We start from the raw sequence: 72,089 nt of genomic DNA on the forward strand, positions 1-72,089 counted from the left end.
CTGCGGTGGAGGTGGGGGCTGCTGATTAGCATTGGGGTTCACTAACCCCTGAAGTGTAGTCGCCACAATCGTGGCTATAGCCATTAAGTCTGCTTGGTTGAGATTGAACTGAGGTGGAGGCCCATTGCCTTCTTCATTAGTGTTGTTGTTGTTGTTGTTGTTGTTGTTGTTGTTGTTGGCATAACGGGGGTTGCGGTTCTGTCTCGGTGGTCTACCGGCCATTTCCTACAAGTTAAACGCTTCTAAGAATTTGTTGTATAAATCGACAAGATTGAATGCGCAAGTTATGCTGGAACAACTGAATAGATAAGCATAATTTGAATATAGATGCACGACTGAGATAAATAATAATCATACTTTATTAACTTTTGAATTTAAAGAAACAACTGACTGAACAAATTGTACTGAATGGAAATAAGTAATGCTGACTGAAAATAAAATAGCGACAATGGAAGGATAAACTCCTAGTAATAAGGAAAGGTAACTAAGATGATCTAATCGTCTATCTCTCCATCTCCTACTCCAGCTATCGGCTCATCTATCTCAATAGGCTCCTCTTCTTCTGGCTCTTCCTCCGGCTCTTCCTCCTGCAGTACCTCAACCATGTGAGTAAGATTGGCATTTTCTGTACTGAGCTGTGCGTTTGCTGCGTTAAGCGGGGACACCTGCATCTTCCACTCATGAGCATTTGCCTCTGCCTCGTCCAACAGATCTACGGTACTCTGGTAGCGAAGCTCGTACCCCTCCTTATTTTCCTTGATTTTATTCTTTAGGGCTTCAGCTTGCTGGACCAGGCGCTGGTTCACATATGCTAGACTGTTCATGGCCTCACAAGAATTTTCTAGCCTTCTCTTACCTCTGGCATTCTGCTGTTTCTCCTCTTCAAGTTCCTTGCGACAGCGATCCGCATCCTCTTGTAGCTTCCCATTTTGATACTTACACTGTTCTATAACGTCCCGTAGGTCCATGTTATCTCCCCTAACTAGTTCCCCCTGATAGATAGACTGATTAAGGCGGACCTGAATCTCTTCTTTCTCGGCTGTTAAGGCTTCGACCTCACTCCTCCTCTCGCTTAATCGGGCTCTAAGTCACCGAATCTGGCGTGACTGGTAGTGAAGGGAAAGCTCCTTCATACGAAAGGCAGCTTGGACACGAGTACGGGGTCGCAGGGGAGTAGATGGAGCCATTTCCTGAAATCAAAAATGGAAATGCTCAGAATCCGAAATAGGCAGTATATAACAAGTGAGAATATGCAATATATATGAAATTTTCGAAATTTAAATAAATATATATTTTTTTCCAAAAATGGAAAGTTTGGAATTAGACATATGGGTTCGAAGCATATGTCGAGAGGATTCCGGGGCAATTGACGGAATCGAATTCGGAGTTTCCTACGAAAAGTTATAAGAGTTACAAAACTTTCCTAAAACGGCAAAATCGAGGTTTCGGAGGCCTAAACGAAGGAATTTCGCGATTTTTCGCTGGGGCTCCCGATTATGGTGGGGAGTCTTGATCGTTGGGCCGTTTCGGAGGGGATAGCATCGGCCTCGACTTAAGATTCCACCGAAAATTTTAAGGGTTTTTTTTTTTTTTTTTTTTGAAAATCGATTTTTCCCAACCGGACTATGAACCTGGCGACTCTGATACCACTTAAATGTCACGCCCCGAAACTCGGAGTTGACACCGGCGTCGTTTGCAATCACACAATTTAAAACGACAAGCCTTTCGTAGCACAGTTTACACCGAATCCAGTTCATAAATCATAATCTCAATAAAAATTGTCTTTACAATATCGAAATAACTTAAAAGACAGAATTCAATGCGGAAGCGTAAACTGCATAATAACAATAATAAACTTAAACTCTATCTAGACTCTTGAATCATCACCATCCCCAGAATTGTTCGGACTCCTCGTCCTCGACCTGTTCTTCGGGCTTATCTGGGAAGGGTTGTAAGGGGGTGAGTACTTGGGAATACTCAGTAAATGGGGGAAAATCGAGCACAATAGAGACAACATGCATAAATTTCGAAATCATAAATCATGACTCGCATACCTATTTCATAAACATGCATAACATTGACACAGCACTGCGACTCATCTACCTTCTACGGTTTACTGACGTCAGTCCCTAATTGTTACTCCTCTAAGGGGGCGAGGCCGTATAGGTTATGTCCCCCACCGCGTAAGGGTACGTCGTGGTTGGGATTCCCACCCGTATACAGTTGAATCCTCACAGTGCTTTTAAAATCGCATGACAATACAAGAAAGGAGTAGAAAGAAGATTGTACTTGACTATTTATTTTCTTGTAAAAATCGAAAGCATGCATAGACAAATCCGAATTTTTAAAGTTAAAAACAAGCCCACTTACAGTATTTGATTGCTAAAGAAACGTGACTGCTTGGCTTAGAAAAGTGGGTCGCTTCGTGCTCCTCACTCGGGCAGCGCTTCGGCTTGGTTCCTTGGACGGTTTTCGTGCAGTACTTCGGCTAGGGAGGAGTGCTGGAATTTCGAGATTGGTGGTGGTAGAATGGCTAGGGTTGAGGCACTATTTATAGGTGGAGGGAGAAGGGTTAATTATGGCACTCAATCATACTCAAAATTAGCAGAAATCTCTCAATATTTGACTCTCATTTCCTTGCCATAGATGTTGATTCATCTTCCAATTTCGAAAATTTATCTACCTAAGTTAGGAGATTCATATTCTAATCCAATGTTGTAGATTAATTCGAAAATTAGGTTGCTAGATCTAATGGTTTCGGTGCAAGGTTGAGGATTTCCTTCCAACTTGCATGGTATGCTTCCCTTGTAACCATGCCTTACAATACTTAGGCAAAATCATGTAAGAATTTCGAAAATAGGCAATAGGTCTAGCATAAAATCTCCAATCTTTTGCTCAATCTTGCATGATATCAAATATCTAGGCACCATCATATTTAGGCAAAATAATATAGGAGGATTTTCGAATTTACTAGTAATAATTATATGATATCTAAATCTCCTACATTCTCTTCCCAAATTTCGAATTTAAGCATGCCTTCAATAAAATATTGTTGACTTGATCAAAATATATCTAACAATTAATCTCCAAGTGCACAACTTAATATCTTATTTATTCTTTATACACAAAATCAAATCTTAAAATTTCCTTGATTACATGGCCTGAAGAAAATCTCAAAATCTCGGCTCTCACAGTTCCCTCAAGCTCTTACCTATTCGCACTCATTTGCAACTAGAAGATATTTTTACCAAACCCTTGCACAAGGCTACGTTGCTCCCTTTACTGTCCAAGATGGCCCTCAAAGACATTTGTTGTCCATCTTGAGGGGGAGTTTTATCCATAGTCAGTTAGTTAATTTATCCATTAAGCATTAGTTAGTCAGTTCACTTGTTTAGTTAGTCAATTTACTTGCTAATTGTAGTATAAATACAGACTTGTACTGAACAGTTTATTCATTCAGAAATGGGAGAAAACTCTTCTGCATTTTTGCTCTTCACGTAATATTTATCATATTATCATACGAATAGACAATGTCTTATTATGATAAACTAGTTAATTGACCTTAAGATTTTTTTAATATACAATTCAAAAACTTCATGGTCACTGTGTTTCAATTCTTAGTATCGATTAACCTAGCTAGTAGGATATATCGTGGCTAAATAATAATAATAATAATAATAATAATAATAATAATAGTATTAAAATTCTTGGTAGGGTATATATATAATCTGGAAAATATATATATATATATATATATATATATATATATATATATATCATTATACATACAAAATCATTTGAATTCAAAATTTGAGTTTGGAAATGTTTTTTTTTTAATCCTTATTAGGATATCTCAAATTCGAGATTTCAATAGTAAGTTATAACAAGTTTTTCTCGCAACTGATTTTTTTTACTCCACTTGGTTATTCTAATTCCATCAAATGGTCTTCTAGATGCTGAAACGATCATTTCTAAAGCGTGGTAACCCACCGTCACTAAAATTCGATGTGCATTAGGTAAATTTCAAACTAATACATTAATCAAACCATACTAGTCAAACTCTGTGTGACAAGTCGTCCGAGAAAATATTGGTACGAGGAAATCAAATTCCTCATTTTTGAACCAAATATTCATATATTCTACCAATTCAAAACACTCATTTAGAGACCTAAAGCGTCATATTGCATCTTTTTATTATTAATTTTGGTATAAAAAATTATAACAGGAATAACAATAATAACAATGGGGCCGAAATGTAATATATACATATTTTTTGAAAATGTCCTTGGTCCATCTAATAGACAAATCATCGGATTTCTAGTGAATAATTATTTTTTTAAAAAAAATTTGATATGAAAAATAATTTTTTTTCATAAATGATCAAATATAAGATCTGTCTCATGAAATTGATCCGTGAAACCGTCTCATGAGAATTTTTGACGTAGATATTCTTTAAATACAATATAATTTTATTGTTAATTTTCATTTACTATTAATATTCTTCGAAATTGTAGTGTGTATGTGATCTAGTAGCAATATTACAAAAATAGGATTTTTGAAATGGAGTTTGAAAAATACTGGTAATAAAAAAAGACAATGAGGAACTCGTAAGAAAATGGAAACCGAAAGAAATCAAGAACTAAATCTCAGACAAAATCAAGATTAAAGAGAAAATCCCCACTTATTACAAGGAATTTTGAAGCCTTGAACCTCAATTCATTCTTTGGGCGGGCCACTTCCTCTTCCGAGAGGGAAAACCTGCCATTTTTACTCCTTTTCCTCGGAACCGAAAAAAGATTCAATCTTTCACACAGAGCACGTGAAAATTACTCATCACTTCATTCTGGCAGCTGTTATGGAGTGATTCATTCCCTTTCCGTACTTTTGTTTTAGCCCTACACTGTTTTTCCTCTACAGAAAACGCTACTTGGCTAGTTTTCACACTACTGGCTGTGTAGGCTTGATTTCTGCCCCATCCCTTATTATGGCTGTTGGAAAAAGTTCCATTATTGAAAGGGAAATTAATTGTGCCGGATCTGTACTTCCCTTCTCTTAGTGCAAAACCAATAATTTTCTTTTTGATTCTTCAATCATATATACGGCCAGAATGTGGGATTGAGGTAGTGTTTATGTTATTATGCTGAGTTTGTTGCTGGGGTTTTCTGGTGGAGTAGTGGCAGTAGTTTGATGGCATCTGTGGAAATGCGCGGTGGAAGTGGTGGCAGAGGTGGGATTGATCCTAGTAACCTGCATTTGAAGAAGGAACTGACACAAATCCGGAAGGCCGCAAAAAATTTAAGGGATCCCGGAACTTCCTCTTCGTGGAGGTCACCGCTGAATTCGGCCTCAGCCCTCACCAAGCATCATTATGTGCATCATCAAAAGAATGTCCTGCTTGATTCGATTGATGGTAAAGCCAATTCTTCTTTATCTGAGAAGTGTTTGCAACGGTCATTGAACGTAGAAAGTAATGATCGTAATAGTAATGTCAATGTTGCCAATGATAAGGGCAATGTGAAAGAGAAAGATAAAGAGAAGCTGGTGTTTTTGCATAACTGGAAGATCCAGAAATCTGAGAGCGAAGTAAGTCGCCTGATTGGTGTTGATGATACAGAGAACAGCAAGAATGTAGAGATATTTTTGAATCAAGAAAGTGTTGATGTCGATAACATGAGTGATGGGAGGGATGGTGGTGGGAATGATTCTAAGAGTGATGCTTATTCGAGTGATAGGTGTGCTTCTGCTATCTTTAAGTGTAAAGATACGAGATTTTCTCCATCTATTAGGCGAACTATTAGGAAGAAGTCAAAGAGGAGTAATTATTCTGGTGCCAGCTTGTGGAATCGTAATGAAAAATTGCGAAAGCAGATGCCACTCACGAGAGGCACCAAAAATGTCGTGGAGGGTTCGCCTAGTTTAGGAATAGGGAGGTATGATCTGGCGAGTTTGGTCAATCAGTCAGATGATACTGAAGACTACTCTAACTCCGAAGACTTAAGGAGGGTGTCGGCAATTTCTCCATTGCTAGCTAAGCTTAAAAATAAAGGTTGGGCTAATTCACCCACAAAGTTGTTGAGGAGTCACATGAAAGAGGACGACTCTATTTCATACAGTACACCTGCATTGTCGACGAGTTCTTATAATAAACATGGAGTCACAAATCCTAGTATCATTGAGTCTTGGGATGCCACGACGGGATCCATTAATGATGCAGACGATGAAGTGGATGATCAATTGGATTTTCCTGGGAGACAAGGATGTGGAATTCCTTGTTATTGGTCTAGAAGGTCCACGCCAAAGTCTAGAATTGGATGTGGGAGTTGTTCTCCGTCTCTTTCAGATACGTTAAGGATGAAAGGGAGTAGCATCTTATGCGGAAGCCGGATAATGTATCATAAAAGACATCACCGGTCAACCGTGGGATCCAACAAGAGGAGACCGATTTCTATGATTGGTGCTCAAAGTGTTGTCCCCCTTCTCGCCAACGCTGGCAATGGACGAGGAGGATCATCTATGGGAAGTGGAAGTGGAAGTGGGAATAGCGACGACGAAATTTCCACAAATTTTGGGGAGCTTGATATGGAGGCCTTGAGCCGGTTAGATGGAAGGAGGTGGTCATCGAGTTGCAGGAGTCAAGAAGGGTTAGAGTTAGTATCTTTCAATGGGGAAATGCACGAGGAAAGTTCACCTGAAAATGTCCGTAGCCTGTGTCACAGGTGTAGGCCAATGTTTTTTGACGAACTGGTCGGTCAAAATATAGTTGTCCAATCTCTCACAAGTGCAATTAAAAGAGCAAGGATAGCTCCCGTTTATCTTTTCCAAGGTCCTCGTGGAATTGGAAAAACTTCAGCTGCGAGAATTTTTGCCATGGCTTTGAATTGCCTTGCCACTGATGAGTCTAAACCCTGCGGAGTCTGCAGGGAATGCACAGATTCCATATCTGGCAAGAATATGTATCTCAAAGAAGTTGATGGCTCTAGTAAAAAGGGAATCAACAACATTAAAACTCTTTTGAAAAATCTCTCAGTGGTTCATTTATCAGCCCCGTCTCAATACAAGATTTTTATTATTGATGAATGTCATTTGTTGCCCTCAAAGACATGGCTGACTTTTCTCCGACTCCTTGAGAAACTGCAGCCACGGGTAGTTTTCATCCTCGTAACGACGGATATTGACAACTTACCACACACTATATTGTCACGTTGTCAGAAGCAACTTTTCAGCAAAATTAGCAATGGAGACATAGTCACTCGGCTGAGGAAGATTGCCACTGATGAGAATTTGGATGTTGAATTGGATGCACTAGATTTGATTGCTTCGAATGCTGATGGGTCGTTACGAGATGCTGAAACCATGTTAGACCAGTTGAGTTTGTTTGGAAAAAGAATCTCTATTTCCTTGGTGAATGAGCTGGTAAGTTTGAGTGAGCTTCTTTTCCTTATAGTTTCTCTTTCTTTTAAGTTTTCTGTTACTAAACAATTTTAGAATGTCTGTTGATACAAATGTTCAGAAAAAAATTATCGAATGGCATGTTAATAGGAAACTTCGTACTATTCTTGAATTAGTAGCATAAACGATTAACATGTTAGCAATTCTTTAAAGAACCTTGTGAAAATGTGTTTTTTCTTTTGTAGATTGGGGTCGTTTCTGATGAGAAAATGCTGGAGCTTTTGGAGTTAGCCATGTCATCAAACGCTGCTGAAACAGTGATTAGAGCCAGAGAATTGATTGATTCAGGCGTTGATCCGATAGTATTAATGTCTCAAATGGCAACTCTTATTGTTGATATCATTGCTGGAACTTACCCTACAGTTGATGCCAGGCACAATGATTCTTACGTTGGTGGGAGACATTGTAAGAGCTTCTATTCTTCCATTTTTTCCACTTTGTATTTTGCATTATGTGTTGATTTACCAAATTTTAATTGCAACTGATGGCTCATTTAGCATCATGAGAATAGAATATAAATTTTAAAAGGTGGACAATATACTAACATTATGAGATGAGGGTAAATTTTGGTGCTTCTTCAAGCGAAACAGATAAAGGACAGTAAAAAGTTGAATTTTAGTTAGAGCTCAAACGGTTTGCGAGGTTAATACCAGGAATTTCCTCAGCTTAGAGTGAAAGCATGTTGATTCTCTCAGTACCATGTAAGGAATTGATTACATATGTCTCTATTGGAGCAAAAATAAATGTGTTAGCAACATGTCAACAAGATAAAAGGATGTCTATGTTTTTCGACTTTTCTGGATTTATTCTTGTTGGAGAGCCACTGCCGCTGATATTTTGTATGACTACTTAAGTGGTACATCTATCAAGACGTAATGTGTATTTGTGCTGTTCCTACGATATCTTTTGGCGTCTCTACTATTCTCATATGCTCTTGAGTATGTGGAGTGTGTCGTATACACATCATGTTTAAGCTGAATTATTATTTCATGATTAAAGATCATGATTTTGACTTTTGTTTATATTATGATGTGTTGCAAGTAATGTCTGGTGATTTTTTTCAGTATCTGACAGAGAAGTGGACAGATTAAAGCGTGCACTGACTCTCCTCTCTGAAGCAGAAAAGCATCTAAGACTTTCAAGTGAAAGATCTACTTGGTTCACCGCTACTCTGTTACAGTTAGGTTCCATGCCTTCTCCTGATCAAAGTCATTCAGGCAGTAGTCGACGACAAAGCTCCAAGGCAACTGAAGAAAACCGAATAAGCATCCATAAAGAAGCTGCTGCCCAGAAGCAGAGAACCGATGGCCAGTTTATACCAGATAAATTGTCTTCTCCCTCATCCTTTGTGATAACTGCTGCTCACCGCAATTCAACTAACAAAGAGAATCCTGTTTCACTAACATCTGCTGCCAGTTTCGATTCCAATACCAATCAAAACCAGTCTTTGAGTGGCGAAGGATTGAGATACTTACGTGATGACTTTAGAAATGGGAAATCTAGTTCAAGAAGCATGGATTCAAAGACGTTGATTGATATATGGCTCCAATGCGTTGAGAAGTGTCATTCCCAGACATTGAGACAACTCCTCCATTCTTATGGGAAGCTTGTATCAATATCCGAATTTAAAGGTAAAAGTACGAGTGTCGCAAATAACTTATTATATATTCAAAACCGTTGTTATTTTATCTCATTTTGCTTTTCACATGCTAGAGAATAACAATTGCCTTTGTTTTTCTGCGTCACTGCTTATGTAGCACAGCAATTGAGAACGTGGTATTGGGGTTGTATGGTTTTAAAACTTTGAGTTGTACGCCACTGCTTATATAGAACAGTAATTGAGAACGTGGTATTTGGGTTGTATGGTTTTAAAACTTTGAGTTGTATTGTCATTCCTAGCTTTTGATATATCGACGGTACTTGGTTCTACAATTTGTTTACGAGTAGACCTTTTTTAAGGGGAGTGCTTGTATAACGTGTGAACACGTCCGCAGGCATTCAATCTAAGCACATAAACACTTGATTTAATCTTAAGATGATGCTGTGAGCTTTATGACTATGTTTTTAATCAGTTTTTGTTGGTGAATATTAATGTACAAAAGTGAAAGTTTTCTTCAAGCGTCCCCAACCTTAAAACTACTGTGTGCAGGTGGTTTTGTTGCTCACATTGCATTTGGAGATAGTAATATAAAAACCAGAGCAGAAGGTTTTCTTAGCAGCATCACAAACTCTTTTGAAATTGTTTTACGCCGCAATGTGGAGGTTAAAATTATCCTGGTACCATATTCTTCAAGTGAAAAGCAGATGGACAAAAACATAGCAATAAACCTGGAAAACAAATCCACATGCTCAGATATTACAGGGGGTAATTCTGATCTTGATTTACGCCATGTCCCATTGAAGTTATCAAGAGGAAGCTTTAATGTGTCTGGAGGCCGTCAAATAGAAACTTCCGAAAACACTAGCGCCTCAAAAGATAGAAAGATGGATATTCCTGGCCGGAGAATCGAATCCATCATTAGCGAGCAGAGATTGGAAACTGCTTGGTTGCGAGCAATGGAGAAAGGAACTCCCAGATCAATGAGTCGTTTGAAACCTGAGAGGAATCAAATTTTGCCACAGGATGGAATGTATAATCCAAATGACATGCAGCTGATGAGTTCTCTGGATGTGGTGCCAATGAAGCACTGGGAAGATGAGTTAAATAACGAAATCAAAGCTCTAAAGATTAAGGATGAAATGCAACAACAAAAGGAACATATTGTCAAGGGGATCAGTCGTTGCCCCATCTCTCCAAGCTTGTTGCATAATAGCAGGTTTGCCAGAGATCTCAACAAAGATAACATGTGAGTTACCAACTTAATGATTCCATGTTTTCATTAATGTTTATTATTGTTATAGTTCTTTGGTTGCTATCTCTGATGATTTTTATGCTTTGATATGCAAGATAGTGCCATTTGAAATTTTGAAATTTGGTTCTCACTGTATAAAAATTCAAATTTCGAGCATTTACTTGGTCAGTTATCAATATAGGCATAACAAAAGTTCAAATTTGGTATAATTGAAGGATGTTGTCTTTCAGCAGCCGTAGATTTTGAATAACTAGCTTGTTATAACAAATTAAAAAGTGGACTTTGCGTCGTTTGTGTTTTATGTGTCAAAGTTCTACCATTGTTTAGAATTAATATTTAAAGCAATCCCAAATAAACTAAACTCTGCTTCCATCCAATTTTTCTTCACTCCTTGCTACTTGTAGTCTATTATAATCCTTGGATTATTTTTTTAATCATGTGAAATATGTGAAGTTAATCACATCAAAGTCAATATTTTTGAGTTACTTTTGTGAAGAAATTCGATAGCGAAATTCCTACATAATCTCACGAGGCAGCCCATGAATAAATAAACAAAATAGAATAAGTTTTTTGTACCGGCAATGAGGTTTTGTATCGGCAATGAGGTTTTCAATTTTTTTTTTAAAGGAGAGCTAATCATTTCTGCCACATAGAAGCCAAGATTGAATCAATACGGTTATAAGAATAGATTGTCTGTGTGCCAAGTGCCAAAAACTGCTAGTGGTGATATTTTAACTTAGATCTTTGAACTTTTCATGACTTCGCCTGTTTGTAGTTTCAATTCGTGCTTTCAGATCAGATAGAAGTTGTTTGTTTATGGTGGAGAATTTCATCCACAATAGGTTTGGGTTCTTAAGTCATTTAAAAGTGATCATTTATGGTGATCATGATTCTGTGACAAAATCTTTTCTTAGTTTCAATTTTCTCTAGTGATTTTTCCTTTAGATTCCTTCTTCCTGGTTGTTTTTCCCTGAGCATTGGCTTCCTAATCTAAAATTTTAGTATGCAACTTGCTACATCGGTTCAAAAATCCCGTGTTAACTCTTGTTTCCTGCATTCCTTTTAGGGGATATGAATCAGGATCAGGATCAGGAGCAGGCGGATGCACTGCTTTGTTTTGTTGGAACAACACCAGAACTCATAGAAGGGGAAAGGTAAGTTGTCACATTTCTTTTAATTTTTCCATGCCAAAATTAAATCTTTACAACCTTTTTGTGTTACAAAACCAGGGTCAAAAGGGAACACCTGTTAACACACGCCAAAATGGACGTTTTTCGTGGTTTGGAGTTTGTGCAAAATCGAGAAGGACCTCGGATAACAGATATGGTAGATGATACAGAAGGGTGCCACCTCAAGTTTCGACTTCATTATTTTGCCATCCATATTTATAAGCCGCTCAAGTTAGTTTATCCTTGTTTTTTTTTACTATTATTGCAACGTTGAAGGAAATGTGATTTACATTTGGGCCTCTGCATTTTTGCAAGTCCTGAGCCAATGTCAAATGGGAAGACTTTTTCGTTGGTGCTGTTATTAGCCTTATTTATATGATTTCTTGAAGACATTTTTCATTCTTCGAAATCGCGTCCTGTTTTGTTTTGTTTTTTCTTTTTTCCTAAACATTGAACAAACAAAATATCGGGTAAAATTTAATTTGGTTGCTTGAGTAATTTTTTTTTAAAAAAAAGCAAAAATCCTGTCAAAGTGTAGATAATGAAAACCCGTGTATAAATGATCATCGAATGAATTTATGTAAATTAATAATTTAGTCATAAAAAAATAATTATATTCAAATATACAGATATATCTTAAACAATTAAATTGATTTTTATCAACATAAATGGGATCATGTGAATATGTACAGTGATTTCAGTATCAACCCAATTCCGAGCTTTAGGGATGGGAATGCCCCGACCAGAGATAACTTTGTTAACGATAGCCAGCTAGCCGGATTCAGTGGATCAATTATTTGTAAATGAAAAAAATATTTTTTTAGAGGCTGCAAATAATTTCTTAATCATTTTTATTTGTTTACAAATAAAATTTCAAGAAAAATCATAAGCCTACGACTCGTCGATATTTCTCGATTCAAGTAGCACAAACAAAATATATCGAGAACAAGAACAAGGGCTACTAATTTTTTTGCAATAATAATAATTTGAACTAAAAATTATGTCTACAATATGACAATCCAAAAAATATATTTGTTAATAATCTTATTTGATACTTTTTAAGATACTTTCATCAAATAAGTTGGAAAATTATCAAGCTTCTGCGTATTTATTCTTCAATATATATTTTGCTATGTTGTACAGAGATTAAAAGTGGACAGTGCTGGATGAGGTGTTCCATGCAAATATTCCTTATATAGGATACGAGAAAATAGTCAAAACGATAATGTAATGGTGATATTCCAAGAAGAACTTGGGTCAGCCCGGGACTCGAGCAGAAGGAAAGATCGGAAAAATAAGAGAAGCCAGAATAAAAACCACCCAGGATAAAGAACATGTTTTTCTATAAACCATCATCGAGTTTGCAACGATCAGGGAAGCTGATTAGACCAGCATATGCTCGAGTGAGTCTGAGCCCGAGTAATGTATGTAATAAGACTTTGTGGATCAGGGATCCTGTCCACGATCTCACATAGCGGTCATTGACGAATACTCCAGGACAAGTGTCAATGTTGGACCCACATGTATGGGATGCCATGTTTCAAAATCATTGACATGTTATTCATTACACGTAGGTGTGATGTTAAAAGACCTGGTGCAGTATGGAATGTCAGTTGTGACAGTGTCAGAAGATAGAGCATGGGCAGCCATCTTACCATTAAGAGTGGTCGGACATTAAAAACAAGATCATCATTACCTTTACACCTATAAATACCCGGGATTAATTGGTAAAAAAGGGGTGGGGGGATCTATTTACTTCACATTTTTTGTACAAGTACTCAATATACATTTCTATATTGCACTTTTCTTTCTAAATAAAACTTGGCTGACATGAGCGTCAGAGTGGTTATGCCAGAAAACCTTCCCGCACCAAACACAGAGCCGTACCTGTGTTAGATGAGGTCTGAAGCGAAACTTTTAAAAAATTGTACATGTGTTCGGGGTCTAAAGGAAAATTTTAAAAATGAGTTCTATTGTTGCAATAAATAAAGCTAAAATTCAGTTATAAGTATTTGAGAATAAATCATTCAGTTCTAACAAACACTGAAGCAATTTTAAAAATTGTTAAAGTTCTGTACAATAGTTCATCAAGCTAGTTATAGACTAACTCGTTAACTTCTACATACTCAACAAATGCCCCAAAGTCTCTTGATATTGTTTAAATTGTTCAAACCGAACTTTAAAAAAAAGATCGAGTTTGATCAATTATAAACAAAAAATATTCAAATTACTCTTCTTTTAATATAATATTGGGCCAAAAAAAATTTATTTCAGTAGGTCATCGACTCATATACGTTGGACCCCCTCAAAGACCGGGCCTTGAGGAGGTGGCCTCTTTGGCCTTATAAAAGATCGGCTCTAACCAAACATATAAAAGAAATTGATTCATAATTTTTAACATCTACCCATCGCGTGACTCCTATCAGATCATTCAGCCCGGTGACTATCTGCCCGGTCTCAATCGTTCTAGAGAAGAGCTTACTTGGCCCAGTGAATCATCCATCCAGCTCACCCGTTACATGGCCATTATCATTGGCGCTGTCTGTGAGAAATCAGATCTAAGACATAGATATGGTTTCCACCCTAAAATAAGTATGGAGGAAGACCACAGACTCAGATGTCCCCTAAGGGAATCCAACCCCCCTCAATAGGGATGACAATGGGTAGGGTATGGGCCGGATTTGATACATCCATCCACATACCCATTTATTAAATTCATCCCCATACCCATCCTCATACCCATCGGGTATTGAATTTCATCTTCATCCCCATACCCATCGGATTATCGGATACCCATACCCTACCCAAATACCCTGTTATCATATACAATTGAAATTTTTCAAATTTAAATTGTTTCAATGAAGTTATGAATATTTAAAAAAATTATTTAAATGAACAATAAGAAAAATTATTGTTGATAAAAATTTGCAAAGTAAACTTTATAAAAAAAATAACAAAATATTAAAAATAGTTTATATTAGTTGAACAAAAGTACGCAATTTAAAAAAAAAATTATTTTTCAATTTTTAAAGTCAAACATGGAATAAACTTACCAATGAAGAAGATGGGAAATTGAATGAAAAATAAAAGAGCGGTAAATCTTGAAACGTAAAAGTGAAAGTGAAAGGGAAGAGAAAAGAAAAAGTATCGATTTACTTGGATTTGAGAAAATGAATATTTAATATAAATAAATATAATTACTATATATATAAATATATACATACATATATATATAATTTACTTGGATTTGAGAAAATGAATCTTTAATATAAATAAATATAATTACTATATACATATATATATATATATATATATATATATATATATATATATATATATATATATATATATATATATATATATATATATATATATATATATATATTAATTTAAACGGGTATTCGGGTAGGGCGTGGGTCGGATTATATCAAACCCGCCTCCATACCCAAATCCGAAAATCCCCATACCCGATTACCCAATTATTTAATAGGGTCTAAAAATCCCTCCATACCCTCTTTTATTCGGGTCGGATATCGGATCCTCCAATAGGTTCGGAGGAAATTGCCATCCCTACCCCTCAACACACTTTCACATTAAACCCAGAACAGCTAACCCAGTGGATAGCAGTGGCAGTCCAGAAAACCATTACAGATAAATTACCTCCCAACAGAAGACACATGCACTAAAAAGAAGGGTTCGAGAATGAGTCCCCTCATTGGGACAAAACAAGAAAAGAGGAAACCTCTCAAGAATGTTCAAAGGCTCTCACCATGACCGAGGAATTAAAAGATTTAAGGAAGAATGTAAAGAAGTTTGAAGGACGAACTGGCTCCTCTCGAGCTCCCCGAGTCCAACCAAAAGAGTGTCTTTTCTCCACTCACATAGTAAATGAGCCTCTGTCGTCCCATTACAAGTCAGCAAAAGTCGAGAAAAACATGAGGGGAACACCGATCCCGACGAACATTTGGCCCGGTTTAGGAACATGGCCACATTGCACTGTTATGATGATAAAATCAAGTGAAAAAGCTTTTTTAACCATGTTGGAGGACTCAAAAAAAATTCTGGCATATAGATGTTTAAACAAAATACACACGACACAAAATATATATAAACTTATATTTGTTATTTTAGAAGAATATGCTCTATCTTCTTAAGTTTTTTCAATTTCTTTTGATAATGCTAGTTCAAGTACTTCTAGTATTACTAAACTTATTGAAATACGTAAATCATCACTGAGTATTAAATGTTTTCATATTAGGTATACATGTCATATTTTAAATTTATGTGTTCAAGATGAAAAAAAAATTATAATCACATTATCAATCAAATAGGAACACCATTTATTATTTATGGACACATCTCCAAGTTATGAAACATGAGACAAATTTTGCGAAATAAATGGTATGATGGCAAAAAGTTTGCATGAGACGTTCCAACTCGTTGGAATTCAACATGTAAACTGTTATTATCATCTTTTGAATATAAATATTTATTATATATATTTTTTCATTAAAATGTTCAATCTCACGATATGTTAGATCCCTTAGTTTTGATAATGATAAACAATAACTTATTGTGTTAGATCAAACTACGGTTTGCTTTGTACTACAGGTACTCGACCATTCTACTTAAGATTCAGTAAATACACGTTCAACCGGTCTAGAGGCTACATTCAACCGGTTTCATAATGTAGAGCCATCCAACCGCTGTGTTTATTTTACTCTAGCTAACCGGTCGAAAGAATTTAAAGTAGTGCACAAAGTTCAAACCATTGAGTCCCAACAGCACTGCAAATGGTCATATTTAAGGTTCCCCATAAGGATATTATAAATCAACAATACAGATGAAACTTTAAAATAGAAAGATTGCAAAAAGGTCTTACAAACTCTCGCATGAAAAAAATCTGCAGTTATGGACTTAAAGTCGCAAAAACAGGAAGGATATTAATGATAATTAAATTATAGTTGCAACGACTGATGATGACATGTACATATTTTAAGGAAAAAATTCCAGTTATCTTTAAACAGGAAAATTCAAAAGGTGCTATAAATAGAGGGATGCTAAGAAAAGTTGAAGTTACAGAAATTCACAAAAACATACATTCAAGCTTACAATTTCTGAAAAGATAGTTTTCGCATCGAAAAACATTTATGAGATCTTCAAGGGCCCCTGTCAAACCACTTGACTGTTTATGTATAGAAAGTTTGAAAAAACGTTCGACAGTTTGAATATGAGGATTAACTTATCTCAACCATTTGAATTACTAGTAGTTTCAATTTAGGCAGTAGATAAGTCTTAAAACTGAGATGAATTGTTATAAGTTTTGTAAAACAAAAGTTTTCAAGTGAAAACCTTACATAAGTGGAAGAAAAAATGATGTAGGAGTTTGAATATTCAAACATCTATAAACTTCACTCGTGTTACTTCCTTACTGAATTTACTTATCTTGTTTAAATTACCTTTTTGAGCATAAAGTAGTCATAAGATTCATGATTCATCGGATTGTTTTCGCACAATTTGTGGTTCGACCGTTTCTTAAATGTAAAGAAAATTTGGTCTGACATTTAACAACATCAAGACCGATCGCACTATATTTGACGTGGTTTATAATAATTTTTTTTTTAAAAATAGTTTACTCACACTCTTTAAACTCTAACACAATCCTAACAAGTGGTATCAGATCGGTTTTTTCTCAACCTATGATATTCATATACTCGTATGGCTTCTTTCAATAAAGTTCCTATGTTTTCAAAAGAAAATTATGATGATTGAAAATTCGCATGCAAGCACACTTATCTACAAAAGACGATGACATGTGATATGCCATCATTGATGGTACAATGAAAATCCTAGAGACAAACACAATCATTTCCATAACTGAAAGTGCTTTACAGATGGTGGAAAAACACATATCTGAATGGGCAGTTGAAGACAAGAAAAAGGTTAACCTAGACAACAAAGCCAATGATATATATCCTTTATAAAACTTTAGATAAAAACATGTTCAGTACAATAAAAACTTGTTCTACACCTAAAGAGATCTGAGAGAAGCTAACCCAACTATGTGAAGGTAATGACCAGACTAAGGAGAACAAGCCAACTGTGGCTATCCAGAAGTTTAACAATGTAAAAATGAAGCTCGAAGAAACCCTCAGTGAGTTTGATGAACATTTTAGTCTAACTATTTAGTCTAAATTGATCCTGCATAGAATGTTTCTTCATTTACTCAATTATCTTTTAGTGCAATTGGTCTTCAGCTATCAGTTTGGTGGATATTGATATAAGTTAGGCTTCAAACGAATTTTATCTTAGTAATTTCACTTTATCTCATGATTTGTTCGGTTCAATTTACCTCGTTATCAGTTCAGTTTGGCTCAATTTACTAAATCACCAAAATTTAATTAATCCAACATATTTATTAAATAATGTTTGCAATCCTTACAAAATTGCCCCTTTAATTTTCGATATTTGGGAGAAAGATTTCTATTGAAAATATAAAAAAATATTTAATTTTTATATTTGAAGAAAATATTTATATTGTAAATATAAAAGGATGCAAGGTAATTGTTTAATTTGATTCGAAGGTGGAATCTGCCAAAAATATAATATAATGGTGTAATGTGCCAAAATGATTATAATACAAGGTGCAAGTTTACAAAAACCCCAAAAATATGCATCACACAAAAGTTATTAGTCCTTCAACTTCAATAATAAAGTATGTATAGATAAACAGAAAATATAGATGTCAAAATTTTTTCTAGAGCTAGGCACCAAAAATCTATACAAATCTCTTGTATATATGACCAGGATTTGAATTTTTATTCTTGAATCAAAATGATTTGAAAATCTTGAAAATAATTAATTGTATGAAGTAAATTATCAATACAAATGATATATCATTATTTTTAAAAATTTAATAGATATATAAGATATTACCCAGTTTTCTCAATACACTACTGCTGCCCACCAAACCTAATTGCTAAATTAAATCAAAGTATACTTCTTGTTTACTTTAAAGTGAACAAAACTCTATCATATATTATTAAAATGATTGAATTAAGTTTTAATATTTTTTATTTAATAATAATAATCGATAATAAATTAGTTACCTATCAATTAACAGAAAAAACAAAAGTGATCATTAAGTTGGTCTATATAGGTTTTTAATACTCTAATAGATTAAAATATGGTTTTAATACGATATTTTAATTTTAATTTTTTTTTTGTGCATTTTTAGTCTATCTTTTTCTTCGTATATTATTGATATGAAGCTATATATGTTGAGAAAAAACTTGTGTGAGATAGTCTTATAGGTCATATTTTATGAAACGGATCTCTTATTTGGATCATCAATGAAAAAATATTATTTTTTATGCTAAGAGTATTACTTTTTATTGTGAATATCGGTATGATTGGCCAGTCTCACAGATAAAGATCGTGAGACCGTCTCACAGGAGACCTACTCTATATGTTGATAATATTTTTTTTCACGTTAGCATGGATAAGGAAAAAAGTTAGTAATTAACATTACTGATATGACACTATATATATTGATAATATTATTTTTTTCATTACGCATGAGGGAAAAAGTTAGTAATTATTCTTAGAAAATCAAATTAAAAGTCTACTTAAAAGAAACATTTTACTTTTCCAGTAAAAAGTAATTTACCAAATAACTAAATGAACAAATAAAATTGAGACAATGTTTCCACGTGAAACGGGTCCAACAAACTTTGGCATTTTCCTTAATAAGAGTTTTGTCTCTGATCAAGTCTTCTGCAAGTCATTTTTTTCTGTAGCAATTCTATCATCAATATAATCCTATTATAAATGTTTTGTGGGGGACAGATTATCTTTGGATTTATTTCCAAATTTTTTTATTCAAACATAATTTATAAAAAACACATTAAACAATACATATATATATATATATATATATATATATATATATATATATATATATATATATCAAGTAATAATACTAATAATAATAATAATATCAAGGTGTGAAGAACTTTAAAAATCTTAGAAGATAAGTTATTGGAGTAAATAGTAACAATTATATTAAAATATTTTTTAAGAGAAAAAGTATAATATTTTGTTCCATTTCATGATAAATTGAATCTCCAAGAAATAAAACCAGATACACCATAGTATTACTAATATATATCATTCGTATGGAAGTGAAAACTACACACACAAAGCTGCAGAGACAGAGTACACTTGGGATCTTGTCAGTACTATGAAACCAAAAACTTGGCACAGAAATTTAGCAACCCCGTTGCTTATGGAAATCAATTCTATTGTAGTTTAGATAATATTTTTGAACTTTAACTTTTGAGTTTGATTTACCATATTGTTTATAGGACATCTACTCTATGAGCAAATCTATTTATTTAATAAATTATATTTAAAAAAATCAATTCGATCATTAAATTATATATTAGGTTTCTTCAATATTTCATTCAATATGAAAGTAGTTTATACTTTCACATTTTTTTGTGACATCTTAATTAAAAACATTTGATTTCTCTAAATTGGAAAATAAAATAAAATAATTATGTGATATCTGTTACATTGATAATTAACTCACTAGCACTTATTTTATTAATAATTCTAACACAACTTTATAAGCTAAAAAATATAAGAATATTCAAAATTTATTTTCTCTCTATCTCTCCTTTAATCTCCAAATTAATCAAAAAAAAAAAAAGTTTAGACTGAAATTATAGCTAGCTACACAAACCAATAGCATCCCATTTCAGTTTAGATTTCTAATCTTAATTAATGCATTTGAAAACAATAATTTCTTGAAGTATATGGCTAATATTAATAGCCCTTCAAATTTAAAGAGGAGCTTTTAGTATTGCAATTGCTTCAATTGTGCTACAAATTCCAAAACATTGAAAAAAAACAAGAAAAGAAAACCCAAAAACCCTAATAAGCAAACAAATCACATTAAAATTCTTCACCATAAAGTTAAATGTGCTTAAATAAGAGACTTAACATATTAGCACTAGCTAGGCACATAATATAATCAGTGAATTATTTATATATATAATGTATATGCATCAATATATATTATATATATTATCAGTTACTTGAAATGACTGTTGTAGTCCTTGCTTGCCTGATCTGATATTGAATTCCAATCCCACAATCTATCCGAGTAAGCGGCCTCAATCGAGCCCGGAATCACGTTCAGAGCTACCTGTTGCTGCTGCTGTGGCTGAGGCTGAGGCTGAGGCTGAGGCTGCAATGTTGTGAAGTGGGAAAGGAGACCGGGGACAATAATATTGTTAGAGAAGTGGTGGTTTTCTTGATTTGTTGAGTAAGTATTCACCAATTTGTGGAGATCATCGATTGCATGTGAAGAAGATGGATTTGCAAATATGGTAGTGCCAATTTTTTGGGAATAATTCTGTAGAAGAATCATCCTTTCCCTTTCTACGGAACTTGGAGCCGCTGCATCAATGGTGGAAGCCATGTGGAGTAATGGATTATTAAGGTTGTAAGAGTTGGGATTCGAAAGGGCAAGTGATGTTCCAACGTTTGTGCTGCTACTAGGGCTTGACTCGCTCATGATTCCTTCGGTTTGGAACGTTTCGATTCCAAGATTCATGGTTTCTTGTGGTATTTGTGTTGATTGTGACCCTCGTGAGGAAGACGAAGACGAAGCTTTTGTAGGGAGGGAACGAGGGAGAGATGGATGGTCTTCGACTCCAGCTCGTTTGTAGACTCGACACAGAGAAATTTCCGCCTGAAAATAGTAAAAAAATAAGTTTCGAATTGTTAAGATCAAATGAAGTTAAAAGGATATGAAAGAAGTGCTTGAAATTTGAATGAAAATGCTGTCTTGCCATGTCTTTGGTCACGAGATTATTTATAGAGTTAGAATTTGCAAACTTCTATTCATAATAATTAAATAAGAACAGAACTGAAATAATTTTCATGTGTCCTAATAAATTAGTTAAATTATTAATTCTTGCACTTTTTTCATGTGAACCCTTGCGTTATAAATCATGAAATAAGCTAAATACTGAAATTAGGACATGACTCTTTACATCTTGGCATGTATCTCAAGAATTCACATAGTAATTAATGAAATGAAGAATGAAATCAGTTGTTCTTCTTATATACTTAATTTCATGGGATATATTGATCTAAGGACATTTTTCAGAGTGAGGTTTTCAACAAAATCAGAAACCAGAAACATAAAATTCTTTTGAAAGAATTTTCTTTTCGAAAAACCTATATATATATATATATATAGTAAAATTTCATTCTTGTTTTTCTATACACTTATTTCCACCATTATTGATTATATGTTCCTGAACTATCTAATACCTTCTGCAGGCGTTCGGTTTCTTGGTGAGGCAGTCGGTATTCATTCATGATCCAGCTAGTTCGGATACCTTTCGGAGCCTTGCCGGAATAGAAAACAAGGGTTTTCTTCAGGCCAATAGACCTCAAATTCTCGCTTCTAATCATTCTATCTGCTCCAGTTGCCTTCCAATATCCAGAAGTTGTCACACGATTAGGTCGATCCCCGTTGCGATACTTCCTATCCCTAGGCACATAGAAGTACCATTCTTTCTCCCCTATTGCAGCTAAAGCTGAGAGATTTAAAGCAAAAGAAAAAAAAATTAATTTAGCACCATAAATAACACACATACGTACACACACTTATAATGAAAAGTAAAAATAATCAAACGTATTGAGACAATATGTAGTTTTAGTAAGCAAGAACATAACGGAGTAAAATAAATTTGTTTGACCGGCAGTTTCTTCTATTTTCTATGATCAATTGTAATGTTCCATCAGAACAAACTTGTAGATAGAAGCTCTTGAAAGTTATTTCCATATATGTTTGTGAAAAAATGAAAGTCAAAAGGAAAAAAAGGGCTGATGCTCTCCAATCGCTTATCCTGATCTACCTCTAGAAACTGGTTACTAAAAACCCATGAAAATGCTCTGTACAGCTTGCAGAAAAGTGGAAATCAAGTAAGATAAGGGGGTGATCATTTTTGGTGATTCAACCATGCCAATTCGTCAGCATCGTGCTAAAAGCCCTTGAATTGAAACTAGTCCACATGCTTGTAGAAAATTGAAGATCAAGAAAGAGAGAAAAGGGATGAATTTCAAGTGATCGTTTATACCGATCCATCGCAACAATTCGACCAGCAAAAGCCCTTGTCTACACGCTTGCATAAACTGAAAATCAAGAAATGAACGGGAGGGTTGAACTATATAGTAGTTCTACTACTCCCAAGGTTTCTTTTAAAAGGTAAAAACACGCATAGAATTCATTCACACATATAAACATACACAAAAAGCCAAATAAAATATACCAGGAAGTTCCCAAGGGTCATAGCGATAAAGGTCTAAAAACGTGATAAGTTCCACATTAAAACGCTTGCCCTCAACCTTACGGCGGAGGTAGAATTCAACCAGCTCTTCTTCGGTAGGATGGAACCGAAAACCCGGCATCACCATATCATGCTGGTGCTGATCATCTTCTTGCTTGTTAACATTTTCATGATCTTCTTGATTATTGTTCATGGCTGCTGCATTAATGGCCATACAATTCTTGATCCAGACCTTTTATACATGCATGGAATGACGTGCAAGTGGGGAGAGTGGTTTTTAGACAATATCTAGAAGAGTTGTGGAGAGGAAGAAGAAAACGGTGAGATGAATAGTCGAGTTCGAGGGCCTACAATCGGCAAGATTTATTGAATATTAGGTATTTAAAATGAGAAAGGGACAGAACATATACAGGACAGGGTGGCCAAGTTTCATTGCGGTGGGTTTGGACCCTTTTTAATTCCGCCATTAATTTTGTTATATTCGAAAATTATGGGGTAGGTTTTGGTTAAAACTTCAGTAATATTTTTTTAAATTTTATTTTGTGCTTTCTAATATAATATCATATCAATTGGTCGATGATTTTTTTTCCTTCTGAAAATGCGATTATTATTATTTTTGTTGTTCTATAATCATTTTCCTCATCACCGTGGTTATATATAGTTATATATTGAGTCGAAAGTCATTGCGTAATTATTTTTGTTCCACCAACTTAATGCGTAGTCTGCGATTTTAATCATTTTTTCGATGTAGCGTTGATGAGTTTGGTGTCGCATCGATATTCTCAATGAAAATAACTATACTTGCAAAAAATCGGAAGATATAAGAGTAAAAACTGAAATCTCATAACATAGATAACTAAAATCACAAAAAAAAAAAAAAAAAAAAAAAAAAAAAAAAAACCAACAATATAATTTTTCCAAAAATAATTCACCACTAGGGATCAACAATAAGCTAAACCTAAAGTTCATGTAACTTCACTTCTATCTTTTTTTCATAGCTTCGTATACATTTCTTTTTGTATTTAATTATTCTTAAAATATCCGATCAGTATTATTTATCGAAGTGTTTTCTAAAAAAAATATTTACTTGAGATGCAATAATATCATTAATTAACTTATTCAAGATAGAAACGCAAATGAAGAGAAATATGTATCACTCATCAAATAACTTAACACTTAAAAAATCATAATGAAAATAATAATAATAAAAAATTTACATTTTTGAAGTTGTATATATATTTGTATTTTCGATGTTTTACTCCTCTAAATTGTCAATTATCAGTGTTAATCGTGTATCTTTTGATCTTTGACAATTTTAATCTTATTTCACCTAAAGTGTTGATGTGACATTATTAACATTAGTGTCACATTTCCGTCACAATGGTATCACATCAACGCCACATCGAAAAATGACTAAAATTGTCAAAAAAAATAAAGATAACAAACTAAAACTGAAATTCGACAACACAGAAAACCAAAATTGCAACGAGACCAACATACATAATAAAAAATATAATTTTTTCATGATACAATTGCCCTAAACTTTAACAAATGGTGAAAGAAACAGCAAGAATGGCAATGTTCGAACCTAACAATATTTTCACATTAATATATTCATTATTAACATAATAAATATGGAGCCACTAGTATCTTAAACTCATTTGCGAGTTGTATCGCCTGGACCCAAGGGCTTGACAGAATTCGTACCCAAGTTATAAAAGAACCTTGAATGTATTACATCATATTCATACATAGATTCTTGCCTTTGCGAGCTTGGAATGTACGAAATTAATACGAAAGCTACTGCATAACATGCATGCATATTCAACCAGATTAAGTCGAAGCCTGCACTGAATTTGTCTTACTGATGCATGAATTAATTAACATGCTATTCGACGACGATCTCTTATCTCCATTTTTCGCATGACTCGATCGACATATTTATCCATATATATATACATATATATATAGATTTTATGAACCTTGAAATCGTGTAACTACTTTATAGAAATGCATGGATAATTAGTTCTATTTAAATATCTTTTTAAAAGTTGGAGTTTACAGCAGCCCTATATCTATAACCTTTATATGCAATAATATATTAGCCATTAACTTTTTTTATTTCTCATTAATTAATTCCATATCTTCATTTATATGGCTAAATACACTATATTAAATTTGTAATATAATTAACTAGCTAGTTAGAGGATGAAACGATGACTTTATATATACGGAAAATGTTCGGTGTACAACCAATATTTTACGTTTAGATTACAAAATTACAGTTAAAGTACCCTTTAATCCAGTTAAATCTTTTTTTTATTACTATTATTCAAAGAGAAAGTGTCATTTTTTATGTCAATTTAAATGTACGTCTAGCACGACTCTCTGTTTCTCCATATTAATTAGCTAGACACTTAATGCAACAAATATAAATAAATCAAGAACTCAGATACTTTCCTAGCATTACCCCTAAATGAGGTACAAAGAAGACCTACAAAAAAGTATGTGTAATTCTCCATTTGATAACATTATTGATAATTAGTTGCGAGTAAATCGAGTCACAAGTGAATAGTTTGCTTGGAGTTCAACTCCAAATTCTATTTTAATTGAGAATGAGCCTTCCGAGCAACTAATCGTGCCGAGCTCGAATATATATCACGGCAGCTGCTACTTCAGAGTCAAATTTATGATTCAATTTTTCCTTGTTAATGAAACGAATTCCCTCTAAATGCTTTAGTTTACAACCAATAAAATAATAAAAAAAAATTATAATTTTGGTCATGTATATTTGCTTCTCTGCTTAATCCTGTGTTTTTAAACTTTTGTTAAATTTAATTCTTTTCCACAGGTAATTGATGTAACATGATTGTCAAGTTAAAAATGACTAAAATTGGGAAAAAAAAACCGAAGACAGAGGATCATATTGAAACTCGACAAAATAGAGTACCTAAATTGCAAATAAACAAATTACATGACTATAAAAACAATTTTTCCATAAAATAATGACCTTAAAGGAGACTTAGTCATCTCCAATTAATTTTTGAAAATTATTTAAGGTCTAGAGCTCGAGCTACTCGATATATAAACATATGGTCGAATTCAAGTTTAAGTAAGATGATAAAAAAAAACTCGATCAATCTTGAATAATGCAAATATAATTAATAATGTTGAGTGTTAGTCGACGTAATTATAAATATACTTGTAATTATCAATCATAATCACGTAATAAATTAACATTAATTTAATTTAGTTAACAGGAATTAGATTAGTAGGGTGGTGTTGGGGTAGACAATTTGCTGCACGCATATGACTTAGGTTGGGGACGATATATATTGCATGTGTTGGGGTATACTAATCTGCATAGTCAAGTGAACCCCGTGACCACTCTATATATATATATATATATATATATATATATATATATATATATATATATATATATATATATATATATATATATATATATATATATATATATATATATATATATATATATATATATATATATTAATTAATTAATAATTTAAAACAATATTAGAATTCATTCCCTTTTGTTTTATTAATTGTTATTATATATAATTATTGTACTTTTTCTTAATTGAGGTCTCCCTATTTTTATTCAACTCTTTTAATTTCATTCATGTGTAATATTTTCTTAAAAATAATTTGGTCACTCTAAGAATAATTAAATTTATGATGTCATTTATATATTTATCCATGTTTTGCTTTTGAATTTCAATAAAAATGGTACAACTGATTATTTTTTTTATTTTTTTGAGAATAAAATAATATTTATTTATTTGTGTCAGCTTTAAATTTTATTAAACCACTTCAATATTTGTTCATGCTACCTTATAAGTAGTATCCTAACCCTTAATCCAGGAGTTACAAAAGAGAGTAGGTCTCTTGTGAGACGATCTCACAGATCTTTATATGTGAGACGGGCCAATCCTGCCGATATTCACAATAAAAAGTAATACTCTTAGCATTAAAAATAATATTTTTTCATAGATGACTCAAATAAGATACCTGTCTCACAAAAAGGATTAAATGTTGTGGTAATATGCTTTTATGACATCAATCTTTAAATTAGAGACCGGATTTATGGCAACAATTAGCAACCCAACATTTTGATACCGAAAAAATCGATCTTCCATCGGTCTTTATTCTTGGTTAGCGACCAATTAGGGCCCTAAGTGTAAATATTATATTTATATGAAAAAGAGGAAAGTTATTGTTTTGAACCTATAACTTGTATATATGTTTTAAAATTTTAGTCGACTCGAAGTCTTAATCCACTAATTTGTACTTCTTATTCAATTTTAATCATTTTCACTTAATTGCTGACATGACATTGGACAGTTCATCATTTCCCGACACAATGTCAGAGCTCTCACGAATAATAACTAAAATTGAAAAAAAAAAAGTGAAAATTAGTGATTAAAACATTGAATTGATCGACAACTTGACCAGAATGAAAAACGAACGAGCTCAATGCACAAAAATATAAGTTTATCAAGAAAAACAAATAACAATCTATTGGAAGACAAAAAAAATTAATAATTATTTCCAGATGTCAACACATTTATATATAATTCTTTGGTAGATTTTTTCTGTTCGAACTTGACATGATCAGTAACCCATGTGCTTTGGAGATACATGAACTATATTTTTGTTCCGTAATGGAAAGCCAAACCGTGTCTCATTATACAGACATGTGACGTTGGTCCTCGCAGGTGTGCTAACTTACAACCATGTCACTACCAATCTCCACTTCCTCAATACAAAAAATACTCTTTCTCAAATAAAAATAAATAAAATAAAATTTCAAGGCTAATTTTTCTGAAGATAATTAGTATAATTCTTGCTCTTAAATATTTTTGGGAAAATTTCAGTTTTGTTCATGTATGTGTGTCTTTTTGTTATTTGGATTATCTGTATAGTCAAATTTTTGTATTAGTCTACTATCTTCGTTTTTTTTTGACAATTTTATTCATTGTTCAGACTTGCTCATTTGACACTAACGTGTGTAGTGTTACATCAACACTTCTGATGAAAACAGACAAAATTGTCAAAAAAATACAAAAGATAAATGAACCGATTCCGCACCGGAATGAGAGAGATTCCAAGACTGTTCAATGTAATGGACTGTATAATTGAAGAGGGCTTAAAAGATTTGATTGGTACTACTCATATCATGAAAGTGCATCTTCTTTTCGGTAGCTCATCACATAAGAACTCTAAAGTTAAGCGTGCTTCACTTGAAGCAATTTTGGGATGGGTAACCCCCTTGGAAGTTTTCTAAGGTGCGTGTGAGTGAGGACATAAGCACGCTGAAAAGACTCATCTTGATACGTCATCGAATCCAGGGGAGTTACATTTGGCTTCATAATTATTTCTATTAATTTTCAATATTTAAACATTCACAGTACTATTTTAAATGAAATGACAGAGACGTGATGGGTCGATTGGATGAAAAATGCATTTACTGGACTCGTGAAATCTCACATATATATTCAACTCGGTAGATGAAGAAGATTCATGAAACGTGTATCTCCATATCCTTTTAATCATGATTTGCTATTTTATAAATATAGATTAAGGAAAACTTACGATTTTGATGATTGTGTATATATTTTTTTTATGATTTTGGTAATCTATAATGTCAATTTCAGTATTACTCTGCTATTTGGAATTTCAATCATTTTCCGACGTGACATTTATATTTACAGTGTCATATCAATACTCCGATGAGAAAATGAATAGAACTATCAAAACTCGAAAGATTTATATCTTATCAAGATTTCAAAAAGATAACATGTAGTATGGAAATTGTGATTTTACCTAAATTTAATATGATACTAGAACATACAACATTGACTTTTTATTTATTGCTCTATAATTATTTTGTCCATATATATAAAAATATTTGTCTTATTCTTTTCGATTTAATCTAAGAAAATCATGTAAAATAGCACATCGAATTCCAAAGGTCAATATGTGTAGAGAATTCTAGCTATCACCAATTTTTTTTTCAAAGTCAAATGAAATTACCCCATCAAGTAAACCAAAACTACACAGGACTTTGAATCAATCGAATGTGTTATTTTTCCTAGTCTTACGATTTTATACTTCACAATCGGGCACGGATTCAACATTTTACTCGAGCTAGGATTCAAAAGTAATCGTCAACGAAAACGAAATTTGTATTTTACAAAAATAAAAATAAATTCTCGTAAAATTATTCCATCTCCATTCACGATATTTTATTTTTAAGATAATATTTCTAGCAACTTCTTCTTTTAAACAGATTATTACAAATTTTATCAGAAGTGAATTATGTTTGATAAATAATTTATTATATTAATAACTTCGTAATACTATCATTTTTGTAGAAGTTGAATTAATATTTCACCATATTTCAATTAAATTAAACAGAATGTAACGAAAAATCCGGGTTTAACAAACATATAAAACTGATTTTTTTATTGAAACAAAAGCCAAGAATAACTTTTTTAGTGATTGCGAAAACTCTCTTATTTGGATCTAATTGCACGAATTAGATCGGATTTTTTTTCCAATATTATAATTATTGCTTTTAATTTAAATCTTCATCACCAAACAAATTACCACTGAAATTTGAAATTTTTTACACCAATTTAAGCATTTAATCACGATGGAACTTCGAACGAATTTAATAGAACATATTCATCTGCTAAAAAATAAATATCCCAAGAAATTAATTTTGATATTTTGAAAACGTAAGATCAGAAGTTTGGTGGTAAAAAATTAATGAAATTGGTAAAACTTTTTTTTTTTAAAAAAATTAATTTAAAAAATTAGGGCTGGGCCATTCTAGAGAACCGTATATCAATAAATTGATACATGTTTGTCCCACAAGAATCCCGTGGCCTGGACCATTCTGGCGGTTGTCAACCCTAACATTTGTAATTATTCTCCTTATATTTCAATTCAATGTTATGTTACGCGGTCTACATTACTTAATTATGTATTGAATTTTGTATATATAATAAAACGCGTGACGAGTAGGGGTGGAGAAAAATATCGGTATATCGAGGTTACTATACCGAAAAATACCGAATTTATTGAAATTTTCGATATGATAACAAATGAAATATGAAATTTTTGGTATAATCTGAAGTACTGAAATAATATATATAATATTTTAAATAATAAAGTTAAATTTTAAAAAATATAATGTATTTTTTCGGTATAAAATGGTATATACAGTACCATAATATTTCGATATAATCGGTATGTTAAGATTCAGTATACCAAAATTTTCAGTACAGTATCGATATAAATATTTTATATATATATATATATATTTGAACATAATATTTTATTTTCATCTTTTAGGCATGTGTCCTATATAGGGTTTTGAAACGATAAATTTAAGATGTGAGTCGAATTAAAGAATACCATTGATTGACGTCACATTGTAAAAGGTGAATTTTTTTTAACAATACAAATTAATGGACTATCATGCTTTCGGTTAAATCTCATTAATGCGTATGTCTTATCATGTTAACAAACAAAATATCAATGAAAGAAGAAATTACATTTGCAAGATAATTAACTTTGGGAAAGTAAAAATAAAAACTAATGATTGCATATTAATTTGTGTTACATGATAAATATGATGCTATTATATTATGAGTGAGTCTCATGTGAGACCGTCTCACGGATCATAATCTGTGAGACGGGTCAACCCTATCCATATTCAAAATAAAAAGTAATACTCTTAGCATAAAAAGTAATATTTTTTCATGGGTGACCCAAATAAGAGATCCGTCTCACAAATATGACCCGTGAGACCGTCTCACACAAGTTTTTGTCTTATATTATATATAAAATTAAAGAGTGGGTCTCATGTGAAACCGTCTCACGGATCTTAATCTGTGAGACGGGTCAACCTTACCCATATTCACAATAAAAAGTAATATTCTTAGCATAAAAAGTAATACTTTTTCATGGATTACCCAAATAAGAGACTCGTCTCACAAATACGATCCGTGAGACCGTCTGACACAAGTTTTTGTCCAAATTAAAAGTAAATTTAACATATATATGATTCTCATAAAAAAAAGTAATGACTAGTGAGTAAGTCTTTTATGAGATAATCTCATGATTATATATCAATGAGACGGGTTAATCCAATACATTATAATCCTTGACGTAAGGCTCTAGAGAGTCGATTCTTCGTTGTAAACTTTTCCTAGATATAGTGGAACGAACTCCCGGTCGAGTAGAGTAGGACTGAATTCGTCCGAAACCATGTAATTCTCGGTGTCGTTTTTATTTTTCTTCGCATTTTGTTCTTGAGCGTGTGACCATTTTTATGGTTTAATTTCTTGGCAAAAAAAAAAAAAAGGTTTTACATGACACTAACATAAACAAAAATATATAAGTGCAACACTAAAACAGAAACTTGATAATATAAAGATCGAAATCGCAAAGAATCAATCAAACACATGACACCGAAATTGAAAGTTTCCCTTAATTTATTTATCTGTAACAAATAATTTAACTAGAAGTCTAGAACCATAGATTACATAATATTATAATTACATAGACTGAAAATTAAACGATGTAGTCATTAATGTACAATGCGTAAGCATAGGGAGGAAAAAATGCCTAAAACAAAATCAACCAATATTCATTTGAAAGCACAATTATAATTACGGATTTCGTAAAATATTAACATCGCCCTAATCAACATACATTTTAAATGTGATTTTCTTTTCTATTAATTTTCCACGAAATTACTATGAAATATAAAAATATATAAGAAAAAATTTGTGTGAGACGATCTCATGGGTCGTATTTTGTGAGACAGATATCTTATTTGGGTCATCCATGAAAAAATATTACTTTTTATGCTAAGAGTATTAATTTTTATTGTGAATATCGGTATAGTTGATCTGTCTCACAGATAAAGATTCATGAGACCGTCATTCTACAATACGGCCAATCTTGTTATCGTGCCATAAAAATATCATTTCATAAAATTCAAGAAACGATATATATAGGAGTAATATCAAACTTGTGGTTCAAGGAAAGATGGGATTATGACCTCTAAATTAAACACAATTGATTCGTGTGGACCAAATGGGTTTGAATCCAACCAATCCGCCTACCAAATTGGTCGGTTGCGGTTTGCCGTCGGACCAATCATTTTGAAATATTCACTAGTCACGGTCGGTTCGAGAAAATTAGGATTTTGGTAATGTAAGTTGGTAATTTTTTTATTTTAGTGTTTTAACTTTTCAGAGTTTGGTTTTCGTCCATTAACTTGCAATTCTTTTGTTCGAAATCACTAAATCCATTGAATAATGTTTATTTAACATCTATGATATTTTACATGGCTCGAAGCCGAGAGCTACTCGAGCGATATGATAGCGTAGACAAGCTCGAGCGCGACCGACGATAATAAAACATATATTAAAATATACAAAAAAAAAAAAAATTCTCTCACATTTTGAAATATTGGGAGTCGTTTTAATATATTTTTCTTTTTTATTTTTGTTTAGATGAATTTTAATGTGTGTAATACGAGCTTTACTTTCACCATATGAGCCGCATAAGAGAGAATCCATTTCAAATAAGCAATATCTATTAGATTTAGAGATTTCAGGAAAAAAAAGATCAAAACTAAAACAACAAACCAAGTTGGTGGATGAAAAGCTAATACTAACAAGTCACAAAATTAAAATAAAAAAACATATCAACTTACATAACCAAAACCATAATAATTTCCACGATCATTTATGTTATACTATTTAATCTTGGGATATTAATATTGAATCATACTATTTTGTGCTCTAATATTAATATCACGAGATTAAATTAATTCTAAATATATATATATATATATATATTTCAAACTCGCACTATGATTTAATTTACGAAGGTCGGTCTAATATTCAATTAGGTTGCATTCGTTTTGTTACGTCACATTATCAATGTAAAAGACCAGCGCGACTAATGACAAACAAATGAAGTGATGATGATTGATGGATAAATTTAAATATATCTATTGAGTCTTCAATAAATTACATATCATTATGCAAAATTGTCAGTTGTCAAAGCAGCTGGGTCGACATAATTTGGACATTTATAAACCTTAAATTATGGCTCGAAATTTTTATGCACACCCAAGAATTTTGAGCCTCGGGTATGGGCAATACACAAACAAAATACAACTTTTGGTCTTAAATGAGACAGCAGCTTCTCATGACCGAAAAATCGATGATTTGTTCAAAAACTGACTTGGTCAAGAGCCAGGTCAAACAGAGACTCGAAGCGGACCATATTTGTAGATGTGAAAACTCTTATGCAACTCTGATTTTAGGATGTTTGTTATTAAATTTTTTTGGTGTACATATTTTAGATGGGAAGATGTTGGAATACTTTTGGAAATATAATATTGAGTGAATAATTTATGCATAAGCATGCATATTTTCGAAATTGAAGAGAAGATTAGCAATATTAGAATATCATACAAGGTGCAAGGAAATAAGATAAATTATTTTATGGATATATCTAAAACAATTGGGACCAAGATTAAAGGATGGAAATAATCCATCAAACTTTTGCACAAAATTCTTTTGACCTAGCAACCATATTTTAGAACCAATCAAAGGAGGAGGAATCAAGGAATAAATCCCACAATTTAGGTAGCTAAATAAATCAATCATGGGATGGATTTTGAGGATTTTGGGAGTCAAAATCGTGGGATTTAAGCCAATTTTAGACATGATTTATGCACTCAATTTAGCCTCCTCCCCTCACCTATAAATAGCCCATCACTCCTAGCGTTTCTCACACCACAATTTTCGAAAACCATAGATGCAAATTTCGAAAAATTTCATCAGCCCACCCTAGCCGAAATCTGTTTAAAAAAATCGTCCAAGTTAGTGAAACTGAAACTGAAGACTTAGAGCAGTAGAGTTCCTTGCTCACAGCTTATGTGAACTAAGCAGAACAATTTTGTGTACCAATATAATCTTTGATATTATCATATAGATAATAAATCAGTGTGTGCTTCTTCTTTAATCTGACTTGCAATATTTTTGCTAAGAGATTTGGCTTTGTTTTTAGTCGAAGATTCTTGTTACTGGCTCGTTCAATTGATCTCATATATAGTCTCAATCTTCAACGTTAACATGTACAAAAAATATCTATTCATGACTGCAAATTTACTTGTTCCCGATTCATCGTCTTTCCTGGTATCAGGTGACTTATCACTCTGATCCTTAACATTGATCGGTATAAACAAAAAGCTATATAACTTTACGTAACGATCCTTAATCATGGATCGATAAGATCCTTGTAACGATTTTGTTTAAAGTGATAGCCTATCGGTTTGAATTAAATCAGAAGTCCGTTATTCAGTTTGGTATGCTAATTTTTACGCTGAATATCATTTTGGTATGTTAATTTTTACGCTGAATATTAATTTGGGCTAGCAATCAATTAGGTTACTGATTTCACTTTATGCTCAAATTAAGTTGTTATTTTTTTTTATCAAGCACGAAAACTTAATGTTCCAACAGAAACACACACGACACAATATTTTTCAACTTATATTTGTTATTTTAAAATAATATGGTCTAACTTCTCATGTTTTTTCAGTTTCTTTTGATAATGCTAGTACAAATAATTATATTACTTCTTTGTTTCTTGAAATATGCAAATCATCACTATGTGGTAATTTTTTTCATATTAAGCGTACATGTCATATTTTAAATTTGTATATTAAAAATGGATTAAAAAATTTATCATCACATATTCAGCCAATTAGGAACATAATTCATTATTTATAAACACATCTCGAATTATGAAACAATGAGGCAAATTTTGGAAAAAATTTGTATGAAGCCTAAATGGTTTGCATGAGATTTTTTTGTTGAGATAATGAAATATTTTTTAGAGTTTTTATAAGTTCAATGATGCAAGTATTTTTTTTAATTTATATATTTTTATTTTTAAAATGTTTTTAAATATATTTTTTTTCAAAAAAGTCGAATCAGACCTAAACTCACTGTTTAACGTGACCCAGACACAACGGGTCTAACCCAAACTGAAACCTGACCGTAGCCAAGTCTAGTTACTAGTAACCAGTGTTCTAAAAAGCACTCTTAAGCTCATCTTAAGAGCGCTTAAGCTTGAATCTCGACAAAAACACCCCGCTTCGGAGAAAAGCGGAAAAAATCGGTCAAACTACAAATTAAGCGTAATTAAGACGTTTAATTAAGCGTGCTTAAGCACAACTAATCGCATCTGTTTATTTTTAAATTTTTTTATTATGAATGTATGTCTTTTTATTTTAAAATAATAAATTAAATTTATAATTTAGATGTTTATTTTTAAATTTTAATTATGATTAAACGTGAAGATTTAGCAATTTTTAATGTAGTCTAGTTGCAAAAACAAATAAAGATTTTAATTTTGAGATTTTTATGTTTTTATAAATATAAGAATTAATGTATCAAACTTAAATTTATCATATTTATATATTATTTTATCTATTATTGATTTGTAATAATTACAATTACACTAAAGATAAAAAACGCTATTTCACGGTTAAGCTCGTGCTAATCTCGTTTAAACTTGAAAAGCTTGGAGCTCAACATCCACGTTTCGGGACGCTTCACGATTTTTAGAACTTTGCTAGTAACTATGGATACAATCCACATGCATTAATTATATCATAAAAACTTTAGTTGATTAGTTGAGGTGAGCTTTGTTTCAGGGCATTATTTACTTTTAATTCAACACACAAATGATCCTAGACTAAAGCCAAATTTCATGTTTCGTATGGTCGATGCTAAGTAACAGCGGCGGGGCGGCGCCACTCAGAGCCGCTGCCCCTTTAAATCACAAAATATTATCATACATCTTAATTTGTTGCTCTTTGTCGATATTCCAACCAAAGTCTTCATCAATTTAATTTGTTTTTCTTCCAAACTCCTTATTCAGTTTTATTGTTTACCTCTCCATCGATTGATAGTATTTTCTTATGTTGAATAAATTTGAACTGTTAAATCACTTGACATTGAACTATAAAAAATAAGTCTCTTGTTAGACGATCTCACAAATTTTTATGTGTGAGACGGGTCAACCTTACCGATATTCAAAATAAAAAGTAATATTTTTAGCATAAAAAGTAATATTTTTTCATGGATGACCCAAATTAGAGATCCGTCTCACAAAATACGAGCCGTGAGATCGTCTTACACAAATTGTCGTCAACTATAAAAATAATGAAGTAAAGGATTAGAGAGCCGTATCTTAACCCTAAAACTTGATTCTTGAAAATATATAATAGCATTACATTGTGTTATTAAAATAATTTCAAATTAAATAAAAATTAAAGTTGAAATCCAAATAATTAATTAATTTCAATATAAACTTTTGTATATAAATGGGCCTAAGTCCTAAAAGCCAGCTGGTACTCGGATGGGCCAAACTACACCAAAGACACCGCTATGGTTTAATATGCAATTGTCGTATTCTCATCTCTCATTTATTATATGTTGACTCCTCCACTACACGATGGAGACTTTATTTTGACCGTCAGGCTTCACGGAATTAAATGATTGGATTCCACTTTCCTCAATCATATATGTACGTATGTATATGTGTATTATATAATACTGATAGCAGCTTGAGTTAATTATTTTTGTAAAACAATGATGAATATGAATTAGTTGATATAGAGACTTATTGTACAGTCACGCATGTAGAAGTCTGTGCTCAAAGCGTGACAATTATCCCTATTAGGCAAATGAACAAGATCCCAGACTAGATTTGATGCCATCAAATTCATTTCTTCTTCATGAAATCATACCAAATTTCTTTTCACAACGACTTATGGCTTCTGAAAATGTTTCATGGTTATTTTTGGCTCCTATGTTAAAGTCTTATTCTTGCAGATACAAAATATAGTCATTAGGCATTGGTGATTTTCTTATTCTAGTAGATCTTATTAAGTTGTTATCATGGGGAGCTTTTTGAATTATTGTTTGGTCAACAATTGTTTCTTCTTCTCCATTAACAGTTTGTCTTACTTAACTTTCTTTTGCATCTTGTGGATCTTGATCAATTGGTTGTCCAACACCCGTTAGAGCTTGAGGAGTGCGAAGACAACTTATATATCCACATATCCATCAACTATGATCCCATTTCATTTCTGTTTGACACACATTTAGTAGTGTTCTTTGGTCTGTTATTTGGTCATTCCAATATTTTGTTAATAAAGATAAAGGTTTGGCTTTCTGTATAAAATAGACTATTGGTCTTTTATCGATGTTTCATTTTGAAAGAAAATGTTTCTAAAGCATTATTTCAGTTGCTAATATATAGCCTGATATGAAATGACCGTTTTCACCCATTTCTCTAAGCCTAGTAGCTAGAACGCTCTACGCAGATCACTTAAATAAGATGATTGATCATTAATGTGATATTCTTCAAGAATTACATCTTTTAGATTATCAGTCCCACTAATCAAGTCATTCTCGAGAAATTTCGCATTTTTGATTCCACGATATTGCTATGAGATGGAAAATAAATTTCTTGGGTCCAGATTCTTCTCTTGTGGGTTATAAACTCTTACTTCAGACAAGCATCACCAAATACGTATATGTTGCAAACTCGGTTGCCAAACTTTCCATAATTCAAATGACATCTTTTGGATAGCCTTAGTTGGAACTCAGTTTAATATATACCCTGCCTTTTTAAGTGCTTCAATCCACAAGCCCTTGGTAAGTTTGGAATTACTCCTCATACTCCTCACCATGTCCATTAAAGTTCATTTCGTCTTTCAATCACACAATTTTGGTCCGGAAAACTAGGCATGGTATATTGGGCAACAATATCATTTTCTTAAAGAAAATATGCATATGGCCCAAGAGCTTGTCCACTTTCATTGTATCTACCATAATATTCATCACCTCTATCAGATCTCACGATCTTAATTTGTTTATCACATTTATTTTCTACTTCAACCTTAAAAACTTTAAAGGTATCTAACGCTTCGTGTTTGTTCAAGTAGATATATATGTATCGTGAGTAAATCATTAATGAAAGTGATGAAATATTTCGGACTTTTCATGTCCATGTCTGGAAAGCATATATTTGTATGTATGGTCTCTAACAATTTGGCACTCGTCTTGGCACTTCTTTTGGAATTCTTGGTCTGCTTACCCTTAATGCAGTCCACACAAATATCAACATTAGTAAAATCCAAAGTATCGAGTATTCCATTATTTACTAATCTCTTAATCCTCTCTATGAAAATACGTCCCAATATTCGGTTCTACGATATAGAGGAATCTTCATTTATAATGCATATTTTAATATCTGCTATTCCCAAAAAGATTTTATTGATAAAATAAATTTATAGAATTATTCAAAATTGAAATGAGTATCCAAACTATACAAAATTTGAAATTGAAATTAAATTTCTAGATAAAATTGGAACATAAAATATTTTCTCCAAAAACAAAACTAAAACAAAAATACTATCCAAAACTAAATTGCAAGCCCATATAGCCTCCATATGCGATGCATCTTGTTTCCTGAATAGATGCTACGCTGACTTCCCACTGGTTTCCTTAGGTTTTGCTACCCTTTAAGGTATTTGTCACATAGATTGTAGAACTTGATTCAATCAACCATGCGTTATAAATCATATTAATCATATTAGATTCATAGAAAACAAATGAAATATGAACACTTTTCTTCTCAAGCCAATATTTGAATTTGGTGCAATCCTTCTTCATGTGTCTCATTTGGATTCTTTTTTGATGTCATGTTGAGGTGGAATTTTTCGTTTCTTTTTTCCCTTGAATCTTGCTTTTTAGACTTTTCTTGTGGAGTTATAAAAACATTATCACTATTCTCCATCAACAACTTTCCTCCCTATTGAACACACGTGGTCATCAATTGATTGATTGACCACTGATCCTTATGTGTATTGTAAGAAATTTTGAAAGATCCATATTGTTGTGGAGGAGTTCATAAAATGAAGTGAGCAAGAAAATTATCAGATATTTGTTTTTTTTCAATCGAGTTATTATGCCTCTCATCTTCATGATATGCTCTCGTATACCTTTCACACTTGTAGGCCTTAATGAAGATAACTTCATTATTAGGGTGCTGACAAGGGCTTTGTCTAAAGTTGAAAATTGTTCATCAATTACTTTAAGTATGTCCTTGACTTTTTCATGTCTCTCAATCGAACCATGACTACCAACATATATCTTGGTCTTTATGATCATAACGCAGAGGCGATTAGATCGCTCCAACATTTGATATAGAGAAATTTTATTACTTATCAGGTTTGCTGAATTCGTCTATGGCAGGTGGTTCGTTTTTCCTTATGGAATAGACAATATTCATCCACCTTAATTGAAGGAGAACTCTTTCCTTTCGAACTTTGTAATTATTCCTTTTGATTTTGGGAATATCACAATTTATATCATTGAAATTAGCATGTTATATTGCAAAAAATTTAATAAACATGCTTATTACAAAAATATTTTAAGGAAATTTAATGTATTACTAATATAAATAATGTACAAAAAATTTAGGGACATAAAACTTGTATGTGGGCTAAAGTTTTAATTCAATTAGATTTTATGTAACTTTAAAATTAAACTATCAAAATAATTTTCCTTAACTCACCTGGGTAAATTAAGAAAATATTTTGAAATTTTATCCTAATTAATCACATAAATGTAATAAAAGTCTTAGTAGAGTAAAATTTATTATATTAACATAATTAAATACAAATTTTTTCCATGATGTTATCCAAATTCACTTAATATATAATTTTGTATAACTAAAGGTGTCATGGCTTAACCTTAATTATTTAAAATCATACGGTTCACTGGACAAAATTTTGGCTTCACTTAATTATTTATATAATATCATTAATAACACAATCATCATTTTCCAAGAGTGCTCACAGGAAAGATGGAATTGACTACTGTAACGTACCGTACTTTTAAATTACTTTAAAATTTGCGAAAAAATAAAAATTTCTTTAATTAAATAGAAACCTTCAAATTGCGATAACAATAAACTGATAATTCAAAATATTTGCAACGAAAAGATCACAAATAAAGTTGGCTTAAGACACTTGTTTAAATATCATAAACAATAACGTGAAATCAGAATATTTGAAACATTGCATAAATCTTAAAACATGGGCGGTCCTTGGGTTTAGCCTCCTGCTCAGTCCCAGCCGGCTCATTGGTCCTCACCCCTCGTCTCCTCAAAGTCATCTCACCTGCATCGATCAAGTCTAGTGAGTATAAAGACTCAACATATATAAACTGGAGATAACAAGTATTACATAATAAAACCACATGCATCTTCAAAGAATGTAGAGATGCCATCATCATAAGACTTTTCTTAAACATACTTTCATCATACATACTTGAGCATACATAACATCATTTTGCGTAGAGATATGTTTCAAAGCAAGTGATCAATACATAATTGCGCCTGATGAGACTAAACCACAGTACTGGCAGGGAAAATCCACTGCCACATACATGAGATCCCCGGTCATGCTTTACCGGGTGGATTGGTCTCTGGTCATGCTTTACCACTTTCCAATCCTGATCTCAACCCGGTCATGCTTTACCGGGGTGGAGAGATCCTCGGCCACGTTCACCGACTTCCAAACCCGTTCATAATTTGGTCACAAGACATTTAGCATAACTCAAATCTTAAAATATTTTCTTTTTCCACGCCGAACATACTTATTTGGCATTGAGAGATTTGTTGGATCTCACTCGGGTCCTTGCTGCACATGCTAACGTGCTATCATGAACTTTAAATTCCACAACTTAATCATGCATATCGAATGCATGACCCATTGACTTACTAACTTATGACCTTCTGGAAATGCTCGGGACTTTACCGTGATGAACAATATGTTAATCCCCGACTCAACCCCGAAACAAATCTTGCCAAGAATTATGAATTTCTCCACACAATAGAAGGCACATACCTTGCTTAAAACATAATTCAACGTTCCCCAATCAAACTTCATAACTTCTAAATTAACTTTTAGTATAATTAGGACATAACGACTTAATACTACCCAAAGCAAGCAAGAGCATCTAAATTCGAAGCCTAAAATTTGTCTGAAGCAGCGCTACTGCGGCGCTACAGCACCAGACTGGCGCCTAAGCGCTGCTCTGTAGCGCCGCGGCACTGCCTGTGCGAACCAGCAACGCTGCGGCACTGCCTGTGCATACCAGCAGTGATGCGGCGCTGTAGAGGCGCTTACTGGTACGTACTAGCAGCGCCGCGGCGCTGCAGCGCTAGTTCTGCACAAATCAACCCAAAATTCTGCACAGGAGTTCCCCATGACTTCTAATGCATGCACAACCTCACCAACCCGAGATAACAACCCAAGATTCACATGATCACCATTGGACACTCCTAAACACAGCAAGGAACCCCCAACGATTCCCAACGAAGCCTGCAACAAGAAATTCTCAAGAATATGACAAGAACACTTCTTCAGAAAAATGCAGTTTGAGCAGTTCCATGAAAACGATCATAACTCACTCAATTCTTATCCAAAGATTTTGAATTTACTGTCAGTTCGAAGGTATCGAAAATTCTACGTTTTATATATTGAAAGTTTTTCAAGATAAGCGACCGAAATTCTGCTGCACACGAAATGATAGCAGACACATTCTTAGATCTAAAAATTTTGATCCAAAAATTATTTCAAACGTTTTTGATCAAACTTTTTCAGAACATACATGGATTTTCACGCATAATAAACATCACAACACATAATATAACGAGATCGATGCAGAAACAATAGATTATACATGACTTTTGATAATTGAAATTACCAAACCGACGATATCGAAGTGGGAATGGTGCGATGGTTGATCCGGGACTATTGGTGGCTCGATTTCTTTGAAGAAAAGAGACGAAAACTTGCTGGAAAATACAGAGGAGAAGGGGCGGCTGCTGAAAGAACTCAAGGAACCCTAGGTTTTCTCTTCAAAAATCTGAAAATGAAATTAAAATGTGTGTGTTGTGTGTCGTGTAATTGTGTGTGTGAGTATGTGTGAGCACGTGTTTGGGTCAGGGGGAATAAATTGCTTAGTTAAATAATTAACATACTAATAAAATACTAACCCACCTATACTTTACTAACAAATCCCAAATTGAAATTTAAAACACAACATTGATAAATTTTAAAGGTTTTAAATTCCTAAATCACCAACTAAATAAAATTTTGATTTAAAAATGCTAAAAACTAAATAATTCATTTAATATGCCCCTTCTAACTTAAAATCAAATACCACATTTTAAAATCACCAAAAATCGTCGCCGGTCTCTTTTCCTCGATCCCGTATCGAAAAATGGCCTGAAACATGAAACTCAGGAAAACATTTAACGTGCATCATATAAACATAAATAATTTAAATAATGCAAATTATATAGGTCATGTTTCGCTATAAATCATTTTAAACTAAAATAAATAATTTAGCAATTAAATAAATGCATAGATTTTACGTATACTGATTATGGGTTCTACAACTAAGGCCTCTTTAAAAACCAAACTTTTTAGACATAACAACATTTGTAGGAAGACAATTGGACTCTAAAGCCTAATATAAGAAATTTATTCATGTTTAAACTTAATAACATGATACAACAAGAAAAAATGGATCAAATGTTACCCCCATTCACTGTATATAGAGAATGCTTTGAGCACCTCCTTTGAATTTCTTCAAGTTTTTTGAGAGTTTTCTAAGTACTCTAAACTTCACAATTGATGACGTTGTATAACTTTTGGTTTGTATGATTAAAAATTCCAAACGCCACTATTTATAGAGAACTCGTACCATCATCGAGTAAGTTTTAATTTAAATTGTGGCTTATCATGATGATAGTTCACGAAGCAATCATACTTAGGGTAACCTGAAACCAATACGAGAAACAAGAAAACTCATTTGTGAAATCTTAGATCACCTCGTTTGAAAGATCTTGTTTTATGTAGCATTTGCAAAAACTTATTTTAAGTATTTATCGACTTCTACTTATAATTTTCAAAAATTTCATTAGTTAAAAGCTTAAAAATACGTATAATAAACTCTTACAAACACTACTTTAGTCTCATGTATGTCTTGCGCTGTATCTGTTTATCAATCGATAAAAATGAATATAAATCTAACACGCATGTTCTAATTAAGTAGGTGGACCCATAAGTTCAATTGAGACTAATAATTTAATCTGCTAATAAGAAAAATTATATTTTTTGTCAAAAAAATCATAAAATATTATTTTTTTCACGGGAAGAGAATTAATATTGTCTAAATTTATGTATAAAATATAATTTTTTTCATGAGAAGAGAATGAATATCGTATAAATTTAATAGTTGTTTAGATTTTAATTAATCAAGCTATTTGTGTGGATGTGACGTAGCTGGTAATGATAATAACTATATATTGTGCAATGAATGCAGCGGCGGGAGACTCGTGAATCCTTTTACTGCCCTCAACTACATGAAGTTGACCCTCCTTAATATTTAGGACTTATCCTCGTTAATTTGTATTTTTCTGATTTCAACTCCCACATTTTGAGCCATCTACATTTCTATGTAGAAAATTTTACGTAAATTAGATGGAAGATAACAATTTACAGAGATGAGAATGAACTGTTAAGCAAACTATGTAAAATAATACTAAGTTTGTTAACATAGTTCAAGTCAATATTCCAATCGGACCGACTAATTTGGGCGATTATAAACAACTTTTAAGTGTTGCTCAAATTATATAGTGAGTATGATATAAAAGTAACATCTCAATCTACGTCAACTTATCGGCACATGAAACGTCAACTACTCGTTTTTCATAAAAAGTTTTAGAATTTTTTTTTTCTAATATTTCGGCCGAAAATACATCCATACATAAAGATTTTTTTTACTAACCTTGCATCATTTAAAAATAGAACAATCAAATATTATTTGAAAATTCATGAGAACTTAATTCAAAACATAAAATCGTAAATCGTCAACAACCTAAAATAACAATATTTCAAACTAAACTTAACTCTAACATCCTCTCAAAAACCTCTCAAAATATCATAAAGGTCATAAAATCTTTAACGTAAACTCAAATCATAAACTTAATCTAATTTTTGCAGGAAACTAGCGCTGATCCTCGGGTTATGTGCATATTCAGTCCAGCAATATCAACCATCAAGTCCCTCAACATCACATCTAGTGAGTCTATTGATTCAGCAAACCATAACCATAACAGCGAGTATTACATATACAATCACATGCAACAGTGAAAAAACTTTTACATAAAATAACATTTCATGAACATGCATAAGCTTAAACATTTTTCCTTTCATCATAAAAATTTTCCTTTTCATCATATACATATACATTTTCCTTTTGCTGAATTCGAATCGTTAAATGTGACTTTCGTATCAGCTAAATGTCAATGAATGCATCTACATGTAACCCCAGTACTGGGCGGTAGGGACATCAGCGGCACTCTTACCCTTCAATTGAGCATTGGCCTCACATATCATCTTATTATCATAAGCATCGTATTAGTCACAATTATTTCCCCTCCTTCAACTTTTCGTATTTTCATCACTTATAAAAATTAAAGTATGCATAAGTCATTTTTTCTTTTAAACCAAGCATTCAACATATCTTTTAGCATTATCGTTTCATCATAAAATTTAAAATAAGCATATTATCATTCTTCACAGCATTCAGGGCATTGGCAGAACGTCTACTAATTTTCATGTGTAAAATGACCGTTTTACCCATGACCTAGACTTTCTCGATTTTGAATTTTTCTTATTTTTGTTGATGCTAGATCATCCCAATTAAATATTTAAGCTTAAAAAAAATTTCTTATATTTATATTTAGCTTAATTTCATGGATTTTGATTTATTTTCATAATTATTAATTCGTAGAGCGTTTTAAATCCCGAATTAACTCAAACTTTAATATTAAATTCTTAAATTTTAAATATAAACTTTTTATTGCCTAAAATACTCTTGTGAGCCATGAGTCACCCCCGTGGACCCACGGTTCAAGCCCTAACCTTTTAAACCCCATATTTGAACCCCAACACGCAACACTCGAGCCATCTCACCATTTACTCGAACCACACCCAAGCCAACTTGAGCCAACCCCTGACCAGCCCACCTAGGAACCCTAATGGAGCCACTGGACCCAACCTAACCTGCTTCAGCCCCCTAAACGATGCACACGAGCCGCGCGAGTTCACTACAAGCATAGGTCTCTTTTCCCTTGACTAGAACTCTTCGTCCAAGCTGTCTCCCTAGCCCGAATCTTCTGGACTAACCCTGGACAACCCTGAGACCTAGTCTAGACCACCCTGCCCAGGCCTGAACCCTCCATGCAACCACCCCTCGCGGCTGCACCTTATTTGCTTGGCATGTATTCTTCCCTAGCGACCAGCCACGGGTCCTAGCATGGCTAGGACCCTTCCAGCCCCTTAACCATGACCCTCACCGAGCCCCAGCCTAGCCCTTGCCAAGCCCTCGGTGCAAAACCCTTAACCGAACCCTTGTGAACCATTCATGCAATATTTTCATTCGTGCCTTCTCTTATGCGTGTGCAGCCTTCGGTTTAGCACCTAGGGACCCAATTTGTGTTGGATAAATGTCCCTCAGAGATATCCTAACATGGAAGCCCCTTCACACAATAATATCGTGTGTTTTGAATCATGAAATCATAAGTTATTCAAATGTCAAGGCATTAAAACGAAATTAATCATAAGGTAAACATGTTTTTCATGCAAACGTAATTCAAACACGTAATATTGTGTGATAGATGAGAAAAAGAAGTTTATGATGTGCCTTTGCGTATATTACGCACGACAAATAAGTTGAGATGCAAAGAATGACGACGAACGGAGGACCCTTGCTGATTTTCTTCAAGAAAACGCGACTTTCCTCCTTCAAAGCTTCGGGTGTGCGTGTGTGGTGGCTGTTAGGGAGAGTTTGTGTGTGTGTGGAGAGGTGGGCGTGTGGTTTGAGGGTTTGGAGAAAGGTTTTTAGCTTATTTATTTGTTAATTAGCATGTTTTCATGCTTGGGCCCATTAGTATAGTATGATAGACCCAATAAGCCCAATATCAATTATTTAAAATATTTTGTTGAAGAAAGTTTGTGAAAATATCAGTCAAGTTCTCGAAAAATTCATATTTTAGTCGAACATCGAATACCGTTAAAAATTACGACTCGGCGTATGAAATCACCTCAAAACACCTATTTTTCAAAAATATCATATAGCATCAACCTTATTTTAAATAATTAAAAATAATTATTTAATAAAATAATTCTTTTTCAGCCCTTGGTCTCTGTTCCCCGATCGCATCTCGAATAACTTTTAAGAATATAGTTTCATGCATCCCAATAGAAAACTACATCCCAACCATATAAACATATCTGACATAAATAATTTATGCAATTAAAATCATTTAATTAGCTATTTTTCATTTCTCCTAGATTTGCATGCAGTTGAATTACGTCGTCTTATTTTTGGGCCTTACAGCACATATAATAATCTCAAGTATGTAATAGTAGGTAAAGAGAAAAAAACACATTTATGTACTTTTGAAGGCTAAGCTTCTACGTCTCCCCTTCTATTGTTTCTAGAATGATTTCACTAGAAGATTTAATTGGTACAACAACTTGTACAAACTTATTTCATCTCGCTCCCACAACCCTAATGATTTGAAACTCCTAGAGTTCTCTACTTCAACTGGATCAGTTCAGAAATATGCTTCTGACAATTACAATTGATTATCGTAGTACAACAACACTCGTGTATAAAAGATAAATGAGAATGCAAAGTGCACAATATTGATTCTTAATCAATCTGATGGAAAATTAGTGTGTGCAAAAGCAGCTTAAAGATGAATCTTTTGAAAGATGATGTGCTATTTGAATGCTTGAAGAAGATTGATAAAACAGTAGTTGTTCAGAGATCCATTCAGTCTTGATGCATTCTTTATTTATAGGTATTCGTCCCCAACGTTAATAAATATATACGGTAATCACAAATGTACTAGGTAACTGACACTTATGCAGATATTGCCACATGTCGTTGTTTGTTTTGTCAAATATAGTACCGGCCATTTAAAATTTTTTAGACACTAGATGAAATGGGTAACCAACTGATCTTCTTTATTTTGTCTTTGCTGACAAATTTATTATAAACTCAGAGATAGAATCTTTGTCTTTAGATATTGTTGACATATTAGTCTTCAAGTTGATTTGTCGAGCATCTTGGTTCAAATCATGTTGACGAATAAACTCTATCAGATCGAAATATTTGAGCATCTCGATCTCTCTATTCGATTTAGCTTGTAACATCGTAGGTTGATCATCGTACTTATAGTCTTGTTTAGTTAAGTTTAAAAATCTCCATTAATATAAACTCGAGTTAGATCACTTTAGCTTGAGATAATCAAAACTTAGATATAAATTTTTTCTTAATAATTTCTCTTTTTTGATGGGGTCAAAACTAAGTTGTTTATTGTAAACAAGAATTACCACTCGATCGTGCCGTCAAAATGATAAAAAAAATATTCTCGGATTACTAAATGGTTTTAACTTCTCTTCCTGATCATTAGAGTAAGATTTTTTTTACTTATTATTGGATCAAAGGAAAGCATAAAAATTACCTAAAAAATTTTATCTCCTGAATTATCTTTTCTCGAATGGCTGAAGAAAGGTGTGGCTTGGTTGTATGTGCTATTTGAGCTGCTGTGATGATGACTACAACAGATTCCACCTGAACTTCCACCATGTGGATTTTTATGCTGAGAATGAATGTTTAGATCTATTTTGTTCTTTGAGCTTTTTTTTTTTTTTTTTTTTTTTTTTTCATTTTTGGCATCACCCTTTCCTCCATGTAGAAAGGTAACCATTTCTGAAATCTGAGTGTGAAGGATTTCATTGTATCCTATCAGCACAACTTCTTGTTTCTCAATGCGACATATAAGATCAGCACTGTGCCTATTTTGAATGTGCTTGAGTTCAGAGATCTGATTTGACTTCATATTCAACAGCTTGAGAACCTCGGTAATCTACTCAAAGAGATTTTGAAGCGTTCAAGGTTTAGAGAATATGTCATATGATCTACTCGTAGTCCAATGATATCATTATACATATTCATCAATGATTGATGAATAAAATGCATTCCATCAAATTGTGGATATTCTGGACCATATCCTTGATTTGGATCCTAAAACGTTGGAGGTGAGATTGTTGGAGAGTTGTGTGTCAGCTCAAATTCAAACACTTCTTGTTCTGTGTGAGTTGATGCAAATATTTGTGGTTCATGATCATCAGTGATCTTTTCTGTTGGAATCTCTTCGTCTTCTTCTTCTTGAGTTGGTAGCTTTTGCGGAGTAATTATGGATGAAATTTTAAACATGTTGTGAAATAACCCATCAATTTATGGGAGTTAGATGAGAATGCTACACTTGGATGTTTGGTGTGGCAATATGTTGAGGTGGTGAAACCTATAAGGCCCGTGTATCGTATTATCATAAATCTTATGTTGATTATTGATAATTCATGAAATTATCATGTGATCACGTATATGATATATATCATGACAATGGAAGTGAGAAAATAGGTGGTGATAATGAAATATTGTATTAGAAATTGATTTGTGTTTGAAAAGTATGTTTAACTGCAATAGTGAAGTGACACATGTTACGATTTTTAGCATAATTAACTCACTATTAGTACAAATGACATGAGACCAATTTCATTGGAAAGCTAATACATAGTACTAAAACTTTCATGTTTTGAGTTTTGGAAAATTTGATTGTTTGACTGGTCCAAAGGGATATACCAGTGTTAAAATGTTAAAGAATATATTATTTGTAATATAATATTAAAAAAAAGAAAGATGAATATCAAAACCTATGTGAATTCATATAAGAAAGTTTTGACAGAAAGGCGAGAGACAAAGGAATAAGAGTTTTGATTTTTTTTTCGATCTTGCGCTTGTCGATTTATCTAATCGACGAACCGAATTTTGTTCTGGAATCGTTGACACGAGGTCTTCGATTTGAGACACAAATTTTATATTTTTGGTGATGTTTGAAATATGTTGATTTTTGAAATAAATCCGATAAATTGTTAAATCATACAGAAATTGAAGATTGTTGAATATTGTATGATTTTAACGAAGAAGAGATGATTATAATGATTTTATTTTGAATTATTCCTAATTTATTATAATTAGGGAATTTTAATCGTTGGATTGAGATTGAAGAATTGTTTGTCAGTTGTTATTAACTGAAATGAATATGTTATTGATGCAGATAGATTTTTATACTGATATTTTCAAGCTACATCAACTGGAATGAAGAATTGAGGTATTTTGCGATCGAGTAACATACGACAAGTATATGTATCATATGATATATGTTTGATTGATTTGATTGAGAACATATGTCTATCTGCCTTATTTGTTGAGTTGATGTGGCATACATGACATACACGTTGAACTATGATCCTTGAATACCTATTATGATTGGATTTGATTATGAGGTTTGTGAACATGATGCTATGTTTGGCATTATATGGCCCTTAAAGCATAGTCATTAGTGGTCCCGATGATTGATTGAGATTTGGGATTTGATAGCGCTTTGTCGACGTTATCATACGAGTATCCCTGATTGAGGCCGGTATGCCAGCTCGAGCATTGATTTGATAGCGATTCGATTGATTCTGATATATGCACAGTGGATGGGCAATTAACCTGATACCTCCACGACATACATGCATTGCATACTATATATCATTGTTTAGATACTTGTGGTATATATTGTGGTTGTTTCAGACTGAGCTTTTCTCACCTCAGATGGGGCTGTTGTTGTCTTTGTATGTGGAAAATGACAAGTAATCCAGGATATAAGGAGACCAGAGAGGGTGTTTCTGGAGGGAGTCACAGTTTGAGCTGAGGTATTATTTTGTTTATATATGTATCTATATATCGGGGCATGTCTCGAGGATATGAGTTGTTGTATGTGGTTGGTTTTGATTATGTGTGGGCATGTTTTATGATATGAGATGAAATACTATTTTTAGTATTCAAACAAGATATTTTGAGTTCATTGTAAAGAAAATTTTAATTCGTTTTTCGCTGTAATTAATTAACCCTAATCAAATTACATTATAATAATGATTAGGAGTTAAGGAGCCCACAAAACCCTTGTCTGTTCTGTTTCCATAGAAGGTTGCACTAATGAGGATGTAACATTTGACGTGTGTTCCATTATTACGACTGAAGATAGTGGTATGACCATTGTCATTAATGCATCAGTTTTTGGAGCAGATGTTGGAGTTATTTTAGGAATGATCGTGTTGTACAGTGTCTTCAACATCTCTACTATTGTAATCAACGAAATTTCAAGAAAAGCTTCAAAACAGTGCGAGGGAACTTGAGTTTTCCTTAAGTTGTTCACCATCTTGTTCTTGCAATTTGTCTTTAAATTGTTGATAAGTAGAAGGATCAGATTGAGGTCCTTGATCAGTTTGAGCTATATTTTATTTTTCCTTATCAAATTGTTTGATTTGTTTCTCCAGATCCATTTGATTTGAAAGACTTTCTTCATGTAATTCTTCAATAGTAAGAGGCAACTGAAGATCAGTTCTCTATAAACTGACTTTCATGGACATCCCATGTGCGTCCATTCCCTCATAATAATGGCCAAGAATTATATTCTCTTCAGAGCTTCAGGAATTATTTGAGTCTCAGTCCATTCCAGAATTTTATTTTTTTGAGCTATCATATGTTCAAGTTTCTTCAGAGTCTTGATCTCTGAATAGTGCCCAAACATTTTGTAGTTTGCCCATTTGTCAAAATTCTTCAACTGAAACTCTATTTTCCAATTCCTACATTTCCAGATTGATACATGTTTGAACAGCTGACAACAGCTGAGATGGTTCAATGAGAATGATCTTTCCTTTGGCTTTGGGATAAATTTTTGGTAATCCCGATTTATGGGAGACAATGTTTTTTTCAACAAATTTTATTCCTGATAGAATCTTGTTGATCGGAACAGCTGCGATAGGATCTGGTCTGATAGGTTCATTGAAATTTTTTATCATCTTGGTTTTCTTGGTTGATTTTAATGCATGCACTTATAGAAGTCATCATTTCCAATCTCTCGACTGTGAAAGCATCAAAGGAGTCCACCTTTGCTGTCAGGGGCTTGACCACTATATCATTTAACACTCTGAATTCAATCCTCATATCTTTCTTATTTCCAAATAATTTGAGAGGTAAACCTGTTGCGTGATTTCTTGATTGCTCGCAAGCGCACGACGTCAACTTATAGTAAAATGAATTTTTAAGTACGAGTGTCGATCCTACGAGGAGTGTAAACTAAAATTATATCAATGCTTGTAATTAAAATAGTCTCAAATTTATTTAGAAAAATCAAAAGAGATTTGGTTTACTTAAACAAATTAATTGAAAATAAATAATTAATCTAATCACCGAGTTGAGAAATAACAATGAGAGAAAATATCTAGATAAATGATTTCACAAGTTTCCACGATAATTGTTCCTAGTTAACTTTATATTCACGAATTCCAATTATTTAATGACCAAGAACACTTAATTATTTTATTCTCCCTTTCCCAAGTGACGAATAAATTGTATCAATCAAACTTCGATTCAGTTATTCCTAATAAAATCTAAGTTTAATTGATAAATGCAAACAATGTTCTTACCTAAGCTTCGCTAAAGTTATACGCCTTCCGAACGCTATAAACATTCAACGATGTATCTCTAATGATCTATAATCCTAGTCCCTATCTCGAGTTGTAAGATCAATCAAACAACACACAATTTATGGCCAGTAAATTGTGGTAAAATAAACACAGAGAACACAATTAAAAAAAAACGGAATTCAATCAAATAAACAACCACTACGTCAAATCATCGTATCCACAAAGTTATGTCATTCTCTATACTAGAAAATCAGTTCATGATGAATTCTAAATAAAAACAACAGGAATTCAATCAAATAAACAACCACCATGTCAAATCATCGTATCCACAAAGTTACGTCATTTTCTAGACTATAAAATCAGTTCATGATGAATTCTAAATAAAAACAACACATATTCGAAGGTTTTGACATCGAAATACAAGAAAATATAAAGACAAAAGAATAGATGACAAATCCGAAGTGTCGTCTCTGTCCCCAGATCCGTCGTTCTTCGTATTTGTGATTTTTCTTCGCACTCTAGATCTTCGTCTCGTGTCCGCGCTTTTATCCCGTGTGTTTTTCTCTCCAAATGGTGTTTTTCTCGTGTTTCTTTCTCCCACGGCGACTCTCACTCTTTCTGACCTAGCGGCGCGCGTTTTATAAATTTTCTGGACGCTGCGCGTGGTTGCGCATGAAGTCGCGCGGCCGCGCGCAAGCTTCTGGTTGGTGAGCTATATCCATGCGTGCGCACCTCTGTCCGATGGCGTGCTCGTGGCTGTGCATTTCTTGGTCTACTTGGCTTCGTTTCCACTTTTTCTCCATACCTGAAATGACAATCAAAACAAGCCAAAAACGTATAATTCCGTTCGAAACTAACATAATTCAATATGGATTCTTATATAAATTAAGTGCAAATCTTGTACTTATCAAACCCCGACAGTGAAAAGTTGATTTTCATCTATTTGATAGTTGTAGAGGGCAACTTATTGAATTATGTGACTCCTTCTGTCGGCACATTGAACCTTATGATGAAAGACTGAAGGTATCAGTGAACTGCTATTTATTGAAGGAGAAGGTTTGATAAAAAATAGTGTATAAAACGACTTCATTTTCAATCCTTCCAGAAGCAAAGAATTGAAACACCCCTTCTTCATATATATATATATATAAATATATATATATATATATATATATATACACCATAGGCAGATAATGATACACCAGGAAAATAATTCAGAAAGTAACAAAGAAAGTAATTCAGAAAATAACAACGATGGTTCCCTATTAAAGGAAATCCACGAATATATGCAGAAAGTAATTTGCGGAAAATAATAAAATTCTTTAAGGCTGTGGTTCCTCCAGTTTCTGATGTATATAAACCTTTAAGGGGTCTATATACAGAGCATACTTTTGCAAAGAACTCCACGAATCTTAAAGAAGTAGGCGGTTTAACCAGCCATGAACGTAATTATACAGATATTTATATATATATATATATATATATATATATATATATATATATATATATATATATATATATATATATATAAGAACACCAGAATTAAAAACAAAATTTTATTACTTTGGAATCAAATCTTTACATAAATGAAAGATACAAATCAAAAGGGTTTCGGATTTCTGGATAATGTTTAAAGGGATTTGGATCTGGGAAAGGGTTTCGGTATTTCTGGAAAATGGGTTCAAGGAATTTTGATCTGGAAATGAGTGGTAAAGAGAGAGAGGGAGAGAGAGAGAGAAGAGAGAGAGAAGAAGAGAGATATGGGTAGAGAGTAGTAAAATGTTTCGGTACCTTAATACCGAGAGTGAGTCCCCTTTTATAGACTTTTTTTTAGGGGTATTTTTGAATTTTTTTTTTTAACACATGAAACTGTACATAAATACAAATACAAATACAATACTCAACAATCTAATACAAGAATTTATACAAGCATTTATACTCCACTATTTCCAAAAATCGGTCCAGGGTCGTCTGGTCCAAGGAGGTCATCGTCTTCCAAATTGAGCGAATCATCAGAGGATTCTGACTTTCTTGAAGGTCCTGGTGAGAATTTCATTAATATAGCTTGCATTTCTTCAGGAGTTTTTGCAGATGCAAGCATTGCCGTCATATGGGATTTCTGTGCTAGGAATTCTGTATGTTGCCGTGTTGGAATCCTGTAAAGTGGTTTCTGAGTTGGGACTCTGGTATTTTTATTATTAACGATCCAATCTTGGACATTGGTAGCTGTAAGGCTCGGAGGAATTTTTAATTTGTCCCACCATTTAACTTTAAATCTTCTCTTAATTTGTAAAATTTTCTCATCTGAAAATTCAACAGTCCATGAAAGGACCCAAGGAAGATAGAATTTCATACAAAAAAGGGCAAGAGGATGGAATCGTTTTTCTTCTGCTGTCGGGGTATATTGGGTTCTAAAAAGATTAAATGAATGTTGGACAGGGTGTTTGAGTATCTCATAAGTAGATCCGAAATATTCCCACCATGTGTACCACCAAGCTGGGAATTTTTTGGGGTTACAAATCTTGGTATCAAAATAGAATAACCATGTATGCTTGTGTTTCTGGTTTTGAATTAAGAAATAATTGTACCAGGCCTGTTGATAGTCCCAGTAGTCAAAAGGTATTTCGAAAAATGAGGCTTCTTTATATTTTTCTGGGAATAATATGGGTTTTGAAAGATTATAGCCCCAGTCAATTGGAGCAATGACTTTTAGGATTTTGCAGGTGGAATAAGCGGGATCATTATGGCTTTGGTCTAGGTAGAAATTTTTAAACAATGCTGATTCAGTAGTTTCCAGAATTGCTTGATAGAAGAAAGGAGTCTTATTTACATTCCAAGGTTTATAATATCGACCTTTTCCAAAGTATTTCTGAAGTGTTTCAAATGGATCTTTTTCATGGAATCCTAATTCAACATGTATTATATTTTGCCAATTATTTTTCACAAAATAATCAGAAGGAGCGTTTAATGGTGGTTGTGTAAGAACAAGCTGGGAATTTGTAGTGTGATAGGTTTTTGAGGAATTATCTGAAAACGAAACAGTTTGGAAGGAATCTTTGGTAAGAATTTCTTTAGAAGGTTTTTTGTCGGAGCTTTCACTTGTCTGGGCTTTCTCAAGGGCATTTTTTATTTCAGGTGTTTGGAGAAAGGATTCAAGGAATTTGAGTCTTTTTTCCAAATCATCACTTACCTGTGGTTTTGATTGTGCAGTATCTTTAAGATCCTCTTCTTCTTCCTTTGTAACGATGTCATACCAGGTTTTGATTTTTTCTGGTTCAGTAGGGGTTTGAACAGGCTTTTTATCCTTTTTGGGTGGCATTTCTGTTTTGGAGAAATTCTCTTGTGAGGAAATCAGGTAAAGAATTTGTATCTCCTTTTATGAATTCGATTTCAAAATCAAATATGCTAAGAATAGCTTGCCATCTTGCAAAAATTTGTTTTGAGGCAAGATTTTGGACATACTTTTGTAAAATTTCTTTTGCACTTTTACAATCTATTCTCAATAAAAAATTTTGGTTTAAAAGATCACTCTGAAATTTTTGAACACATAAAACAATACTCAGAATTTCTTTCTTTATGGCTGAATAATTTTTCTGGGTATCATTCCAATGGGCAGAAGTGTACTGTACTATGTTTTCTTTATTTTCTTGTTTTTGTTTTAATATACCTCCATATCCTAAATCTGATGCATCTGTCTCTACGATTTTTTGTAGGTTGGGATCTGCTATGTGAAGACATGGAATTTCTAATACTTCTTTTTTGATATTTTTTTACGATTTCTGTATGGTTTTCTGTCCATGGTTTTGGGTTTTTTCTGAGTCTATCATGTAAGGGTTTTGCTATCTTATTGATATTTGGACAAAAATCTAAGACATAATTTAGGCTTCCTAAGAATCTTTGTAATTGGGTTTTATCGAGTATTTTGTCTGGAAATTTATTTGTAAATTCTAAAGATCTCTCAATGGGAGTTATAGTACCACGAGATATGTAATGACCTAAAAATCTTATTCTAGTCTGAAAACAGCTTATTTTTTATTTTGATACAACCAGACCATTTTGTTTTGTGACATAAAGAAATGTTTTTAGATGTTTAAAATGATCATCAACATTATTAGAGAATATTAATACATCATCAATGTAAACAATGCAAAATTTTGAATAATCATTATAGATTTCATTCATAATTCTTTGGAATTCAGAAGGAGCATTTTTAAGTCCGAAGGATACATTCCATTCATATTGTCCAAAGGGAACTGTAAAAGCAGTTTTATATTTGTCTTTTTGAGAAATTTGTATTTGCCAAAATCCAGATTTCATATCGAATTTAGAAAATATATAAGCATTATGGAGTTTTTGTAATAAGTCTTTTTTATTTGGTATTGGATATCTGATCCATTTTAACGCTTTATTTAATGGTTTGTAATTAATTACTAATCTGGGTGTTCCTCTTTCAATTTCTGAATTTTTATTAACGTAAAAGGCAGCACAACTCCAAGGAGATCTAGATTTAGAAATTAATCCTTTTTCTTCTAAATCTTGAATTTCTTTTTTACAATGTTCTTCTAATTCAGAATTCATTTGGATTGGTCTTGCTTTAGTTGGTATTTGTTTGTCATTGAAATCTTCTTCATAGGGGAGATCAACAATATGTTCTTTTCTGTTCCAAAAAGCGTTGGGAATTTCTGAACAGACTTCTGTTTCTAATATTTTTAGGAATTTTTGAATTTTATTTTGAATTTCTTTTGCTTCTATTTGGTTTTGTATTTTTTTTAAAGAAATATCTTTTTTAAGATTCTCTAATTGAAAAGTTTTTCCTTGGATTATAGTATTAATATTATTTTCATAGATTGAACATGCTTTTATTAAGTTAAGGTTTCTAGTTCGGGGTTTTTCTAAAAATTCAAATTTTAATTTTTTATGATTGAATTTAGAAGAAATAGAATCATTGTTAACTTTATATGGGGTAATTAAACTAATAAAAGGAGTTCCTAATATTACAGTGTGATGAATATCATTTACTAAGACAAAAGTAGTCTTAATGTAAATACCATTATTTATTATTGATGCGTCTGTTTTTGAATTTACATTTAATCTTGAATTGTTAGCAGCTGAAAGTTTTTCTTGTGTTTTTTGTTGGAATTCAGTAGGTATTATTCCTGATTTGATACAATTTAAATCTGCACCAGTATCAAATAAGGCTATTGTATTCATTTTGAAATTTTCTGAAAATACTAGATTTATTTTTAAGATGTATTTTCTAGAAGTTATTTCTCTTAAAACAAAAAGAAAATCTTCAGGATTTTTTTCAATATTTTGAACGTTTTGGGTTTCATCGTTTTCTGTTTCTGAGGAACTCTCAATATTTATATTTTGTAAGATTAGTTTTATTGCTTCAGTATTTTGAATCTGTTTTTCTTTTAATTCTCTTATTTCTAATTTTATTTCTTTTATATCTTTTTGTAAGTCTTGGATTGTGATTCCTTTATCCTTTTTTCTTTTTTCTAATATTTCAGTTAAGTCGTAAGTATTTTTTGAAGTACTTGGGGATTTTTTATTTTCTTCTTTGTCATTAAGAGATTTTAAAATTTTTTCTAAATATTCTTTTTGGATTGTTGGGTCGTTAATATTTTTCAATATATCTATAAGAAGTGATTGATCTCTGGTGAGCATATTGATTTGTTTTTCAGAATCACTACTAGTTATGATTTCATCAATTAATTATTCATCAGTATTGGTAGAGTATTCAGTTTCTGAGTTTCCTTCAGAAGAATCAATTAAGAGATTTGAAATTTTATTTAATATTTCTTCTTCTAATTCTAATTCATTTAATTTCCTATTTAATCTACAATAATTTGCCGTATGACCTTTCTTATGGCATCTATAACATTCAATATCTTTGAAGGATTTTTTGAATTTTTGTTTGTTATTTTTAAATTTTCTAAATGGTTTTCTTCTTGGTTTTTTTATAAAATTCTTCTTTCGGATTAAAATTATCTTTTTGATTTCTTCTAAAGTTTTTCTTATAGGGTTTTTTATGTATTTTTTGACAATTTTCTGAGCATTTTGTTAAGGGTGGTTTATTAGTATTTATATTGAATTGATTACAAAAAGTTCTCAATTCTTGTTTTGTTCTTTTCATTTCCCATTTTAGATGTTTTTGTAACTTTAAATCTTGGCATATTTTTAGCCCTTCTTGTTGGGTTAGACTAATTAATTGACCATAAGTATATTCATTATCTGCTATAATTTGTTTACCACTGTTTTCTCTAATTTTATTTCTTACCTTATCTCCTAGAAGAGTTGGTATGCCTGCAAGGAATTTTTCTTTCCAAAATGGTTGATTAGAATCTTCTCTAAGCATTATTCTAGTTAAAAAAGTATTTTTATACCATTGAAAATTACTTAATTTTTTACATTTCAGATTTGATAGGAGTTCTGCATTTTTATCTTTTAGATGTGAAGGATCTCCAATAAAATGTAAAGAAATTGTTAATATTAAAGTTGCAACAGCATCTTGTTGCGGATTACCATTTTCATCTAGAATTGGTATTCCTTCCTCATCTGTTTTTATAGAGTTTAAAATATCTTCCTGTTGGTTTGTGAGATAGTAATCCCACCAACCTTTTATTTGACCAGAGAATCCAGCAATGAGGAGCTCAGCAATAGTTTTATCTTGAGTTCCGATTTGGGTTTTATAGGCATTTGCAGCCATAGTCATTTGTTGTAATAAATTCAGAATGTTGTATTCTGTCATACCATCTATATTCCAATTATAGACTGAAGATGCCTTAAAATTTGGTTGGGTCAATGGTTTAACTACTCCTAGATCAGGAGCAGGAATAATTTGTAGGGATTGATCCCAACTTATTTTATTGATTTTTGTAGAATTTTGGAATTGTTCGATAGTTTCACTAATATCAGAATCTTGACTTAAAGTATTTATTCTAGGGACCGATGAAGGTGAATCTGGAACAGTTTGATTCATTGTTTCATTAGAACCGCTGGTTGTTGCCATTATTCTACTCAATTGATCTTGAATGTTTTTTTATAAATTCAGACTTATTATCTTGAATATTTTTTACACTAGGTTTAGATATTTGGTAAGGTTTAAAAATGGGATTTTTAAGTTTAGTGTCAATGTTTTCAGGGTTTATTATCGGTTGTTTTTGTAAATATTTTTCTAATTTGTCTAATTGTTTTCCTATAGTATTTAAATTAACATTTGTGAAATTATTTTGTGTTATAATATTTTTTATGTTAACCTTATCATTTTCTCCTGGATTTTTTATTGGAATAGCTTCTATTTGTTGATTTTGTATATTTATTTTAATTCCTTGTAAAGAAGGATGATTAGATTGGATTGTCCTAGTATCAGTTATTGTTTGCCATTCTTGTGTTTTATTTCTTATTGTAACGAGATTTATACTTTTAGAAAAGGGATATTTTAATGAATTTTGAGAAGCATATATTTCAAACCAGTCGAAAAATAAAATATGTATTTTATTTATTTTTATAAATTCATAAAATTCTTCTTGAATAACTTTTCTAGAATTTATCAAGTGTTGGAAAAACCATATTCTTTTTTCCATATTATGTTTGGCATAAAAATCATCATGTAATATTTTTTTATTTATTTTAAATTCTTTTTCTATAACATTTACTTCATTTGTAATGTTTTCTGTAATTGCAGAAAATGTTGGACTAGTTGGTTCTTGATATGATTCTGAATTATGAAATTGTTTTTGAGAGCTTTCTTCTTTTATTTTCGTATAGATTGGTCTAGGAATTTCAGAGGCATAATCTACATTTCTTAAAACTGATTATATATATATATATATATATATATATATATATATATATATATATATATATATATATATATATATATATATAGACACACACACACACACGGTTGGGTAAGACAAAGATATCGGTCCACGGTTCAGCATTTTTGTGGAGAATTTCAAAATTCGATAGGTTAAAACAGAAACATCATATCCGTACAATTTAAGGCGGTAAATAAAATTTTTGTGTAAAATTAAATGAAATATGTGCCAAAATGATAGGTTGAGACATGTTCCAGTTTGATGTTTTTCATAACATGATCTTTTATTAAATGGTGTCTTATGTCAATATGCTTAGTTCTTGAATGCAATCACTGTATTATACATAATTTTTATAATTCTTGTGTTGTCACAAAAGATGGGAAACTCATCAGCTTGAACACCATAGTTTCTGAGTTGTTGTATCAACATCAGTTGAGCACAGCAGCTTCCGGAAGCTAGGTATTCTGCTTCAGCTGTTGATGTAGCAATTGAGGTTTGCTTTTTGCTGAACCATGAGATTAGCTTGTCACCTATAAATTTACAAGTTTTACTTGTGCCTTTTTTTCTATCTTACAACAAGCATAATTTGCATCAGAGTAACCAATTAAACTGAAGTCATAATCTTTTGGATACTAGAGTCCAACATTGTAAGTACCATTAAAATATTTCAATATATGTTTAGAAGCAATATATTGTTATTGTTTAGGATTTGCTTGGAACCTATCACATATGCAGACAACAAACATGATGTATGGTCTGCTAGAAGTTAAGCAAACTATGGAACCAATCATTTTCTCTGAATAGTGACACATCAACAGATGGTTGAGTCTCGTCTTTATTCAGCTTGATGGATGAGTTCATGGCGTTGAAGGTGCTGAGAAATTATTCATAACAAACTTCTTAAGCAATTGTTCCGTAGTTTATTTAGCTTTATTTATTAAGCCCAGTATCGAGCTTCCTGAATTGTAAGCCGAGAAAGAATTTCAGCTTACCCATCATGCTCATTCAAACTTGTCCTGCATCAACTTAGAGAAATTTTGAAAAGGTTTGGGCTTAGTTGACCCAAAAATAACGTCATCTAGATATAAATTTTGAAAAGGGTTGGGCTTAGAATATGCAGTGTTTACAAATGAGTTGCAACATCGAATTACGATTCATTTGTATTAAAGCATAATCAAGGACTTTATCTATGCTGATTGCATGGGTATACATATAAAGTATAACGAAACCATTAAAAATTTAAATTATATTAAAATAAATATTGTTTATTTCACTTGAGTCAATAAATTCCCTAGCCAACCGTTGGCTTGCAGGACATCTACTCTAACAACTCTATCATTTCTCATCCTTCCCACTACTAGGGTTTTCTCATTTCATAGACACTTTAGTATTCCTAACACTTGAATTATCCTGACAGATCTTCCATTGCGCATCTCCAATAGATTGAGTGATTGCGCCTAAATCTTATTAGTATTGTGCAGTGTGCGCTTTACAAATATTTTTTTAGGCCTTTCTTTCTTATCATTTAGCCTGTATCTATTTTGAAGTGGTTTGAAATTATAGTAATGATTATTTCAGACCTTCATAGAATTATGTCTAGTATAACTCTTACCAGACCAACTCGACTTGGAATGATGATCATACATATTCTTGTTTTGTCTGTTCATGAACCAAAAACTCTTAGGTTCTATATATCTAAGTCAATGATGCATTACATTGTTCTTCTGATAGACATGTTTACTGACTTGAATTTCAGGTTGTTCATATATTGTGCTTGATCTGACAAAATATATGTTTTTAGATTTTAATTTCTATAAACACAACTGATTACTTATTACAGAAAAGTTGAATTATTTATGAACAAAACTTTTGACCTTTATGTAACTTTTCAAGTGAAATAGGAGACTTTGTAAGTTTTGATTAGATTAATCAACCTTTGATTTTCAATCAGTATGACTTGGATTTCAGATTTCATATTATCATTTTTCAATCGCGAGCATATTAGTTTTTGTCTTAAGACTATATAATTCATTGAGCTGGTTACAACTCAAGCTGCTGGACTTTTATCCATCAAACATTTGTTTGCTGTTTGACTTCTTCAAATGTTTGCGAAAGTCTTTTGTAATATATTACCATATCATTTATTAGATCATCTCGTGTGACTTTATCAGAAGTAAAGTCGAATACCTCATCAAAGTTGGATTCCAGATCTTCATCAGACATTGGACACTTAACTATTTTTTCATCATTGTCGTTAGATTCATCATCTGAGCTTGTGGTTTCTGAATCTATCTTATCATATTTGCTCTTACTTTCTTCTGCTATCAACACCTTATGTTCTCTTTTTCTTCTAACTGATTTCTCATCTTTGCTGATTGCACTAGACCAAAGAATGATGGAAATAAATCATTTGACAAGAGAAGAACCAAATTTGGTTTAGTTTTTTTCAAATTTCTTTAGCAGTTGAGCATGATTTAAATCTAATGAATTGTAAATGATATCTTTATTAATGTTGTCCAGATTTTTTTTTGTCCTCAACAGTCCATTTCTTTCTAGGTTTCTCTATCGTCTGAGAAGCACCATCTATTGCAGCAACGCCTATATTTTCTTTCATAATCTTCATTGGTCCATCCGTGATGACATACCACATGTCATCTTCTTGAGCTGATAGATGTGTCTGCATTTCGGAATTTTCAATCGTCGTATTCTTCTTTTGAAAACATATAAATTTTGTTAAATGAGGTCATTTGATATATCAAATATTCAAATATTGGATAATATATCTAATATCACTTGTTAGAATTGAAGATAATAGTTTAGAGGAGTTGAATGAGCTATTATGCAAACAATATCAAATAATGCTAAGCTTAAGCTGTATCAAGTCAATATTTTAATTGGACTGAGTAATTTGAGTTACTAGAAACAAATTCTAAGTTCGGAAACTACTCAAATTACTTAGTGAGTATGATATAAAAGTAACAACTCAATTTGCATAAGTTGACTTATAAGCACATATAATAATCTCAACAACACGTGTATGTAATAGTAGATAAAGATACAAGAATACATTTATTGAATTTTGAAGGCTAAGATTATACAGATCAAGTGGATTAATGCAACAACTTGTACAAATCCACTTCAGCTTGCTCCCACAATCCTAATGGGTTGAAACTCCTAGCACTCTCTATTTCAACTTGATCTGTTAATAAAAATGCTTATGACTGTTATAATTGATTATCACAATACTCGTGTGTAAAAGATATGAGAGAATACAAAGTGAATAGTATTGATCCTTAATCAATTTGATGGGAAACTTAATGTGATCAAAAGCAGCTTAAAGATAAATCTTTTGAGAGATGATGTATTGTTTGTGTGGGGACCCGGACGCTAATCAAATTCTTAATCATGTTTGGGACTAATTAATCAATTATAAAACAGGGTCTAAATTTTTTTTTTAAATACAAAGCGGAAATGTAATGTAATTTACTTCAAATTACATATTAAACATAAACATACAATCTTGTGTTATCTACAAGAGTTCAACTAGGTTCAACTACATATCAGTGCTGAATCCTATGTTGCTTCGAAGCCCGGATCTCCACGCTATCTAATCTTCTCTCATCCTCTTCTTGACCCTGATCCAGCCCCACCTGTTGTCATGCACACATACAAAACAAGACAACAGCCGGATAACTCCGGTGAGATATAAATATCCCAGTATAAACAATGTATACATGCAATCATATAAAAGCATATACAACAGCATATATAAGCAATATTCTTAACCTGTCTCAAATCAGAAGCATAAATCAATATCAAACATTCAATAATCATGAATGATATAAACAATGTAAATCAACATGTCATATCAGACTCAACTCAACCGACGCGTCGTCTCAGACTCGACTCAACTCTAACCTAGGGATCCCGATGTCTGGATATATGTAATTATATCGAATCTCAGTCGATAGGAATGAATCAATCCCTAAACGGCATCGATATAATTCATATATCAGTGTCTGGGCGAATCAGCCGCAGAATTGACGAATCAGTCAAGAATTAGGCGAATCAGCCAATAACCAGACGAATCAGCCTGTAATTAAGCGAATCAGCTTAAGTTTATACGAATCAGTCCATAACCTGACGAATCAGCCGGTGACTAGGCGAATCAGCCTATGACTCAACGACTCAGTAAGCAATACATACAGTCAGTATCTAAGCAACTCAATCAATGACTAGCAAATCAGCAGTCCTTACATGCAGTGGCTATAAATCAATAGACTACAATCATCAATCTCCTCAATTACAAGAATCAATGTAATAAAATAAAGTATGTGATTTAGGGAAACTCAAGTCAAACCTAACTCGAGTTGTGCAATCCCGAATCAACATTTATTTATACCTTTCTTTCTGATACTCTGACCCTGTCGAAGTCTCGAACTCAAAGCCTGTCAATACTCAATCTGACAATCACAATATCGAGGGTACAATATCAATACACCACTCAATCAATACTGGATATAATCAGAATCCAATCCAATTCTGTTTCAACAACATAACGGCGTAATCTCAATATATCCAGCCCTATCATATCAGTCAGATATCAATTCTAATATCTCATAATCGATAATCAGTCAATCTGGATATCAATTCTTATTCAATCTCATTCTGAAAATCATAACAAGTTCATATTCAGTCTGTTTCTTACTCTGACTTCGATTCTATGCTATTTACTATGTCAAGAACAACATATTTAAGTTCTATTCAATTCTGACAATATCATAATTTTAAAACATGTCAAAACGTAGTAAAACTTACGTCAAGTCGTAGCCTACTTTGATAGGAACTCAATACCGCAGTCAGATTTAAAATCAGACAGACGGATTTTGTAGAAATCACAAGTCTATGCTTCGAACTTGTTTTTCTCTCTTTCCTCAATTCTTTGCTTCGTTTCCTTCTTCTGAAACTTAAGAAGGAATGTAGGTATATATATATTGTAGTAACCCGAATTCCAAATTGGGTAATTAACGGATTAATGGTGATTAAGAAGGTTTAATGTGTAATTTTGACCGTGGTCATGATCGGACGGACCGAAGATGGTTCGGAAGCACCGAAGAGTTCGTAAGGTCCGAAGTGGGTTCGGTGGATCCGATCATTAGGTGTCAAGAGTTGATCGACACGTGGGAGTTCGGACGTTCCGAAGTGTAGGTTCGGTGGATCCGATCATGAGGTGTCAAGAGCAGCTGGACACGTGCATGTTCGGACGGTCCGAAGTGTATGATCGGAGGATCCGATCATGAGCTGTCAAGAGCCAATGGACACGTAGCGTTCGGACGTTCCGAAGTGTTGTTCGGAGGATCCGAACATGGCCTATAAATAGTGCTCGAATTCCTCATTTTGGTATTGCCATTTCTTGAGATTGAGTCTTTAGTGAGAGATTTGGAAGGTTTCTAGGGTTAGTTGTTGGTCGAGCGATAGCCAAGAGCTGCCAGGAGTAGTAGCGTAGCGGCGCCTGAGTTACGAGGCAATCGACATCAAAGGGCTGTCGACGGACGAAGGTAAACCCTAAACCTTTGGTAGTACTAGGGAGTGCTGGTTTTTCTAGTCTAGCATGGTAGTATTGATTGAGTATGCTTTTGATGCGTAGGCTTGTGCTAGATCTGTTTAGCGGTGTTGCGTAAGGCTAGGCTGCTGTGATAGAGGTACGAAAGTACTATCCGAGATATCCTGGTTGAGTATACATTCTTATATGTGTGGCATGATTATGTGGTGCATTGATATATGTCATATGATGCATGCTATTATGTCACGTTTATTACTGCACGTTGCATTTCATGTTGAGCCGTATCTTCTTCGAGATAGCCTTTACTGTTGAGCTGTATCTCTTTCGAGATAAGCTATATCTTGGGGCCGCTCAGCCCTGTCTTGTGGACGCATGGACACCGAGAGTACACAGTGGCCGACGGGTCGGGAGGGCTTCGGTGGTCCGGGACATTTTAGGTCCACGTCTGTCTTGTAGTGGATGCAGTGACCCAGAGGTTGGACCGCGCGGCACTATCCACTTGGCGCCTCTAGACTGAGCATTGTTGAGATCCTTTTGTGATTCCTGTTTCTTGACTACCCCGGTATCATGATCATAGCATGTGCATTTCATATAGGTCTGTATACTCATACTTTTGTACTGGGCGTTCTTATCGCTCACGTCCTCGGTTTTGTTTATTCTTGGACACCCCATTCCCACGGGGCAGGCCTCAGGTTGGACAGCTCAGGAGGAGCAGGAGGAGGACGTTGAGTAGCTGGTTGGTTTAGTTTATCGGTATTGTTTTGATTCGATATGGTTGTATTGGATATTTGTATTTTGAGTTATTCTAGATTTCGATTGGGTTGTATAACCATTATTTTGTTGACTTTTTCCGCTGTTATCTCTGATTATTGTTAATTAGGTTAATTGCATGCTTAGTTTTTGATTAGTAGGTGATTCTGGAACGGGTCACTACATTTATGGTATCAGAGCATGCGTACGATTTTGGGATATAGATTTCTGTTTTGGGATTTCCGTTGACCAATTTACTAGTTTCCCTATTCTATGTTGTAGCAATGGCTGACCACTTTGGTGACGGGAGTAGTCAGGGGAGTGTAGGTCGATGGGGTGACCAGGACGATCATAGACGTCATTCTTTCCGTTTCTACTCCGATGGGTCATTCGGTGTTAGCCAAGCGTCTAGTGATGGGTTGTCCTTTAGATTTTGAGGGTAACGATGTTGTTATTTTCGTTTTGTTCATTCTCTAAGCTTGATTTCGAGGACGAAATCGTTTTAAGGGGGGGAGAATGTAGTAACCCGAATTCCAAATTGGGTAATTAACGGATTAATGGTGATTAAGAAGGTTTAATGTGTAATTTTGACCGTGGTCATGATCGGACGGACCGAAGATGGTTCGGAAGCACCGAAGAGTTCGTAAGGTCCGAAGTGGGTTCGGTGGATCCGATCATTAGGTGTCAAGAGTTGATCGACACGTGGGAGTTCGGACGTTCCGAAGTGTAGGTTCGGTGGATCCGATCATGAGGTGTCAAGAGCAGCTGGACACGTGCATGTTCGGACGGTCCGAAGTGTATGATCGGAGGATCCGATCATGAGCTGTCAAGAGCCAATGGACACGTAGCGTTCGGACGTTCCGAAGTGTTGTTCGGAGGATCCGAACATGGCCTATAAATAGTGCTCGAATTCCTCATTTTGGTATTGCCATTTCTTGAGATTGAGTCTTTAGTGAGAGATTTGGAAGGTTTCTAGGGTTAGTTGTTGGTCGAGCGATAGCCAAGAGCTGCCAGGAGTAGTAGCGTAGCGGCGCCTGAGTTACGAGGCAATCGACATCAAAGGGCTGTCGACGGACGAAGGTAAACCCTAAACCTTTGGTAGTACTAGGGAGTGCTGGTTTTGCTAGTCTAGCATGGTAGTATTGATTGAGTATGCTTTTGATGCGTAGGCTTGTGCTAGATCTGTTTAGCGGTGTTGCGTAAGGCTAGGCTGCTGTGATAGAGGTACGAAAGTACTATCCGAGATATCCTGGTTGAGTATACATTCTTATATGTGTTGCATGATTATGTGGTGCATTGATATATGTCATATGATGCATGCTATTATGTCACGTTTATTACTGCACGTTGCATTTCATGTTGAGCCGTATCTTCTTCGAGATAGCCTTTACTGTTGAGCTGTATCTCTTTCGAGATAAGCTATATCTTGGGGCCGCTCAGCCCTGTCTTGTGGACGCATGGACACCGAGAGTACACAGTGGCCGACGGGTCGGGAGGGCTTCGGTGGTCCGGAACATTTTAGGTCCACGTCTGTCTTGTAGTGGATGCAGTGACCCAGAGGTTGGACCGCGCGGCACTATCCACTTGGCGCCTCTAGACTGAGCATTGTTGAGATCCTTTTGTGATTCCTGTTTCTTGACTACCCCGGTATCATGATCATAGCATGTGCATTTCATATAGGTCTGTATACTCATACTTTTGTACTGGGCGTTCTTATCGCTCACGTCCTCGGTTTTGTTTATTCTTGGACACCCCATTCCCACGGGGCAGGCCTCAGGTTGGACAGCTCAGGAGGAGCAGGAGGAGGACGTTGAGTAGCTGGTTGGTTTAGTTTATCGGTATTGTTTTGATTCGATATGGTTGTATTGGATATTTGTATTTTGAGTTATTCTAGATTTCGATTGGGTTGTATAACCATTATTTTGTTGACTTTTTCCGCTGTTATCTCTGATTATTGTTAATTAGGTTAATTGCATGCTTAGTTTTTGATTAGTAGGTGATTCTGGAACGGGTCACTACATATATATATATATATATATATATATATATATATATATATATATATATATATATATTGCATGTGATTCATAAGTGTCCTCCCAAAACTTTGCCACAAATCCTCTTGCGCATATGCGCGAGAATAAGACCTACTGCCTCGACGATTCATCCTCGCGCGCATATGCGCGCTATCTCGTCGCGCAGGTGCGCGCCCCCTCGCGCATATGCGCGCCATGTTTCGGCGCATGTGCGCCAACCATTCTGGACGTTCCGCGCATGTGCGCGCAGGGTTCTGTCTTCCTCGCACATGTGCGCCCATACTCATCGCGCATGTGCGCGGGGACCCTTCTTTACGCATAATATCCAACCTTTTTTCGGTTCTCCCGGTCTCATTCGTTCCGTCTATAATTACATTAATTAATCAAGACATCATCCCAGGTTAATCTAAGATTACGGTAATTATACTCAAATCATTTCAGATTATGGTAATCAAATTCTCGGGCCTTACATTTCTCCCCCTCTTAAATCGGAGTTCGTCCTCGAACTCGCAAGTAATCAATTCAGATAGGTCAGACGATATGTATACAGAGTTTAAATCAAAAACTCATCTCAATGAATCTGTTCTGAAATTTCAATTTCATATCAAATTCTATTTCTACAAATAGCTCTGATAAAGTCAATCTCGCAATACTGGCTATACAACATCCGTATGTACCTATCAACAGTTCGTAACAACTCAACACCATCAGCTGTTATCGAATTTGTTTGTCTCAATCAAAGATATATTCGATCTTTGGTCTCAAATACCAACAGTCATCGTCCGACGGTGGCATATTCGGTTTGTTTATTATGAGTTGTTTTCATTTTCTTCTGAATGAGCTTCATCTTTTCAGTCCTATCTCTGATCATTTCAGATCCAATCTCAAGAACCTCAGAGATATCATTTCAATAAAGAGAGGATCCATATATCTTTCCGTACAACGCTTCGAAAGGAGTTATCTCAATACTCGTTTGATAGCTGTTGTTGTACGAAAATTCACAAAATGACAATGAATCCTGCCATTTAGTGTTAAAATCAAGCATTACAGCTTTCAGCATATTCTCCGAAATCTGGATAGTCCACTCTGACTGTCCATCAGATAGTGAATACTATTCAGTATTCAGATATCATCTAGTATCCAACTCTTACTGTACATTCGGTCAAATGTGCAAAATCAACCAAAATCACGGTTTAATATAGTCAATTCTCAACACTCCGAGTAAACTAATTACTTTTCTGACAAAATTTCAGTTATATATATCATATTTGTACATCTTCATGTACGAGTTAGCACTCACAGACTGGGTCAGTCTGTCATTCCTAACTCAATCAATACTCAATTTCGAAAGAAATGTAGTAACTTCATCACGATATCCCTGGAAATGTAATCTCATTTCCATTCAGGAACCGACAAGTTACATAACCAACCTCTTGGTTTGTTTTCTTTCTATCTTTATCTGTCTGTAGTTCAGACATTTCAGTCCAAACTCTGCCATATCTAATCTCATCTGTTTCTATCAAAACATTTTCTGCTATCAGGATGCTTACTAAATCAAGTATTGCACCTTTCTGACAATCTATGTCATTTCACATTCGAAATATCGGGCATAAACAAATCAGTTATTAACATACAATACAGTATTACTTACCTGATATTCTGATCGACACTCTGTTCTGACCATCGATATTAAATTCTGTACATTCTGGTCCACTTTCTGACCTACTTATATTTCAAAATCAGCTCTGGTTCGGACTGTACAGTACAATCTCCATTGTCTATAATCTGTCTCAAGCACGTATTCAGAATAACATCAATATTCAATCAGATTCAAAACATGCTAAACTCATTGATACTGATCTGCTAAACACATAACCCTCAATGTCTGACACCGATGTCAACCTCGGCTGACTAAGCACGGTTTAACTCTGCTAAAATTAACAAATATATCATCTTCCGATATAACACATCCTGAATGCAATCTGCCTCAATCAGGATTCAAAATTTCAACAATTTCTAATCTCAACTCAAAGCTAAAATCAATCTCCCTAAAATCATATCTAGAGTCTTATCTAGGGAGAACCTTAAAAACTTTCTTATCATTGGTAAATCAGCCAATGATAGACTCAACTTCAGTAAATCAACTGAATACATAAGGAGTCACTCTGCTCCTTTCTGCAATAATCGAGTCATAGCTAGTACGAATATCAAAGGAATTCTCAGTCTAAAATTCTTATCGTACAATATTCATTTCTTGGTCATCTCAGGTCTGATTCTCACCATCTTCTGGAATTAATCTATGGTAGCTCTGTACTTGATCAACATATCAATATCAGTAATGCAGTTCCAAAATCATAGAACACCAGTACAATACCATCTACCACACAATCTAACTCGATCTCATGCTCATCGTACTGTAGTATATAAGATCTAACAGAAATCACTGATACAAGATCTTTCCCAAATGAAAAGAAACCAATACTACATTAAATAGGGACTCAACAGATAATGCATGCATCAATGCAAATCTTACAAAAATAAAAGTATGTGAATCACCGGTATCCCTCAATACATATGCAGGATAATCAAACAAATCAGTTACATGCAATATCATCATCTGATGCTTCCTGAGCCTGCTCCTCAGTCAAAGCAAATACTCCGGCCTGCTGTCTAGGAGGCTGGCCAACTGTCTGGCTTCCTCCTGGCCTCTGCTGTGACTGAGATGGTGCTGGCTGAAATGAATGAACAGGAGCTGATCGTCTACTCCATTGTGCTGCTGATCCAGATGATTCGGTTCCCTGGAATCTTTGGGAATCCCTCTGTGGACATACTCTGGCAAAATGTCCCTGTTGTTTGCAGAAGTGGCAACTACCAAGTACTCCTTGGCATTGCTCAGTGGAATGTCTCCCTCCACAATTTCCGCAGTAAGCCCCGGTATAACTCTGCTGAGAACCACTGGAGCTAGAAGAACTGCCGCCAGACTTCTTACACTGCTTTCCTCTAGCCTTCAGAAAATCTTTCCTTCCACCACTGCTACTGCCACTCTCGAATCGGGGAGGTGGTTGCGGTGGTCTCGACACTGGAGGAACAAATTCAGCTCCTCTCTGCCTTATCAGGCCCGCTTCAGCGCCCTTTGCTCTATTCATGGCATCAACAAAGTTATTCGGTCGCCCTGTGTTCACCAATATAAAAATATCGGGATTCAAGCCATTGATGAACTGATCAGCAACGGCTTCGTCATTTTCAGACACATGTGGAGCAAACTTCAACAAGGTAGAGAACTTGGTCACATATTCTTCAATGTTCAGCTGACCCTGTCTCAAGTTGGCAAACTCCGCCCCCTTGTCCTTTCTGTACGATATTGGGAAGAATCTCTGATAAAACTCAGTTTTAAACACATCCCAAGTAATAATCGTACCTCGTTGCTCCAAGGCCCTCTTCATTGTAATCCACCAGCTTTGTGCAACATCCAGCAACTGGTGCCCAATCAATTTAATCCGGCCCTCATCACTGTACTCCAGTTAATCAAACAGCAACTCAATGCTACCTAACCAACTCTCACATTCGACTGATGTCTCAGTACCCGTCAGAGTGGGTGGTTTGAATGACTGAAACCTCTTCAGCAAGGTTTCCATTGGAGTCGGTGTTACATCCATTGGAGGATTCGATGTACTACCCTGTTATGGAATTCGTCTAGGAGGCATATCTGAAACTCAAAAGGATTAGTAATCCAATCCAACACATCTGTTTCAATTCAGTCTCTCCTCCGATCATCTTACTGCTGATCGAGAATCGGTTCGAATTCATTTCAAATAATACATATTACAAAATCAAATCAGATAAGTCAAGTAACATGTATTATATAAAGCAGTATCATAAGCAAGGAAAGAAACACATTCTACCCCGCTCACTAGCTTCTATCTCAATCTCAAGAATCTACAGTTCTGGTACCTACAGCTCTGATACCACCTGTTGTGGGGACCCGGACGCTAATCAAGTTCTTAATCATGTTTGGGACTAATTAATCAATTATAAAACAGGGTCTAAATTTTTTTTTTTAAATACAAAGCGGAAACGTAATGTAATTTACTTCAAATTACATATTAAACATAAACATACAATCTTGTGTTATCTACAAGAGTTCAACTAGGTTCAACTACATATCAGTGCTGAATCGTATGTTGCTTCGAAACCCGGATCTCCACGCTATCTAATCTTCTCTCATCCTCTTCTTGATCCTGATC

General features: G+C 33.5%; 3 protein-coding genes and 1 long non-coding RNA gene across 5 annotated transcripts in view; 1 reads left to right on the forward strand and 3 right to left on the reverse strand.

Moving 5' to 3' along the window:
* LOC140815623 (uncharacterized) overlaps nucleotides 1-222 on the reverse strand; it is a 1,594-nt gene extending 1,372 nt beyond the window's left edge. Inside the window, exon 1 of the mRNA XM_073174700.1 lies at nucleotides 1-222. This exon is cut by the window's left edge and continues 1,273 nt beyond it. Coding sequence (XP_073030801.1) covers nucleotides 1-222 — 222 coding nt within the window.
* Nucleotides 223-4,606: 4,384 nt separating this feature from the next.
* Nucleotides 4,607-11,872, forward strand: LOC140813553 (protein STICHEL-like). Its single transcript, XM_073172110.1, has 6 exons — nucleotides 4,607-7,413; nucleotides 7,635-7,854; nucleotides 8,514-9,080; nucleotides 9,599-10,295; nucleotides 11,368-11,455; nucleotides 11,531-11,872. Exons 1-6 carry the CDS (start codon nucleotides 5,188-5,190, stop codon nucleotides 11,633-11,635), a joined length of 3,903 nt encoding a protein of 1,300 aa, XP_073028211.1. The 5' UTR covers nucleotides 4,607-5,187; the 3' UTR covers nucleotides 11,636-11,872.
* An 8,370-nt stretch (nucleotides 11,873-20,242) lies between these two features.
* Nucleotides 20,243-23,185, reverse strand: LOC140815203 (uncharacterized). 2 transcript variants are annotated; one of them, XM_073174323.1, is made up of 3 exons: nucleotides 22,630-22,799; nucleotides 21,818-22,086; nucleotides 20,243-21,230 (listed from the first exon to the last, which is right to left on the reverse strand). In XM_073174323.1, exons 1-3 carry the CDS (start codon nucleotides 22,679-22,681, stop codon nucleotides 20,568-20,570), a joined length of 984 nt encoding a protein of 327 aa, XP_073030424.1. In that variant the 5' UTR covers nucleotides 22,682-22,799; the 3' UTR covers nucleotides 20,243-20,567. The 2 variants fall into 2 exon arrangements, with proteins under 2 accessions (XP_073030424.1, XP_073030423.1); XM_073174322.1 differs by lacking the exon at nucleotides 22,630-22,799 and adding an exon at nucleotides 22,822-23,185 and having other exon boundaries at nucleotides 20,287-21,230.
* A 16,825-nt stretch (nucleotides 23,186-40,010) lies between these two features.
* On the reverse strand, nucleotides 40,011-42,702 carry LOC140813576 (uncharacterized). Its single transcript, XR_012113980.1, has 3 exons — nucleotides 42,594-42,702; nucleotides 41,754-42,277; nucleotides 40,011-40,162 (listed from the first exon to the last, which is right to left on the reverse strand). It is a non-coding gene; the product is annotated as an uncharacterized lncRNA (long non-coding RNA).
* Between the last annotated feature and the right edge of the window lie 29,387 nt (nucleotides 42,703-72,089).

Source organism: Primulina eburnea, chromosome 15 (genome assembly GCF_022965805.1).
Source record: "Primulina eburnea isolate SZY01 chromosome 15, ASM2296580v1, whole genome shotgun sequence".
In the NCBI taxonomy this organism is placed as follows: domain Eukaryota; kingdom Viridiplantae; phylum Streptophyta; class Magnoliopsida; order Lamiales; family Gesneriaceae; genus Primulina; species Primulina eburnea.

Excerpts from the sequence above, each read along its gene's own strand:
- LOC140813553 (XM_073172110.1), top strand. The coding sequence starts at position 5,188 with ATGGCATCTGTGGAAATGCGCGGTGGAAGTGGTGGCAGAGGTGGGATT. Across the intron at positions 7,414-7,634 it reads TTTCCTTGGTGAATGAGCTG|ATTGGGGTCGTTTCTGATGA; the intron begins GTAAGTTTGAGT and ends TTTCTTTTGTAG. Across the intron at positions 11,456-11,530 it reads GAACTCATAGAAGGGGAAAG|GGTCAAAAGGGAACACCTGT; the intron begins GTAAGTTGTCAC and ends TTACAAAACCAG.
- LOC140815203 (XM_073174322.1), bottom strand. The coding sequence starts at position 23,053 with ATGGCCATTAATGCAGCAGCCATGAACAATAATCAAGAAGATCATGAA. Across the intron at positions 22,087-22,821 it reads TGACCCTTGGGAACTTCCTG|CTTTAGCTGCAATAGGGGAG; the intron begins GTATATTTTATT and ends TAAATCTCTCAG. Across the intron at positions 21,231-21,817 it reads AAACCGAACGCCTGCAGAAG|GCGGAAATTTCTCTGTGTCG; the intron begins GTATTAGATAGT and ends TACTATTTTCAG.